Source organism: Colossoma macropomum, unplaced genomic scaffold (assembly GCF_904425465.1).
Source record: "Colossoma macropomum unplaced genomic scaffold, Colossoma_macropomum, whole genome shotgun sequence".
Classification (NCBI taxonomy): domain Eukaryota; kingdom Metazoa; phylum Chordata; class Actinopteri; order Characiformes; family Serrasalmidae; genus Colossoma; species Colossoma macropomum.
The window spans coordinates 23618270-23690358 of NW_023494804.1; the positions used below are offsets into that span (position 1 = coordinate 23618270).

General features: G+C 38.3%; 2 protein-coding genes across 2 annotated transcripts; one reads left to right on the forward strand and one right to left on the reverse strand.

Moving 5' to 3' along the window:
• Positions 1-2790: 2790 nt before the first annotated feature.
• musk (muscle, skeletal, receptor tyrosine kinase) lies at positions 2791-36803 on the forward strand. Its single transcript, XM_036595655.1, has 17 exons — positions 2791-3084; positions 9970-10096; positions 10202-10353; positions 11978-12105; positions 12274-12415; positions 13730-13854; positions 17316-17475; positions 21857-21863; positions 23807-24070; positions 26028-26200; positions 27210-27233; positions 27383-27471; positions 30217-30376; positions 30527-30713; positions 31329-31523; positions 34748-34896; positions 36121-36803. The coding sequence occupies exons 1-17, from the start codon at positions 3006-3008 to the stop codon at positions 36801-36803; spliced, it is 2844 nt and encodes a 947-aa protein (XP_036451548.1). The 5' UTR covers positions 2791-3005.
• Positions 36804-46043: 9240 nt separating this feature from the next.
• lpar1 (lysophosphatidic acid receptor 1) lies at positions 46044-69898 on the reverse strand. Its single transcript, XM_036594991.1, has 3 exons — positions 69639-69898; positions 56604-57349; positions 46044-49132 (listed from the first exon to the last, which is right to left on the reverse strand). The coding sequence occupies exons 2-3, from the start codon at positions 57337-57339 to the stop codon at positions 48831-48833; spliced, it is 1038 nt and encodes a 345-aa protein (XP_036450884.1). The 5' UTR covers positions 57340-57349; positions 69639-69898; the 3' UTR covers positions 46044-48830.
• Positions 69899-72089: the final 2191 nt, after the last annotated feature.

Consider the following 72089-nt stretch of genomic DNA (forward strand, 5'->3'; position numbering starts at 1 on the left):
ACCTTTAAAGGATTCAAGAGACTTTTAAAAGATCCATGCTTTTCATGCTGACATCAAGATTCCCTTTTGCTCCAACCTTCTAGCTCTGTTTCCTCCTTTGCAGTCATCTTCAGCCATGAAAGCACTTTGGAGGCGAGGCGTTATCTTTGTTGCGGCTTCTTGAAATCAGCATGTCCCCCATGAAGATAGGTTTGTTTTCATTTTCGCATCTGTGCGTGTGTTGGAGCTTTTATCTCGTGTCTTTGGCCCTCGCGGAGCCATCAGCATGCTGAGTGTCACAACAGCAAGTCAGAGTTGATATTTTTACTAGCACATGATCTGCTGACACATACAAACCCAGTGTCCTTGAAGACGCAGCCTCCTAAAAACTCAACTAAAAGAAACTCCACACAGCGAAGCGTTTCCTGAGTACTCAATGTTTCCAGGTTTTTCATTTCATACGCTGAACTGCTCAGAATAGCCTCAGCCCCTTATTTATTTTTTCACACCACTACGGCCCTAAAAGGCAAAAGAGCAGAGGATGGGGCCATAAACAAACACTTTGGGAAATGTCAGTCCCCTGCTTAAAATAAATCAGAGCACACAGGCCAGCAGGCAACAGGTGGGTCCCTCCACACAAAGGCTGCCTGAATGCAGGAGCTGCGCCAGTCAGGCTACAGCTATGAGCGTTATGACTGAGAGCTGGCCTGCTCTGTACTAACTGCATACAGGACAAACTACAGCTTTCAGCCTCACACAGGAGAGCAGACACTAGTCTAATGTCTGACGACACACCTTTACACAAACTGCTCCAATATCTTTTGACAGAAAAAAACCTTTCGTTTATTTAAGTGAAAAATCCCAAAACAAATTGATAATTTTAGCATAAACCATATTTACAATGATCAGTGTTACATATTGTTGCTACTGAGACAAAATCACATATCTCCACTGTTGTTTCCTATTTTTTAACAGAACTTTGAAAATGCCAGGTGCGCTTGCATTGTTATAAAATATCATTGTAAATGAAACAAAAATGCTCCAATATTGCTTGAAAAACTTCCCTCCCTTAACTTCCATTCAAAGTTAAGGTTTTTCCTTCTCACATAAAGTTACTTTTTGGAAATAGGAGGTTTTGTGAAGACAGTGATGATATTTAGTTTAATATGATAAAGAAAATTGCCATAGAATTTGCTCTGGTCCTGTATATGGAAATTCTAAATGATCTTTTTTAAGCTAAAAGAGTCTGATATAGTAGTAAACACATCTTAAAACATACTCCTTACATATATGGAAAGTAAGCTGCAAAAACAATTCATTGTTTTTGTGATGTCACAAAAACAAATACATTTACATATAGTCATCTATTTCTGTGAAGTTACAAGGAGTGTTTCAGCCTGGACTGTGTTTGGAACGAGGCCCAATACAGGACAACTTATCAGAACAGAACTCATTTACATTTGTAGATCATAGACACAGTATTAAACAGTCTGTTTAATTCTGTAAAGAGCGGCTGTAAAGTGGTATGTAAAATGAATCTGGAGTGTTTGTGTTGCTCAAACCCAGACAAATGTCAATCAAAACTGGATTATGTGCTGTTTTGTTCAAAAAGGAGATTTAAGTTGATACATTAAGTAATAAAAACTTTAGTCACATGGTTTGATTGAAACTTTTCTTTAAGTTTGTGCTTAGGCAAGAAAAAGAAAAAAAGCAAAAAAATGACTATAAATTAGATTAAATGAATGAGTTATCATATGTTTATTAATAATAATAATAATGATAATACAAATTATTATTATTATTATTATTATTATTATTATTATTATTATTATTGTTGTTGTTGTTATTACTAACTTACTTAATTACTTATTTACTTACTTAAATATTTCTATTCACAAATAAACTTACTTTTGAAAGGGGAATTCCATTAGATTTATAAAATTTCTGCATGATTAAATAGTTCATAAATAGTCATTCAGAGTGTTTTGATGTGAAATGCTCCATTCTAGAAAAACTTCAGATTTGTTCACAGTGGTGGTGATTGGAACCAGATGTCTGAAGAGTTTAATGCCTCTAAAAGCTCCCTCACAGAAATATATTTTTAATGTAAGTTAATACAGATACATTGCTTGTCTAAGACACTGTTTTACAAAAGTTCTGAGAGAAAGTTTTGATATTTTTTTTCCTCCCAAAATCCATTCATGATGAAGAGATCTATGCAAAGCATTATAAGTCAAAATAGTACTCGAACATATCTTATATCTCTGTATTTGCCACTCTTTTACTTTTTTTAGATTCACTGGTGGTTTTGGATAGTAAATTAAATGGCTATATTTGGACTGTACATATGGAGACCCCTGGTTCCTGTCACCACTGTGAAGACATTCAGGTCTGTATGTTTCTCTACAACAAACTGTTTCACAACAAACCACTCTGAGTGACTTTGTTTACATCTCAGTGACTAAATTTTGCAGAATTTGTTTTTAAAATGTTCCACTTTAATGTTACAACTCTAACTGCTGACTTAGATCTATTAATATAAAAACAATAATAATAACAAAATATATTATTCCTATTGTTATTATCCTTATTAAAAGTAAAATTAATAGTAGAAATAGTTCTTCTCTTTCTTCTTCTTCTTCTTCTTATTATTATTATTATTAACTGTGTAAAGGTCCTGGAGAAGCAATGTGTGGTTTGTGTGAGGTGAGTGTTAGCTGAGCATTGTTTGCTGTTCTGAAGCTGCTCTGTACAGTTCCTGTGGACTCTGATGCCTCATATCCCTGCATGGATATCGAGCAGCTGCTGCTGTCCATCTCCTTCAGCACACCGCACATGTACAGCAGCAGTGACAGATTGAAAGGCTGGGCCTGCTACACGCGCATACCCGCAAACGCACACTTAAACACACACCACCCTGTCTGTGGGAACCCTCTCTTCTGAAAAGAAACAAATTAGCTCGGATTTTAAGATGAAGCTGACGGATGGATTTTTGAAGCTGGTTTGAAACGCAGCCTTTCTCAAGCATGAAGCTCCTCGGAAACATTCCACTGCTACAGATCCTCTTTCTGCCATGTTTCAGCCTGATCGGGGGCTTACAGAGAGGTGGGTCCATATGTCTTGCTATGGTGGAATTGCTCAGTGACTGGAATAATTTTATTAATACTGAGTGGCGTAAAAAGTATATAGATCATCATATAGATCAGGTTTCCTGTTGCAAACAACAACATGCGTCATAAAAAGCTCTTTTAACTTTGAATTCACTGTGCTTTGGTTATACAGTGGACACTGGAAGAAAGATCCAGCATTAGGTGTTGAAGTTATGACACTGCCAATGGCATTTGCACCTTAAAATAAGCTGCTACTGTGCACATAACGATTTCTATGAGTGTAAACAATAACATACTGTTGCATGCATTAATATAATCTGCTACTGTATGCATAATGATTTTTATGAACACAAATCATGTCACACATACAACATTATGAAGCTTTCATTTGATCTCTTTTACATATTTAACATGAGGCATTTACATATTTTACATATTCATCACCATATGGTAAATGTGAAAAGACCTATACTTTCTCTCACCACCATATGGTAAATGTAATCGTGGCTTAAATTATTACATGGAACTTGACTCCCGTGTGTGTAGCGCAGAGGCACTGACAGAGGGATTCAAACCCATGCTTTTCTGATTTGAAGCATGAAGTCATATGTTACCTTGGGCCATAATGTAAAAGAGCCCACAGCTGAGGATTTGTATTTGATGGTTTCGGGAGACGAAAATCCAGATGGAGAGTCATCCATGTAGGCCTAGTCATGGTCATGTGATACGCACATAAAACTTCTCATTCAAAAGACAATTCATGAGTTCATGCACAGAGCACAGTGAAGCTTTAGGCAAGCTTTAAAGGAGTTTGATGTAATACGTAAAAACATTTCATAACGTACAGTTCACTGCCCAGTCCATACAGCCCTTATATGGAAAATGAGTTGTTTCTGTGATGTCACAAGAACCAGCTCATTTATATCTATCTACCTATTCAGCCTGTAGCAGTTTAGCTCCACCCATTCAATCTGGAGTTATAAAGAGTGTTTCAGCTCTGAGTGCTTTTTGAGCAAGGGCAACCAATCAGACCAGGGCTCATTTGTCTGATATCATTCTTAAAGGCATAGTAACAAAAACAGCCTGTTTAATTCCAAGGAATAAAGAGAGGCTGGAAAACGGTCATGTAAAAAATAATTTCAACAATTTGTGGTACAGAAAACCAAACAAATGTTATAAGTGGACCATAAGGAAAGACAAAATAAAATATGAGAAAAATCTATAATATGAGCCCTTTAAAGAATCCATATTCTATATTTTCCTTTCTTTTTCTTTTTATGAACCAAAACCAGCCCAATTCATTTTTATATGATCATTTTCCATCCTCTCCTTGTCGCTCAGTATGTGAAACTAATGTAAAAAAATGTAAGCATCTTAAAAATGTAGGTAACTGATTTGACTGTTTTTTTTTCTGTGTTAGCTTACTTTAACTTAGTTTAAAACATTGCCTTAGTTCATGTTTTAAAACTGTGTCTCAGTTAGGTCAACTATCATTTTCACCACATATTCCACTACAATAACTATAGATGCTCAGCAGTAACAACACTCCACATGACTTCAGTGTGAATGCGTGGGGCTAGACAGCTGTAGGCTCAGTGAGCGGTCATATGTAAATATGTTCATGGTTGTGACATCATAACCAACAATTAAAACAGGTTGTTTTCGCAGTTAAATTTCTATGTATGAACTGGGCCTAGCTCAGCCGAACTCCTTTCAGAATCATCTTTGTGCTAAGATTTTGCAAGAGTTTGCCAATCCAGTTCTGAATGGTATGTTTAAAATGTCAATAATGGGCTTATTCACCAACTGTTCTTAAGAGGAAATTTCTTCTTAAAACCCACTTTTGCAGTTTGGACGAAGATTCTGATATTCACTAGTGTTTTCTGATTTGGGATTTGTTCTTAGGTAAGAACAGAATCTACGCACACTCAAGAGCACAAAGGTGTGAACAGTTCTGTGGTTTAAGAACACATCATGAATTTGACGTAGACTTTTCTTTGGACATTTCTCAAGAACAAATTTGAATGATTTTCAAAGATCTACCTCAACAGGTTTCACTGATGTGGATGGAGAGTTAGACTATTTTCGTTTGGCTCATTTAGCACTGAACATCTGAGGAGTCTGACCTCTTAGAATGATTTTATTACAGTTCATCAATTAAAAGCTGATCTGCTGTAATATGGGATGCGACAGGCGAAATTCAGATGGATTGCCAGCCATAAATTTGACATTGACGTAAGACTCACCTCAATTGAATTACTTGCAGAGAAACCATCCCACCACAATCTGCGCTGTAAGAGGAAAATTAATTGATATTGCTCCTCACCTTTAGGGTACGGTACATCCAGCTTGGCACAGCATCCAGAGTAGGCCACAGTAGAAGGTGAATCATGACATTACAGAATGAAACAGCAGAGCAGTGATGATGTGACGGTTGGCTTAGACCACCGAGGAGGGCCTTGATCTGGGATCAGAGCTGCTTTGAAAGGAATCGTTTGGTAAAAAAGAAAATTTGTTTAAATTTTTTCATTCTCCTTAATTGTTACCAGTCAGCCCAGACATTTTAGTATATGACAGTATGTCATACAGTGTCAGAAGGTGCGTAAGTTGCTGTAGTTTGGGATAATTTAGTCATGCAGTTTGAACGATTCTGTTTTGCGGCAAGAAATTTCCAATACTTATTAGATACATTAGCCCCATAGCTCCAGTGCAAAACTAAGACGCAAACTCTTGATGATAGTATGTGTATAGAAATGGTAAGATGTGGTGCATGAATTGCCGTCTTGCTGTGAATTGATGCTAGCGCTGTGTAGCGCTGAGGAAGTCCTTGGCGGACGCACTTGCAAGCTTCAGTGCGAGGAACAGGTGACATATCCGCTGCTTCACACATCAGGAACTGGCAGGTTGTGTTCCGGGAGGTGCAGTGGGCCAGTGCTAATGCATCTCCGTGAGAAAATGTGGTAGGGAGCATGCAAGGTTTGCAGAGTCATGGTGTAAATTAGTGAGCCGCTGACTTTGGGGCAGTGATCGAGATTGACCCACAGACTGTGTGGGGACTGGAACAGGTCAGGATACGTTGTCCTGAGATAACTTATGTTTATGTACTTAAAGATTCCTGACAGGAATAGATATTTTATCAAAAAAAACACTGTGCAAGTCTTTGATTTTGTATTTGATTTTTTATTTTTTTAGTTGAATTCAGTTGTTTCTAAGTTGATTTTTATCATTGTTTTATTGTTATTTCTGTCTTTTTACTTTTTTATTTATTACTTGTTTTATTCTTTTTTTACTGTCTTCATTTTTTTATCTTCTTCAGTTGTTTATTAGGTTTTCTATTATTCTACTTCATAATTTTGTCTATATGACTGTTTTTTGCATTAAAGCATCTAAAGTTTATTTTGTCTTATCTTTATGCTTTATTTATTTTCTTTCATTAATACAGAATTATATTTACTCTTTTCAGTCTCTTGTTTGTTTATAATGGTTGTCTACATTACAGATGCAAGTCATCCTCAATGTGTCGAGTTTAAATACTAATTGATTGAATGATTGATTGATTGATTGGTTGTGTTGCACCAAAATCTCAGTAAAAAGAGTGTAAAAGAAAAACAAGGGTTTCACTTTATTTGGATAGTCCACTATAGATTATCTACAGATATTTAAATTGTTAACAAACTACCTGTTGAAACTGATTATAAACAGTGGTGGGCTTAGGGTTAGGATTTAGCCCAGGGTTAGGGCTAGGACCAGTGTGAGGGTTGGGTTTAGGTTTTGGGTTGAGGTTAGCATTAGGGTTAGAATTAGAGCCAGGTTTATTAAAAGTAAAGGAAATTATGGTCAGTTTAGTAGATATTTAGTTGAATTTTAACTTGAAAGTAAATTATGTTTCTACAAAGCATTTAAAGTAGACTATCCAAATAAAGTATCCAAGACAAGAAAATACTGTAAACTCATGTTGACCATCTCTGGCAGTGTTAGCTACATCAGAAATATGCTTACAGGTTTAGGGAAGCACTGGCCCCTACTATAGAACAGCTTTTGGTCCAGTAAGTCTGACCCGAGTGCTGGTTGAATTGCTGTTGATGTCTGTTGGAGTTTGCTAATGTTGTTTACACAGGTCCACAGGCTGAGGTTGCCTAAAACAGACATGAGTGGATATGACCAGGACTAATTTACTGAGAACAACAATAGCAGCATCCCTGAACTGGCCTGATCCATTCTTACTTAAAGAGGATCATCCTGAAAAGCATAGGTTGATGCTTTAAATAGCTTGCTCAACACATGCTGTTGTTCCATACGTTAATTACATTAGTGCTTTCAATTGTAGATGACTCTAATTTAGCCGAGACTAAACATAGCATGCAGCGATCACACAGCGAGGACCCACATGCAGGATTTTAAAGAAATCCGAAAACAACATTGACAGTATTGCTTTCTGTGGCACCCAGTTTTATATGTGATGTTTAATGCTTATCTATCCTAAAAAGAAATGAAAGAAAAGAAAGAAAGCAGCAAGAAATTCAGGATGGTCTTAGTACTTGAGCAGTTTCCTCCAGCGGATGAATCTTTTAACTAGACTAAACAACTGTTAATGACAATCACAACACAGCAGCCATTTAAGTGAAGTTAGCATCAGACACTATCACTCCCTGCTGTGTTCACAGCTTATTGCTGCTGGGGTGCAGCGACTTAATAACAGTTGTTTTCTTACAATAGAATCTTTTGAAACATGTACTGTACCTTCATTTCAGTGTACGGATCTCAGTGCAGTCAATGCTTGATTTGAAGAGGGATACAAGGAGATGCCTCCTCTGTCGGAAGAAAGACACAAGCCAACCCCCTTGTAAAATGTCCATCCCCTCTTTTCGTACCCTGGTGGTATCAATCAACAACTCTATTACTAATATTTTCATTCCATCCATATGTGAGATTACCGTACTACATGAGTTCTTCAAATCAAACAAACGAGTCCTGATCAGGCAGAGCATGCACACCTAGTGAAGAGGTGGTTATTCAGAATCACGCACTCACACTTTTCATTATGCTGTGGAGTGTTTGGTACAGCGTCAGGGTTGCCAGGGTCGCTGATAGCAAACGACTCTCCTCTTTAAGGCACAAACACCTGGCCCAAATCGAGGTAGAAGGCAATGACGTGGCAGAAATTTTGAGCCACCCCTTTTAAACCATGCATACATAACTGATAGTCTAAATGTTGATGGTAAAGGGTTTTGTCAGAGGGAATAAAATGCCCACCGAAGATCTAACAGGTCAAGAGGCAACTTATCTTATTATCTAGCATTCCATAAAATTAGCAGTACTGAGTAGCTTGTCTTATCTTATTCTTGAAGAGAAAAGGTAGCTTGTGAAGTATAGCTGCGCTGGGTTAAAACCACCAATTCCCACTTGAACTCCACCACTGGGTAGCCTATAGCCAGCTAGCAAGAGGTTCTTAGGTGTAGCTGGGTTCTGTAGGCAAATTAGCTGGCTACACTTAAGAGCTGTTGCTTTCTAACAACAGACTCATTCGAAACACTTACTGTATCTTCATGAATTTACATGTTTAAGTGTATTTTAGTTTAAAGCATTTTGGAATTATAAAGCTTAAATGAACCTTGATAATGTAACCTCTACCCAAACCCAAAGGAAAAGATTTCTGAGATGTAGAAAAGAGCTATAAAGAAAAAGATGATATCACATCTTTTCATTAATGATATTCAACTTAAACTGGGGTGAGTCAGACACAAAAGAGTTACAGGGTGATTTTATTTAATTAATTTTTATTTCTACATAATTAAATGATTAGAATTCATTTAAAAGTCATTCAAAGTGGTTTGTTGTGAAACGTGCCATCCTGGAAAAACTTACTTCAGTCAGAGGTTCACAGCAGTGGGGATAAGAACCAGACGTCCAAAGAGTTTAATGCCTTTAAAAGCTACCCGACAGAAAGATATTGCATGTGAATATGTTGCCTAATACATTGTTTTATGATAGTTCTGAAATAAAGTTTTGCCCTAAAACACGAGTCTATAAGTTTCCCAACAATTAACCATTTTACACCAAGACACCCTGAACGACTTTGTTTACATCTCAACAATTTTATTGTGCAAGGGTTTTGAAAAATCTCTGGAATTCCACTTTAAATCAACTGTGGGACATTGTTTCATTCAGTGTGAGAAGATCTGAGTGTTATTCCTCAGAAGTCCAGTTTCAGAAACAGGAGAAAATTCCTGAAGACGCACTGATTTCAAATATGACTTTCTTTTAGAATATTTCATTCCTTTATACTTCTTTCACAATGACCAGAAACTGTATATATGCTATCAGCTAGCTGAACAAGCCTTAGAGTATTATTCGAGCGAGCTTTGAGATAACACTGGCGCAACATCCGCAGTATTAGCAGTGCTACGTCCACATTATTATTGGCATTAGAAGCATGCCTCCTCTCCCTCCGTGACCCTCGTTGAGGTCAGTTGAGCATGGTATTGCGAAGAAGACCGTTCAGAATGTAAACTATGCTGTTGTGAAAGCTTCATTTCACAACAGCCACAATAAATGCTTAGTTTGCTATTTGAGGTCAAACGCTGTGTGCCATTTTTCTTGTAAATTTGTCCTCCTTCTTAACTTGATAAATGACAATGAAAGCTAACTTTGACCACAAGAAATGCTAAGTTTTGACCACTGCGTGTGACTCATTGGAACCTTGTTGCCTTGAAGGCCTAGGTCTAGTACAGGCTAAATAGCTTGAGAATGCTATTTGTGCTATGTGTGTGCTGTAGTTCGCAGAAGTTTGATGCTAATGAAGCACTTTCTCTGCCTCCCTCACCCCTGCGTCCCCTCCTCTTCTCCTCCATCCCTCTTTCTTTCTTTATCTCTTTTTCAGCTCCTCGAATCACAACCTTACTTGAAACTGTGGATGCCTTGTTGGATCACAATGCAACTTTTATATGTGAGGTAGACTCTTATCCTTTAGCAGACATTTCTTGGACGCGCAACAATTACCCCATACGGTCAGTCATTTTTCCATAAATATGCTGTAAATCAACATCTTCTGATATAAAACACAGGAAACAGCGCCCTCCATGTCAATAGTTGTGCTTTTTTGTTTACCACAGGCATTATGATCCACGATACATTATCCGAGAAAATGGCCAAATGTTGATCATTCCCAATGTGAAGGACTCAGACAATGGAGAATACTGTTGCAATGCCAACAATGGAATTGGAGAGCCAGCAAAAAGCTGTGGAGCTTTGCAGCTGAAGATGAGTATGTTGTACATAATAAATATGATCTCTAAATATGATATACATCATGTGAGTATATGACGTGACTTCACACATGACTTGTAAAGTCATATATATATAAAACCAGAAATCCAATACGCATTACGTACCATGACCTTCATCCAAATGATATCACTACCATGCACTGCATTTGTAACGGTTTATGCTCTGTTGGTAAAAATGATTTGTTATTTTCTAAAATTGCATCCCATGGTAAACAAAAATGTTCCAAAGCCAATACATTTTGTCCTTTGTAGACATTTCCCACAAACGTCACAGGATTCTTGGAATGAGAAGTTTGTTAAGTACTCAAAACATGAATATTGCTACATTCAAACTACAAGCAAGCTAACAATAGTAATTCTAATACTGCTCTTCAACTCCTTTATATCACCAGCTGCTCAAACTGTAGGCTACTGCAACCAAAGCAACTTAACTACCATAACTGACCATGCTTGGTGGTTTGTGTGGGGTATTTTAGTGAGTCTTATGATGTCAACTCAATGCTCATATGCGATGTTTGTGTTTTAAATTAGTTAATAGGTTAATAACCTCTTAATTCATAGGATCCAGTGATATTCAAACAATTTTTGAGAACACCTCTTCAAAAGTTCCTGGAATCATGTTGGTAAAGCCTGATACATTTTGTCCTACGTACATCTTTCCTCTGAATGTCACTAAACCTCTAAATTATGAAGTCACTGAAAAGTTGAAATATGACTATGTGAGCTAACAACACTGCCCACTGAACTGGCACCCTTACCAAAATATATCAAAAAAATATTTTATATAAGTGCTGTAGTTAAGCAGTAGTAAGTATATTTGGAGTAGCTGGTGCTGTTATATGTTAGTGTTGAAGCTTAATAGTAAACACTTTCATGTATTCTTACTTTTATGCAATATCATTGTGCAGGAGTGGTAGTTTGCTATTAGCATGGACATAACCATATTCATATTTCAACTCCTTAATGACATTCTAATTCAGATGATCTTGGGACCTTTATTGGAAAAATGGTTAACAGGAACCTTTTTGAGTTTTGAAAATCCCATTTCTTTTTGCCAAAGGGAAGAACTACAGAATGATGCCATCATTTCAATAAGTACACCTCTGTATATCTACACTCTTTTCATCAGCTCCACTTACCATATAGCAGCACTTCGTAGTTCTACAATTACAGACTGTAGTCCATCTGTTTCTCTGCATACTTTGTTAGCCCCCTTTCAATGGTCAGGACCTCCTAGGACCACCATAGAGCAGGTATTATTTGGGTGGTGGATCATTCTCAGCACTGCAGTAACACTGATGTGGTGGTGGAGTGTTAGCGTGTGTTGTGCTGGTCTGAGTGGATCAGACACAGCAGTGCTGCTGGAGTTTTTAAACACCTCAGTGTCACTGCTGGACTGAGAATAGTCCACCAACCAAAAATATCCAGCCAACTGCATCCTATGCACAGCATTCTCTGACCACTGATGAAGGACTAGAGGATGACCAACACAAACTGTGCAGCAGCAGATGAACTACTGCTTATTGTGTTGTCCATTTTAAGAACTTCACAGTCTTTGAGATAAATTTCTATGTGTATCCTAAATTCCTGCTACTCTTTCAGAGCCTCAAATTAAGAGACATCCAACAAACATCACATTGCTACTGGAGTCCAAGGCAGTGTTGCCATGCGTAACGTTAGGATATCCCAAACCAGATATTTCCTGGATTAAAGATGAGGATTTAATTAAGGTAAATCTAGGGGTTCTCTAAAAGTTTCCAGTTGTTAATCTAACACTTTTGTATTAGAGAAAAAGTGGATATTTATCAAAGTCAGATTTTGACTCTTTTTGTTTTTAGTGGTAAAGAAAACAATAGAAAATATTAATTCCTTGTCTTTGTGCTGCGTCACTGTTGCAGGTTGATAGCCGAATTTCGATTTTGGAATTTGGTGCCTTAAAAATTCACAGTATTAAGAAGGAGGACGCTGGCCAGTACCGATGTGTAGCTAAAAACAGCTTTGGGATTGCCGTCTCAAAACCGGTCACCATCGAAGTACAAGGTAAAGCTACTAAAAGGAATAGATTGGCAAAAATCTGACTTACACAATTTTATTTACATTTCAACCACTGAATTGGTTCAGTGGTTGCAATGTAAATAATGTCATTCAAAGTGATTTGATGCGAAATGGCTCATTTGTAGAAAAACTTACTGACTCAGATTTCTTTACAGTGGTAGTGATAAGAACCAGGAGTCCTGATGTCTACCATACAAATATAGTCAGTTTATTTTGGGGACTTTTCTTGGAGTTTTCTTTGGGGACTCTTTTGCTTTAGAACACCCTTCATGTATCCCTCCACCATGAACCCATTAAAATAAATACATTTTAGGCCAAAACCTTCTCTCAAACCTATTGCAAAACAATGTCTCAGACATCAGGCTGAGTATTTATTGCCACGTCATGTAATAACTTTCTGTGATGGAGCTTTTAGAGGCATTAAACTCTTCAGACATCTGGTTCATATCACTACCACTGTGAACAATTCCGAATTTCTAAGTTTCTCTAGAATTTTCTTTGCCTCAAACTACTCTGAATGACTTTGTTTACATCTTAACCATTTAATTATGCAGATTTTTTTAAGAATCAGTGGGGTTCTCCTTTAATTATTCACAAATATGTGGCTTCTAAAGCCGTACGAACACTGTTATCTATAAAAATGGTCAACATTTAGGCTTCAACATGGCTGCTACCCCTGTTTTTAACTATATTGTTAAACTTGTGTCCATTTTTATAGATAACAGTTTGTCATACAGTGTCAGAAACCATATAAGTCCGATTACTTAACAACTTTGTGTGGTTGGAAGCAAACCTGTGATGATTCCTCTGCTGAAAAAAAAAACAGCACAAACATGAAATCCATGTCTTATCAGAACCTAGACTGTTTCTACCCATAGCTGACTTACACATACAAAATACGTGGCCTTGTTTTATGACATTACAAATGACTCATATGGTGGCTGAAACGTTGTGAAATGTTGGCATGTATTTCATGTTAATAATGTAATGTAATAAAGTAGGACTTTTTAGGTATAACAGAAGCAGATTTAATAAACTGACAAAATGAAAACTTAATAAGTAGAGATCAAAGATCAAAGAACTTCTAGAATTTTACTGCAGACCCCCTGTGGCCCCTTGAATTGCTATTTTAGAGGCACTGAATGCTTCAAATGACTGGTTCCCTTCACCACCACTGTGAGCAACTCATCCTGTAAGTTTCTATAGAATGGCACATTCCACATAGGCCACTCTGAATGACTGCTTGCATCTTTGTGATTTAATTTGCAGATTTTTTTTTAAAATGTTTCATTTTTTCAGCTCCTGCTAAAATACTTAAAGTTCCAAAAGAGAGGAAGGTGCAGATTGGAACAGAAGTGGCTTTGGAGTGCAATGCCACTGGCAACCCCATCCCCTCCATAACTTGGCTGGAAAACGGCAACACGGTAGGTCTATGCTTCATTATTTAACCAGGTACCTTATTTTCCTGCACTCGTTTTCCACTGTCCTTTCCCCTTCTTCTCCGTCTGCCTGCTTCTCCACATTTCCTTCTTTGTCATATTCATCTGAGCTCCAAAGAGCAAACTAATGGTAATTTAATCGCAGTCATTTGACTGGAGCTTTGAGCAAAGCACAGCCAGCTCAAGCCAAATGTCAGACTTTGCATTTCTAACATGTATTGTCCACTCAGGCCAGTGGGAGGCCTTGGGGGGAGCTGTGCATTCTCCGCTCGATACCACTATTAACACCATTCCAGCTATGTTAATGACCTCAGAACACTGATGTGAGATCACTGATAAAAACAGCATGGGGGGCTCTTTTAGCCAGACATTTGAAATCAAGTTTATCAGTTAGAACAGAACCACAATCACAGCTGCTGATATCAGTATCCAAGCACTGGCTGCTTATTAATAACAAAAGACGGGGCTTTCAGAAACACTGCTGTTGGGAAATGTGTGTGTTGCGTAAGCAAATCACTCTGCAAGAAGCCATTCAGGATGTTTAACAGAAGTTTCACTAGACAATATCTAAAGCTCAGTTCACATCCATACAACAAGACGAGAACATTGTAAAAAGCAGAGTGATCAGTATGAACTCTCTAGGTTTGGTGCCTTGGATGCCAAATGTTGGTGTTTTAAAGGGGCCTGTATCATGGAAAACTGATTTCATATATATGAAAACTAAGCTGCAAAAACAACACTTTGAATTAATTTTCTTTGTGATGTCACAAAAAGCAATGCAGTAAAACATACCTACCTATTCAGCCTACAGCAGTTTAGCTCTGCCCATTAACACCCAAGTTATAAGGCCTGTTTCAGCCTAGGCTGCTTTTGAAGACACAATAGGACAGCCAATCAGAACACAGGTCATTTAAATATATGAGTCTTAAAAACACAATAACAAAAACTACTTGGTTAGTCCTAAGGGTTAAAGAACAAGAGGAAACTTTGTTTTTACAGGAGTTGGGCCCTTTAAGAGAGTGGACAGTAAGGTAAACTAGGCCTCTCTGGCCTCTGTTTGAGGGGAGGCTGGCTGCTCAAACATCCAGGCCAAATCCTAAATGTCCCCCCTCATAGAGTTCACCACACAGAACATGAGCTAATGGCATTGACACACTTTATTTAGAAAGGCACAGGATATCCAATAAGCATTTCTTTGGAATTCAGTCTTTGTTTTCCTGTCCTATTCAGTTTTACTCTGTAACCTAAGGACAAAGCCTCTTTTCTGTGAAATACGTGCTTTTTTCCTGTTTCAAGGCTTGCCTGAAAAGCCATCGACTTTTAGAAGAGAAATGAGAAAGTGCTGACACTGATTTACAACAGCAGTATCTGACAGTTATGTTGTAAATGCCTTTTTAGTTCTTGATAAGGAGCTGTGCAGACGGGTTGCTGAAGACAGGCTATAGTGGGAGGTCATTTTAACCTCACTGTGCTCTGTTGGCTGCTCTGCTGGCTGGAGTCTACAGTTACCAAACATGACCTCCTCGCTCCCTTATTTACGACTGGCCCTCTCTCCATCTTCAGCTGCCTTGCTGTCCCAAAGTCAAACTGTACTGAGTTCCAAATCCACCAGGGAGGCTGTGCATAAGAGCAATTATTGGAGCCTTTTACTGTTTATTAATATTGTTAAAAGCCAGATCAGCGATTAGTTACAGGCAAACAAAGACTTTTGGATTATAACAACACAGCCACAAAATGTACAACATATACATTTCACATGGTGTCTTCTTGAGCTGCTTCAGTGTTGTTTTTGACTGTTTCTTGGTAGAACGTACTCTACCATGCAGAGGTTTGGAAACATCATTCAAAAGTTTGAAAATCCATCTTTTTAGTAATGTAAAACTAATTTAGGTGCAGGTAAATGCATAAAATGATTATAATATAATCATAATACTACTACTGTGCAACTTCATAGGCTTTGTAATTCTAATAACCAATAATATCGGCCGATTTCATGTTACATTAATAAACATACTGTAGTAGTGGGGTGGAGCTTCTTTGTGGTTTCTTTAAGTTACCTCTTGTCAAGTTATTAGCATCTCCCTCCATATTGTATTTTTATTTTTGTACATCATTTAAACACACTAGCTGTCATTTATTATGTGTGAAAATTTCACGATGAATGGACTAAAAGAAATGCTCTAAAACTGCTTGTAATGAAGTGTTTTTACATTATCTTTCATTAAATGTTAAGAATGTTTTTGCTAGCAAATTTCGGGATTACTATCGGCTCCATATAGCAATCAGATGAACTGAAGTTGAAGACTCCTCTTCTAGTTTGAAAGCTTTTCTTGTGTACGGAATGAACTTTGCTCTCTGAAGTGTCTCTGAAATACGCGCAGCATTATCAGACGAATGATTAAAATTACCCAGCGTGAGGGCGGCCCTGGCAGATCTTTCAGCTCATTAATTTCCTTTAGCCGGATGAAGTGCTTCTAAAAGCAGCTCTGTGAGGAGCCCATTTCAAATATAGATCCATGATTAAAGCTTGAGATTCTCATAACAAGCTCATAATGTTCTCCTGAAGTCAGCAGATTGTATTGAATAACTGGGTTCTTATGAAGACGGTGTAGTGGAAGGTTGGAGGTGCGATCATGAGTGAAATTTGATAGAATTGTTCTGTCGATATTTTCTCTGCATTTCAATTTCTAATAGAAATGAACACTGTTGCAGTGTACCATGTTTACAAGTGTATATCGCTAATATGTCAATGTATCAATATCAGTGTGGGCAGTGCAGTTAGTTTCAACCAAACAATCACACTCAATCACATTTTCAGCATACCTGTATCTACCACTGGTCGCTAAGTAACAGCGATGGTTGCCTTATAGGCATATAACAAAACAATGTATGTACTGCAGTGATTCATACTGCATCATGATGATTGTATTAGCTTGACACTAACATATTACTAACTTTTGTCTCAAATATTGTTCCTTTATCATGTTGAATGTCGTTATTAACTGAAAATGTAAACATTAACATTAATGTGAGGCAGATTTTCAACTACGTCTCCTTTTTGCTATGTAGAAAAGTGTATCAAATCAAGACTCCATGGTATCATATCAAATCCAAAACTGAGTTTTGTGAATTTTATTACACTCCTATTGCTGGTGCTACCTTTTTTTGCTGTAAGAAAATTGCCAGTATTAAAATTGCACATTTGAAGCAGTGATCGGGGTTTCTTTGCTTTACTTTTTTGTTTTTGTTTTTTACCTTGCAATAGTTGTATTAAAGCAGTACAAACACTGTTTGGAATTCATTCTTCATACTCATCCTTCGGTGAACTCTAAAAATAATTTATAGTATTTATTAAGCACTAAGTCTTGAGTTTTATTAAGTTCTAAAATTAATACTAAACAATAATTCTGCAGTTTAATGAGTCCAAAACTGCTTCTCTTCTGCAGATCATGGGGGCATCAGTAGAGGAGACTCTGGTTGGGGAGGTAATCCTATCAGTGCTGCGGGTGGTGGTCAATAAACCGGCCCTCTACACCTGCCAGGCCACCAACCACCACAGTGGAGGAGCCAACACTGTCAAAGCTACAGCCAAGATCACCATCTCAGGTGGGCCGACATAGACGGGACAGCTGTCGTAAGAAAACCTCGTATTTCCAAATTGGTAACTTTACAGGAGAAGGAAAACATACATTAAGTTTCTGTATGTTTATGTGCTAAGTTTTTATCCAGAGTCATTTAAGATCATTTCTATTGGCTTGTTCATCATGAAATGTTGACACAATGTAAAAGACAGCCAGTACTTTCAAATTACATAGAAAAATAAATAAATAAAAAAAATGTCAATAAAAAAAAATTCAAAATGGAGTTATGAGGTTTTCATATGACAATGACAAAATACATTAGCTTTCAAAAGAAATCACAGTTCTTGAAGTAGAAATCAATGTTTTCGATAATGCAAAACTAATTTTGTTGCAAGTTGCATGTGTAAAATGACTAATATGATGCTTGGCCTCCACACACGGCCATGTTCCAAATAATTTGCAGGAAGCTGAAAAAGCATTGAGACACGTAACATACACACTTAAAAAATATGGTTCTTCAAGAGTTCTTTAGTAAAGAAAATGGTTACCGTTTGTATGATTAAAGGGTTATTTTCAACATTAAAGCATTCTTCAAATATATGGAGAATGTGCTGTATATGGTTCTATACAGAACCTTTTTGAAAAGGGTTCAATATAGCACCAAAAAGGGTTTGTTTATTGACATAATTTAAAGCTCGTAATAATAGAAGAACCCTTTTCAAAAAGGTTCTATATAGAACCATCTACAGCACATTCTCCATCAATCTGAAGAATCATTTAATGATGCAAAGAACACTTTAATCAAGTAAAAGGTCCTTTGAGTGTTCATGGTTCTATACAGAACCATTTTATTTACTGAAGAACCCTTGGAGAACCATCTTTTTTAAGTGTGTAAGATCAAATGAATTTATAGTAATATACACAAAGAGAATATAAGCTCAAGGCTAATACCTTCTCCAACCAATATTATAAATACATTACAGTATATAACAGAATATTTACAGTACACATATTTTTGCAAAATATTACAAAAAATCCTGGAAACGTTCATTATTCAATTTTTTTTTAATATTTTTTGAGTCAAGTTACTAACAGTTTGTTACTGCATATCACAACAAATCACATGCATAATTAACATGACAAGTGACTTTAAATGTACATTTTCATGCATTTTTCTGTATTCGGTGCTTCACATTCTAAAACAATCACATTTTCAAAGCAACATGCTGCATCTAGGCTTGCCGAGACCTGTTCTATTTGAAGGCTGTATAAAGTTTATAATGTGGCCTTCGTGTTTATAATTTAGCCTTGTAATATTTGTGGTCTGTATTTTCTCACCCTCTGAATAAGCCTGGGCAGTTGAGGGCTTTACTCCACACTGCTACACTGTTTATAAGCACATGCTTGTCTCGCTGCTTCAGTTAATGGAATTGCTTTGAGGGTTTTTTTAAGGCTCATCAGCTGTTTGTTTATTTGCTGAGGGCTGTTATTTCAGTCATTCAGGCCTCCTTTGTTAGGAAAGCTGTTCTTTACCAACTAACCAAACACTCTGCAGAGCACACGCACAGTGTTATATAAAAGCACAGTGTTAAATCCAAAGTCTCTGAATGTCTCTGAATTCTGGTGATACTTTCAGAGACTTTGGATTTGATTGATTATTATTATTGTTATTTTGGCCCATTGAAATCTTCTCCCAGTGTTATTACGGTGTGTGCATGGCCATATTGGATCATGTGGAATTGGAGCCTATCACTGTATATAAGAAGCTCCATGCTGCCCTTATTTTTGGATGCACTGCGATAGTTTTACATTTTGTTACTGATTCCTGGCCCTAAAGCAGGTGGAAGTCTCGTGAAGATTATTGCATGTTATAGTGACCTCAATATCATCCAAACAACCAAACAAATGTGAGTAAAATGTTGATATTGCTTATGTTTTATACAGCTAAAACAACCTGTGGTCAAACTGACCCCAAAGATCACAGATATATACAAAATGTGTACAGGACATTGAAGACATATCACATTAATATTATGTTTACCTAATTGTCCCCATTAAATTAGGAAACGTCACTAAATATGAAGCAAAAACATGAAGTCAAATATTTATTTAGAGACATTGAATGGGGTCAAATTGACCCCATAGATAACAGGAGGGCTATACATTTTCAGGTTTCTTCGATCATATTTTTTACAGGTCAAAATAAATTCAGCAACAGCACCGTGGAATCATGTTATTTGACTAAGCCGTAGATTGAAATGTTGAAGTAGGTACATAACCTTTTCCTCTACATTAAAGGGTCACTTCAGAACTGAACGGTTAATCAGATCAATCCTATAGAGCTGAATGATTTGGGAAAAATATCAGTAACACTTGAACGCTGCTTCATAACACTGATATAATCATGCCATAAACATCTCATAGCAGATGTCATATGCTGTCAGCAGTTGTCATAATAGACTATGTTCAGGAATAGAACGATCTCGTGTTACAGTTACTGGTAATTGTCATGACAGACGTCGTAATGTTTGACGTGAAACAGAAAGAGGCATCTCTACTGTTTCTCCACTGTTTCTGTAATTCACACAGGGTGTTGGGAGAAGGCCAGAATCTGCAGATCTAAAATCACATGTTGGAACATAAACAGACAGACATTCTGTGAGGTATGCAGGTGCATAAATCGAATTAAGAGCTGTAAGAACCAATAAAAAGACTTTGAAATCTATCCTAAAAGATACAGCCAGGCAGTGCATATATTTTAAAAAAGGGATGATGTGAGCTTTCGTTTTGTTTGGGTTATCATTCGTGCTGGTGCTTTCTGTACAAGTTGTCGAAGATGCCTTGTTTTCTCAGAAAGTTCAGTAAAAAGTGCTTTGCAATAGTCAAACCTGCTTCTAACAAATGCATGTACTTTAGCAATACTTGGGTTATAGAATGACACAGAACAACACAAATGGAAAGAGATTTTCCATTGGTGGAGAGAGATCCAAAAAAAGACTTTTTTTGGACAGCAAATATCTGGTTTCCCAGATATTTTCTGGTTTGAGATGTTAATGATGTGACCCAGAACTTGGGTGTTTCTCATTGGTCTAACTCTGGGCTGCCCAATCCTGCTCCTGGAGATACTACCACCCTGGAGGGTTCATATCCAACACGCCTGGGGCAGGATTCCTGAAAGCTTTCTTAAGAAAATACTTAAGACAAACAAAGATTCTTAAGACAAACACTAAGGAGTTCATAAGAATGTTCTTAAATGCAATTCTCAAAAAAAATTAAGGAGTTCAAATATTCTCTTAAAATAATCTTTATTATTTTCTTTAAACAAATCTTCATTGTTTTCTTATGTAGGCTACATTGCATTTTACAACATACCATAAACAATGCGAGATACATTCTGAATTTGTATTAACTGTTTGCCCAGAGGAGCAAAACTAAGGAAAAACATCAAACCAAACATTTAAAGAATGTAGAAACAAGAACTAGAAGAGGTGGTGAAAGAAACAGCAAACAGGAAAAAAATACCTCACTGGAAAATATGATAATTGGGGGTTGACGGATGAAGATGGGCAGGAGGAATAGAGATAGAGTCCGAGATAAATTTAGACGCTGACCCTGTCAGCTCTTACTGTGTTAACATTGAGGAAACATTTAAGAACATGATATTTTCAAGAATCCCACTGTTAAGTCTTCTTGAAGAATAACGATTTCTTGTAACTTTTTTCTTAGGAATGAAGTCAAGAAAAGCACACATTTTCACACACATTCTTTCTTAAGACACTTTTGTGAATCCAGCCCCTGGTTCTTGTATTCAGGTGCATCTGAAGGCCTTCATCACCTGGATCAGGTGTTTTCGGTTAGGATTAGAGCTAAATTCTGCAAGGCGGAATGCTCTCGGATGCTCTTGGTCTAACTCGTTCCCCACTTAAAACTTAAGACAGCATTATTGATAATATAGGCTGTAATGCAAATTCCATCTCTTGTGATTTAAACATTGCGCTCTTATAATATACCCTCTTCATATAAACATGATTCATTCAGCCCCACAGCCACAGTAGTGCTTTGCTAATCCAAAACCTCTTAATGATATATGCGCCAGGAAAGCAGATAAAATAATGTTTTTGAGCAGAATATGTTGCCCTACCACTGTTTACATAAAATATAGTGGGTCCTACCAACACCCCCTTTAACTGTGCCCATTCAGACGCGCTAAAGTTCACACCTGCTCTTTCCTCCAGGCCACACACAAACACACACATTGTAGGCCAAGCACAACATCAGAAGCATGGCCTGCTTTGCAGAGTGGATGCATTATTCTTTGTCATGGCTGAGGAAAAACTGCTTAACTTTTTCTTTCTTCTTGGGCCATTTCCTGCCGCTGGCTTCTGGATCCTGCTTTTTTCCCATAGAATGGAGGTAAGAACATCATACAATACCAACACTATTAACAGCAGTGTTAAACTCATTGATGTGCTTTATTTGAGCTACTCCTCAACTTGATAAATTTAACTTTGTGTTCATTCATCACTGGAGATTTTGCTATGTAATTTCCTTCCATATATTTTTTCTGTACTAAATCCCAGCAATAAATATGAATTCATATCTATTGCTTCCTGTGTTTCTGTTGAATCCTTTGGTAATCCCATCCAAAGGCGTTAAGCACAGTACTCAGTCTTGGATTCGGCCTAAATTATGATGCAGAATCTTGATAAAAAAGAACAGATAAATTCCATAAATTGGAGAAAAAATGCTTCATTGTCATGAAGTCTGGCAGCTGGAGAATGACAGCTAACTTGCCACTGGAAAAAGGAACAATGTGGAGTGGATAAGAGTTGATGAATGTAAACATATACATAAGCGTCCTGTGATGCACTGCTGCTGCACATTAAGCCAGCCATGCCATCTGGTCTGAGTTACATATGAACTCAAGTAAACTCTCCTTAAGATTTGCTTCAGATTTGACATCTGCTCATGATTAGAGGGAAGTTAAATAGAATAAAAGAGTCATGTGCTTTGTGCTTTGTTCTTGTCCAGTGTGTATACATACCTTACATTGGACCTGAGGAGGACTGAAATAGTGAATAGAATGCATTACCCCAGTATAAACCCTTACTCAACATTCTTTTTAGCAATAACATATGGTTCAGTATTTGTTTTCAGTTTGTTTGGTAATGCATTGTAAGCGAATCATGTGGACAGCCCATCAAAAGTTTGGGTACACCCAGCTTTTTAGAATGGTTTTAATAGAAATGAAAGCATGCTGTCGTGGCTGTTTTGCAGTAATTTAGACCTAGAAATAGATGTGACGATATCTGTGATGGAGAGTGGGAACACCAAAAGCTGCACATTATATCCAATTGTAGTGATCTCAGCGCTCATCGTCACTTTCACGTGTTTAAAGCACCTTTAAACCAAAAGAGTTTCAATCTTTGCTTTTAAGAGTAGTTTGGGGAAAAAAGGTCAAATCATAACTTTAGCAAAAGCTGCTCTTCAAACTGAGGAGAACACTTTTATCAACATGAGTGGTGAACCTAAATATACCCACAATATTAAGTGTTTTCAGCAACTTTTTTGTTAACAAAACCTTTGCAGCATTGTTTTTCTTGCTTATTTGAAAAGCAACAGTGAGAAAAATCACATTTTAAAAGTGCTACATACATACTTTACATACTTTTACATAATGTAACAATTAAAGGGTTCTTCCTGCAGTATTTACATTATATAGAGGTTCTCTGAGGATCTTCACACTCACAGATCCTGTTTACAAAATGGTTCACCAAGGAACAATCCTTTGAAGGGTTCTTTAAGGAACCAAAAAAAATTTGGCTATTTTATGGCATTGTACAAAAAATCCTTTTTGGCATTTATTTTTAAGAGTATATGTCAAAACTTTAGTCTAATATCTCAGAAATAAATACATTTTCCATTTTTCAATGTATTGCAAATATCAAGAAAGCCAATATTCAAGAAAGTCAATATTTCAAGACACTAAGTCAGTATTTAGAGAAAAGTAGTCATGATTTTGAGGTATTGAGACAATATTTTGAGGAAATAAATAATTTTTGAAGGTGAACAGAAACAGAGAAGGCCAAAAAAAAGGCCACAGGCAGTTTTTTAATCCTCTATGTGAAATGGGCTTCCATAAACAGCCACTCTATTACATGTGTATAAACATTTCATGATGTGTGGATCAACAGAAATGAGATTTATAGTGACCTTTGTAAAAGAAATAAAGTACAGCCCATTCAGATGTGTTAAAAATCACACCTGCTCTCATATATTAAATACTGCAGGTCTGCCAAGTACAAGCTGTTTTTCCCACTGTGCTGTACTTTGACATGTCCTGTTGATTTGTGCAGGCTGTATAAAGGCAGTGCTGGATACTGCAGTACGTACCGGGGTGAAGTGTGTCGTGGCGTGTTGAGACGCGATGCACTCATCTTCTTTAACTATTCCCTGCCGGAGCCTGAGGAGGGGCAGGAGCTGCTGGCCCAGGGCAGCTGGGCGGAGTTGGATGGGGCCAGTGCTCTGTGCAGGCCGGCTGCGCGCTCTCTGCTCTGCCACAACACCTTCCAGGACTGCAGCCCTTCCGGCCTGGGACCCTCACCCAAACCCATCTGCAGGTAAAGCCAACCAATAGCCAGTCCTCAGGGACTCCTGGCCAGTCCACAGAACTTTTCTGTTACAGTTCTCATTAAAAAAATGTTTTATTTTAACAAGAAACTAACATTGAAACATAACAGTGAAATCAAACTGTCAAATTGTCCCAAAATTTTGATGGGCAGCGTAGACCATGTTTACTCCCACAGACATAGATTACCTGGCTCAGATTTTTTGGAGCTAGAACAAAATGAACAATGTCCTTCTCATTAGGGATAATGCTACTCTCTGCTTCCGTCATGAACCAACAAGCTAGTTAGCTAGCTTTGTGTCCCAGAGGGAGTTACTTGTCATAAAGTTAGATATAACAGAGCCCACCTGTTTGGAGGAAAAATATGATTGTTCAATTTTACTGTCATTTGAAATTTGTCTCTCATAGAATTACTATTGCCTGGCCCTCTGTAAACTTATAGCTGGACCACCGATCACCAACATTCTTTCCAGCAACAGCAGAGGCAGAGAAATTCTGATAGGTAGACAACGGGGCTCGTTTAATTTAACCCTTCACATTCTAATACAAATTGAATAGGCAAGTTTGAAGGATTTGTTTGCTTAGATTTGCATTTGTTTCAATGGTCAATTGTCAAAATATGATCATGTATACATATATATATATATATATATATATATTATATTTATAATATATATTAGTACAGTTTATTTTTAAAATATGATTTTTTTAATATCTTAGGCCCTCTCTGAGGGCGTAGAGGGCCATGATGGTTCCCCTCTGCAATCAACATATCAGAATAGTATTCTACTTTACATTCTGGTGCACTTAGTGGTTATGTACTAGCACTTCATGACTTTATACTCACCGGGAAGAATAAAAAATAGCTATATAAGGCTGTTCGTACAGTAGTAAAGAAAAAAAACCCTTCTGACGTTGTTTGAACTCAAATAGAAGTAGTCGCCTTCTATGAGACCCATGATTGATTTCACTGAATGTGATGATTAATTATTTGTTAGTATTATATTGGTAGCATTGGTAGAGGCGACATTGTATAACAGTGCATACTGCCACCTAATGTCAATCTTTGGCAATGCTTCTGCATGCATGTTACAACGATGTGTGTCAGGGACACTTCAGATCAGTCAATCACTCAGTCAGTCAGTGACTCAGTAAGAGACAGCGACTCCCATAGCTCACTGAGTGGCCCAGCAAACACAGATCTTGAATTCGAGTTTTAAGGGGCCCATATCACAGAAAACTGCTTTCTTTTTTTATAATGAAAAACTTTGAAATAGTATGTAAACATGGTTAAAGTTTCAAAACCCACCATTCACAACCCAGTCTATGGGTGGACACAAAGCTTCAAAAACAGCCCATTTTGAATTCACTGTTTTAGTGAGGTCACAAAAACCAACACATTTACTTATACCAGCTTATTCAGCTTACAGCAGTTTAGCCCCTCTCTTTTATGTTGAAGTTATGAGGAATGATTCAGTGCCGGACTGCTTTTTTAATGACGGACAATTCAGAGAAGTCAATTGGAACAGAGCCCATGTACATATATCAGCACAATAACAAAAACAGGCTGTTTAATTGGGATAAATATAGGCTGGAAATTTGCCATGTAAAAATATATTATGGCTGTTTTGGGTGCATAAAGCCACACACACAAAAACGGACTTCAAGGAAAAACAATACAATAGGAAAAAATGTAGGATATGGGCCATGTAAATGCATTTAAAGACATAGTATAAATCTGACTTATAAGTAGGATCATTTTCAGTTGTCATATAATATATGACTTAGTTATTTCAGTCTCAAAGGGAGACAAGCTAACAAATCATTAACCAAAATACTCTCATACTGCTTCATGTCCACGTTTGGGACTTAATAGTTGTGGAACTGTAAACTTTTCCCCTCATACTGTGCCTGTACGGTACTGAATGTTGGTTCTGACCTCCTCACAGGGAGCACTGTGTGGCGGTGAAGGAGCTGTACTGTTATAAGGAGTGGCGCTCTATGGAGGAGAGGAGTCACAGGGGAGTCGTTTCTCCAGGCCTGAGCATCATTCTGCCGGACTGTGGAACACTGCCCAGCCTGCAGGCTGATCCAGCCTCATGTACCTCTGTGGCTTTTGTGGGTAAGAACTGCTGCAGAAAACTTTGATTTGAACTGCACTAATTCTTATTGTAGATGGATTATTCTATATGGATTATTTTTCACAGTGTATTGTTTATAGGTCAAAAAAGTAGTGTTACCAAATAATCTGGTCTGGCTCTTGAATGTCCATTTCCACAGCACTTATCTAGGGATCAAAAGGCTTTCTTTTCTATGTGCATATATATATTTATAAATATATAAATATATAATCGCTGCTGTCGGAACAAAACCTTATGTCTTATGTTGTTTTTCAGTTTTTGACATAATTTCAAAATGCCTGTTGTCCTTTACATTGTGTGTTAATTTCATGATGAATGGACCAAAAGAAATGGCCCAAAATGACTTGGAAAAAACTCTGGTTCCATTGACTTACATTAAAAGTAAGGTATGTTTTTTTCATCTCCTGTAATGTTAACATTTTGGAGATACAAGATTTTGTTCCAACAACAGCAATATATATATTTGCTTTGTTTACATCTCTATATTTACTTTCTTTTTTATATCTTTATAATTGACTGATTATATTTTATTAATGTGATTAAAGGGGACATTTCTCTGTTATCAATTATATGATAATAAATAATAAGCTCAGGGTTAGGTCGCATGACTGATGAGATGTTGGTATTAAAGCAGTCCTCCAGCAGTTTTTAATTTAATCTCTGTGTGTAGAATTGGTAGGATGTGTTTGATTACCATGGGCAATAATTCTAACATGTTTTCTCAGTGTCCTCAGTAAAAGAACAGAACATTCACTGACATCAAACATATGAATAATAGATGCCATTGGGCAGTTGCTGAAGCACAGTACAGGAAAATGTGTTGAAATTGTTGTCTCTGGTAATTTACTGCACAATACAAATGTGGCAGATACAGATTAGGTTGTAAAATGCTGGAGTAAAATAGAAAATAACTAGAAAATAACAATAATAAAAATAATACATTTTAAATTTACATATGTTTTTAAAATGAATTTTCTCTTTGCTGTACAGAACTCAAGAAAGACCAAATCACAAGTAAGTGACATTATACGCTTGCCATCATTTTCTCTTACATTATTAGTTAATAGATTTGCCTGAATACAAATAAAAATGAGCTAAAAGAGGCAGGGAAATGCAGATTTAATTTTCCACCATAACTTACAGATCAGTGTTTACTCCTACAGCAACATGCTACAATGACAGAGGAAGGTTTTACCAAGGAACACACAATGTCACCGCGTCTGGTATTCCCTGTCAGCGCTGGGACCAGCAGGTAAATATTTATCTGTTTTTACTTTAATTAGTCCCAGTGGGGAGCTGGGATAAAAATACAGCCGTCATCAGAAGCGTCCTGGCTTATTCACAGTCATTAGTGATGGTCTTTGAATAAAGAGATCCAAGGGATCTTATGATGTGGGCTTGCGGGAAAAGGAGAGGTAGAGGAGCAAAGACTTACCTGTGTGAACATACGCACAAAACCCCAATACCCAAATGCACATGCTCATACAACCATACACAAGCAAGCTTTTTCGTCTTTGTAAATAACTCTTCTGGCTAGTTTTGCAGTTTCTGTCATTTGCTTCAAACAACGCGTGAACTCAAACAAGCTGCCATATGGTGCATGATATCCAGATGATATGAATAATGTAAAGGGACCAAACACTTTCACAACAAAGAGAAGAGATGTCAGAAGCCAGACACACAAAACTAGTTTGTAACATACAGTCGTAACTCGCCGTAGTTTAATTATTTTGAAAACATCGATAAAAATAAATCCCCAGGGCTGAATTAATCTGTCTGAGTGCCCACATATCTATTTCTCATTACTAATACCAATATTATTTAAAAAAAAAAAATGTTGTCCTTTTAAACTCAAGGAATGTGAACCAAAACAATAAAATGTTATGTGGCACAAGAAAAAGAAAAACCTCAATGGCTGTCAGTGTGTTGCAGTAATGAGATAAAATTGAAAAATACCATATTTTGTAAAATATATATGTTTTAATAATTAGCTTTATAATACTTAGTTCAACAATAGTTAACAAAAAATGGAAAGATAAGAAAAAACATCCCACACATCTGTATATACAGATCATCCTTCATTCTTACTGTGTTATGGCAATTTGGTCAATTAAATTGAGAAATGTTGCTAAATATCAATTAAACATTAATTAAATAATTAGGATTTTTGTTTACTTTTACAAGCATAGTTTATATATCCAAAAAGAAGAAAACAGTAAGTCCTAGTCATTTAATTTAATCAAATCAAATCCGCACGGCACTCTGCTGAGTGGAGGCTTTTGGATATATAATGTACACTATATGGACAAAAGTATTGGGACAACTACACATTACACCTACAGGAGCTTTTATGGCATCCCATTCTATAGGCATTAATATGGAGTGGGTCCCCCTTTGCACCTATAACAGTTTCCACTCTTCTGGGAAGCTTTCTACAAGATTTTAGAGTCTGTGTGTGGAAATGTTTGCCCATTCATCCAGAAGAGAATTTGTGAGTTTAAGACACTGATGTTGGACGAGAGGGCCTGGCTCACAATCTTTGTTCTAGTTCATCTCAAAGGTGTTTGATGGGGTTGAGGTCAGGGCTCTGTGTGGGCCAGTCAAGTTCTTCCACACCAAACTCACCCAGCCCTGCCTTTATGGACCTTGCTTTGTACACTGGGATTCAGTCATGCTGGAACAGAAAAGGGTCTTCCCCAAACTGTTCCCACAAAGTTAGAAGTGTATAATTGTCCAAAATGTCTTGTTATGCTGATGCATTAAGATTTCCCTTCACTGGAACTAAGGGGTCGAGGCCGACCCCTGAAAAACAGCCCCATAGCATTATCCCTCCTCCACCAAACTTTACAGCTGGCACAGTGCAGTCAGGCAGGTAACATTCATTAAGACTCATCTAGCAGACTGCCAGATAAAGAAGTGGGATTCATCACTTCACAGTATATGTTTCCATTGCTCCAGAGTCCAGTAGCGGTGTGCTTTACACCACTCTATCTAACGATTGGCATTGTGCTTGGTGATGTAAGGCTTGTATGCAGCTGCTCAGCCATGGAAACCCATGCCATGAAGCTCCCGGAGCACAGTTTTTGTTCTGATGTTAAAGCCAGAGGAGGTTTGGACCTCTGCAGTTATTGAGTCAGCAAAGCGTGAGACTTTTATGCACTATGAGCCTCAGCACTCGACAAAACGCTCTGTAACTTTATGTCTGACACTTTGTTGTTTTGAGTTGCTGTGGTTCCTAAACAGTTCCACTTTTCAGTAATACCACTCGCAGTTGATCGTGGAACATCTAGAAGGGAAGAAATTTCATGAACTGACTTGCTGCAATGGTGGCCTTATTATGGTACCAATTCGAATTCAGTCAACTCAGCAGCATTGCCAGCATTGCAAAGATGGCGGCCGATTGAACAGATTTTCCCATGTGGACTTTGTCGGAGCTAAACTGCTGCAGGCTCAACTGGCGTTGACATATAAATGTGTTCATGGTTGTGATGTTTTAACAATGCCAAATTCAAAATGAGCTGGTTTTACATATCGCTGCTGTCGGAACAAAACAAGCAATTTTGAGCCATTTCTTTTGGCCCATTCACCATGAAATTTATACACAATGTAAATGCCAAAAGGCATTTTCAAATTATGCCAAAAACTGAACAACGAAACAAAAACAAAAAAAACAACAAAAATATGAGATACAAGGTTTTGTTCCGACAGCAGCAATATGCAGATATGGGGAGAGGACAGTATGTTTTGAAAGTGTTTTGTTTAAAAAAAGGGTTGATGAAGGGTTTCTGAGCTTATGCACAGCTACCCTCATATTTAGGCACTGCCTTTAGCTACATTAGCATGTCCCAGTTTTCTGAAGCATTGTAGTCTTTACGTCACAAGCACTAAATAACACTGATTTTATCTTTCGAGGATCTTGTCTTTGGCACATGATAGACATGAATCCGAGCCCTTTTTGGCACAACTTCATCGTAGCGATTCTCACTCTTCCTCTCAGGATCCTCATCCTCACAGGCTGCCTGTGGACATCATCCCTGAGCTGAGCAATGCTGAGAATTACTGCCGCAATCCCGGGGGAGAGAGTGACAGGCCATGGTGCTACTCCAGCAGCCCCAGAGTACGCTGGGAATACTGCCTGGTGCCCAAATGTGGAGAAGGTACCGTTACCTTTCAGCACGGCAGTAGGTGCTGGCTTGACTAGTTACAGTGTACCCACTACTTCTGAATGGACTACTGATATAATCCTAGTACTATAATTTGTAATAAACCAATATCAGTTATTTTCAAAACCATTTTTCCTTTCTCAGCAGTGACAAGCGTGAGAGCAGCGTCTGCTCCTAAATCGGCCCCTCCAAACCCGGTTTCTCCCGTCTCCACTGCCTACTACATGAGCGTCATCATATTCATCATCGCAGGCTTTGCAGGTGTAGCCTTCCTCACCATACTCATCCTCATGTGTCACAAGAGGAAGAAAATGTGGAAGCGTCGGAAAAGGTGGGTAAATGTTTTTTTTTTGTTGGGGGGGGGGCAGACAAAAGTCATGCTTTGTGTAGAATATTATGACTATATGACTATTACTGATGATTTATTGATGAGGAAATATTCATCTGTATGGAATAAGGTAAAAATCAAGAATATGCAATATACCAATGTCAGACAGGCCTTAGCTTGCATATACTCCGTAAAACTAATATGTTATGGTCTTAACCCTTGTGTGGTGTTCATGTTTTTGTTACTCAGTGGTCTGGTGGGCCCACCGCTTCATTGTTTTTTCATCAATACAGCCACAACAATTAATGTAAAAGTACCAAATGTTTAAAATATCACAAGTGGCCAGCGTAGGGTTCTCCATTAGCAGCTGTAGCCAGTCAGCAGCCTGTCCATGTTGTACACCCTCACAAACACACACACACACACATACAATTTATTTCAAAATCAGTGCCGTTTGGATAGATGCATTACAATTCATCAATGCATTTTTACAACCCTAATGAATAATAATAATAATAATAATAATAATAATAATTGCAGCTCATAAGTATCACTTCTCAAGTCAGTATGCAGGGTTTCTTTTCCTCTTTAAGCTTGTAATGTGTGCTTTGGCCTCAGCAGGGCCATGGAGACCCCTACCCTCACTGCCCTACCTTCTGAACTACTACTGGACAGACTGCACCCCAACCCCATGTACCAGCGCCTGCCCCTCCTGCTCAACTCTAAGCTGCTGACGCTGGAGTACCCACGCAACAACATCGAATACGTGAGGGATATCGGAGAGGGGGCCTTCGGCAGGGTGTTTCAGGCAAGGTGAGACGGAGTGCCATGTCATGTCTACACAGCACTTCTGTCCCTAAAAAGTGACCAGTCATGCTCTGGCCAGATTAACAGAAGGTTAATGTGAGAGCTAATCTCATGTTTCTGCTTTGTGAATACCTGCAATAGAAGGGGCTGGGGGCTGGGTCTCCATTTCTAACTTTTATCTGTTTGTCTTGAAACCAAAAAAATGGCGAAAACACAGCAAAAATGTAAAGGATAGATTCTCATCAAATTCTAATCATAACAAAATTTTAAATTCATATAAAATATAACACTCTAATCAAGGGCAGTGTTTATAAGGTTATACGACGACAACATCAGCCATTAATGATAACTGATATCAACCTATATAGACATTTTTACGGGCTTTTCCCAACAAGCATCAGTTGTCTTAACATGTGCTTAGATTAAATGACATCAACATGGACAAAAGCAGCTTTTACCGAAATCTGGCATTGTTACCATTAGCTGTTATAAATAATTAAGTATGTTTCATGTGTCAGTTGTTATGAAAGGCTTAAGTAGGAATTGTGTACCCTTATAAATGCTGCCCTTCAGATATACTTAAATGTAGGAATAGGTTTAGGAGTCTTGATAAATCACAATACTTGGGCAAATGAGCAAAAAAAGCAAAGCAGATGGCCCAAATATGCTATTTGGTTTAACTCCAAAAACAGCATAGTGAAGATTTAATTTTATTCTTTGATGCTAAACTTTTTATTTTTGCGCATTTTCATCAATAAGCTGGGGCTTTGGCTAAGCCTGCATGAAAAATACGCTCTTGTAGCAACTGTGAGTCGTCCTGTGTGGAAATGACACATATACACATGCATGCAGCGCATCAACTGCTGTTCGCATAATCCATGGCCATGTAATCTGACTGCAATAGGAAAGCATCCAGGCGGTACATGGAGACTCCTGGGAACAGCAGCAGTGTGGGGTGTCTAACTCACACGGACTGAGCCTGAAATAGGAGAGAGATGAGGCTATAGCGGGCATCATACGGGTTTCAATGTGAAACTTCCCCAGCAGACGCTACTGTGTCAGCAGGCGCAGCTCTGGGCACTATTTATAGAGGCCTCGCCAGTGTTTACCTTCTCCAGGAACATTCAGGAGTCTCCAGCACAGGAAGTGCACTTTTAATGCCATGCTAAGTCCGCTCCTGAACGCCTGCCATAATGGTGTTTGTAGGAATTGACCTTTCGTCCTCATCTGAGACCAATGTTTTGATCTCCTTTTATGATGGGATCGGGCCCCTACCAGCAGAAAATGCTGGATTGGAGATTGAAGGGCAAAAAAAGAACAAATCCAGCCCGATTCTATAACAAATCTAGCCTGAAAAATTACAGAACTGCTCATAGCACAACATTACGTAAAGTGAATTGAGAACAAGTCACATGAAAACAACAGCAGCCATATGTAACCTAAAGATAACACAAGAACACCTTTAGCATTGTACTAGAATTAGAAGGCCTTTACTTTAAATAGTCTAAATTTGCAAACATTTTCACTGAAAGTTATATTTTTCTTAAAATTATGGGATAAAAAGTCATAATGTAATTATTCATTCTTAACTTTTTTAAAGATTAGTAGTTTTTTAAAGAAAAATATTGAAGCAATATCGCTATCAATCAATACAGCAATATCTCTACCCCTGGGCTATGCTATCCCTACCCCTGGGTAAGTTTGAGGAGTGCTGCCTGTCGAATCATGGGACAAAAGAGTAACACAGCATGTCTGTTTACCATTACAGCCCAGAATGTGTATGCTAGCAGCCCACCAGCGCAGGTCTGCGTGCACTCTAAGATAAACCCTCTAGCCACAGGATCGTAAAGCACTGTTGTGGCCAAGAACGCTGGCCTGCATTGTTTCAGCACATCAATTCAACCACTTCGTGATAAGGAGGCTGAACCAAACAGCTCCTCGCATGACTACTCTACTCACATTTGTGGTACTACAAAGTTCTAGGAGAGCTAAAAACCTAGGAAAGTTGTGATTGCTACACTGCTGATACAAGCCAAAAAAATTTTAGCAAACCACCAAAAGCAGACCAAAAAACAACGGCTGCTATTTGAGCCTTTAAATGCTACTTGGAAGTAGTTTGGTGAAAAGCTAAAAAGGGAAAAGTCGCATAAATTAGCAACAAGCATGCTACAGATGCTAATCTATACAAGATTACTTAATAGCTCAATGCTGTTTGAGGGAAAGTGTGTGATGATTTAGGTATGCTGTGAATGATACTAATGGGTAGGTTACAGCCTTTGCTTGGAGCGTACCTAAATTCTCAAGGCCCTATGTTCCAAGGGCTCTGTTTTGCCATAGCGTGTTTATATGCCACCTCATGCTTCAATATGATACATTAAGGAAACCTATAAAAGGCTTTCTAAGGTCCTGGTTAAGGTCTTGGGGATACAGAATATATCAAGGATGTAAAATACATTAACTTTTCAAATAAATCCTTTGTCTAGTTTAGCCAAGGTGCATTACCCTTCTTTTTGTTGTAGTTGTGTAGCACTTACCTTGCTTACTAGCAAGTTAGCAGAGCAAAGTAATAAAAGTGATGGACGATAGATGGAGCAGATTACTACATTAAGCCCAGTTTGAAATTAGCAAATCAAGTGTCTTCAGTGTTGCATCAGATCACAGTGACATCTGGGCAAGTTCTGCTCCTGAAGAACTTGAGGAAACATGATGGAGGCAACTTTGGGTTGAAACACAGGGTCATGGAAACATAAAAGTTGTTTCCTAGAACAACTGATTGAGGGAACATAGGGCCCTGGGAATAGAGGGATATTTCCAAAATTACAAAGAGGGAACACAGGACCTGGGGAACATTGGGTCTGGAAACATAGGCCTGTTTTCTAGAGCAGTGTTTCCCAACTCAATCCTTAGGACCCCCAGACGGTCCACATTTTTGCTCCAACCTAATTTACAACACAATGGGATGAAGGAAAAATATGGACTATCTGGAGGGCCCCGAGGACCAGGTTAGGAAACATTGTCCTAGACATTGCATTAAGAATATAAAGGGCGCTGGGAACGTAAGGATGATCGCCTGTTTCCTGTTAGCTATATTAGCCTTGTAGCTGGAGTGCAAAACTAAAGGAGTAAATTTCATGTTCACCAAACATGTCTTGGTTGATTAACTACATTTAGGATAAGAGGGAAAATTCTGTAAAGTCTCTCCTTATCTGAAATGTGGTGATTGTGTGCAGAGCTCCTGGCTTACTACCACATGAGCCCTTCACTATGGTAGCAGTGAAGATGCTGAAGGAGGAGGCCTCAGCTGATATGCAGAATGACTTCCAGAGAGAAGCTGCTCTCATGGCAGAGTTTGATCACCCCAACATTGTCCGGCTCCTGGGTATGTGCCACTGCGGTGTAACACATTTGATAAAGTCGCAAGAATGGAAATAGATTCTCTGTATACTTGTTAACTTGTCATAATGAAATACTTAAAATTAACTTTTATGCATCATCTCAGACGTGATTTTCAGCTTTTTTAAGCGCATGGCGGCCTTAGAGGCATTTCTCAAAATGGTCTCCTGTGTCCTTCTCTCAAGGGTGTGACAACAGAAAAAACTAAAATAGATCTACATGTTCATTTCAGGGTTGACCCCAACGCCTGCTGAGGACAGCAGCAAGATCTATAGCATGCTGGAATAATGCTTCATGCCTCATAGCATTAGCATTAGCCTAAGAGTCACAGAGGGTATTTTTGGTGAGGGGATTAATTCTGGAAATGTAGCTGAGCTGCTTCTGATTGTATGTTTTCTAGGGGTACATCATGAAGCACTGATCTCACAGTGCTTATTCAACTGCACTGATTTGGAAAGTTAGAACTGATTGTAGCTGATTAGACCTGTGATAATATTAAATAAAATATGGAGTAATTTTTAGCCAAATAATAAAATCCTTGGGTTATTTACACAAAAATGTTAAAAAATGCTATATTTCATGGTACATTTCTTTATGCAGAGCTTGCCTTTTAAGTATATGTAAAAGCAACAGGTATTGGTCAAAGACTACAGTATCTAAACACATAATTTTTTAAATGTAAGCACAGTGATATTACAGTACAGATCTGAGCTACTATGCAACAATAATGTACTAGTCTTTACTTTTTAATATTTATTTAGAGTAATAAACAAACATGTTAGCTAGGAACTTTCCACCAGACTGCAATCATAGCATTTTTTCCCTAGGTTAACAAGCTATGCTAATGCCAGGATTTAAAAAAAAATAAAGAAATATAAAAAATCCAAAACAATTTAAACAGTTTAATTTCTTGAGTCTGGTTCTGGTTAGCACTTGAAAATGCACCGCAACAGACCTTAAGCATAGTGATGAAATGAGCGATGGTCCCTTTTTTCAAAGAGCAAATTGATGGAAAATGTCCAGAAATAGTTAATAAGACATTTAATTAACATAAAAATATTTGCTACTACATTATAAATAATATTAACATATTCTCGAAGCTTGTCTGTAGAGTTGCTTATGGGTTCGCAGCACCAGTTGTTTCATTTATGATCAAGCTGAATAATTGAGAGATCATACATTAACAACACCTGTGTTGGTTTTCCTACAGGGGTCTGTGCTGTGGGGAAGCCCATGTGCCTGATGTTTGAGTACATGGCCCATGGGGATTTGAACGAGTATCTGCGGAGGTGTTCCCCAGCCCAGCAGCGCAGCCTGAGCCAAGGAACCCTGACAGGCCAAAGTGTAGTCTCCGAATCAGAACTATCACCCCTCAGCTGCCTGGAGCAGCTCTCCATCTCCAAGCAGGTGGCCGCAGGCATGGCCTACCTGTCCGAGCGGAAATTTGTGCACCGCGACTTGGCCACGCGGAACTGTCTGGTGGGCGAGGACTTAGTGGTGAAGATCGCCGATTTCGGCCTGTCACGAAACATCTACGCTGCCGATTACTACAAGGCCAGCGAAAATGATGCCATCCCAATTCGATGGATGCCCCCGGAGTCCATCTTCTACAACCGCTACACCAGCGAGTCGGACGTGTGGGCCTACGGAGTAGTTCTGTGGGAGATTTTCTCACACGGCATGCAACCTTATTACGGCATGGCCCACGAGGAGGTCATCTACTACGTTAGGGATGGCCATGTGCTGGCCTGCCCCGAGAACTGTCCGCTGGAACTCTACAACCTGATGCGCCTGTGCTGGAGCCGCCACCCCAGTGACCGGCCCAGCTTCGCCAGCATCCACCGCATCCTGGAGAGGATGCACTGCCAGATGCTCCACTCCAGCATGGCCTGAGCCACTCCAAGTCTGAAGAACTGTGAGTAGCAGTGGAGAACCTTGTGAAAATCCAGAACAATCATGGAGGAGCTCTGAAGAATCTTTAGACTTTGACCCTTTTGAGGTCAACAGCCTGGGGCACTGCTGATGGAGGTCAAAGAATACATAGGCAAACTACCTAAAGTAGAAAAAACTAGAAAAAAGTCAGTGCTAGCTTCAGCTTTTTAATGCTAGCCGTTCATCTTAAAGGAATAGTTTAGCAAGAGGTACATTGCATAAAAACAATAGTAACAGTCTGAGTTTTGTCCATACTTTTGCTCACTTTTGTAGATTACAGTGTGTCATACAGTGTTAGAAACCACATATGCAAGTCTACTAATTACTAAGGTATACGCTTTCTTGTTAGCTACATTAGCCTTGCAGCTTCACCACAAAAGTAAAGAAACCAAACATAAGCTGACACAGTCAGTTGATTGACTTCAAAAGGATAAGAAAACGGTGTACATTTAGATTTTTTGCTCAACCTCTCCATTAATTCAAGTTAGGTGGTTCTCCACATGGACCCTGAAGAACCACGAGAAGCAGCGATGAACCTTAAATCATGGAGGAGCTCTAAGGAATCTTCAGACTTTGACCCATCTGAAGGTAACTGCTTTGCGTACTGAAGTCCTGGTCAAGTCAGAATGTGGGGATCCAGTTATATGAGACTGAAGCAGACCATCGATGGGAGACAACCAAAGTGCAGCTGTACTAGACGTAGGTCAAAAGTACGCCATTGACATTTCCAAAGAAAATGATGGATGCAAGCACAGCATCAGGAGCATCAGACATTCTCTTCAACTCATCATGGTTAAAGGACATGCTCATGGTGGCTCATAAGTAAGCGAACGCAGCCCAGATTGATGAACATTTTTACATTTTTCTAAGAACTGTTGTTTTTGGAGTGCATATTTGACATCATTATTGAGGTCCTGCATATTTATCGATTAACAGGAAAGGTCAAGTGGAGCACACAGAATGCTTGATGCTGCATCTCGCTGTCACTGCAGTATTGTTTGAATAGAGTAGCATATTCCAAGTTGGCACAGCATCACTTTACTAATGTTTGTGTTTGATCTTTTTTCCTGACTAATAGACAACTTATGTCTACTTGTTATTATTATTTTTTACTTAAAATAATAGCTAACAACATATATATATATATATATATATATATATATATATATATATATATATATATATACATTCAACTGAATAAAAAATGCAATCTTATTGTGCATAGTACAGTAATTTAGATATAAGTATAATTTTCCAAAGTACATACATATATTTTTCATTGATTCATTCATTGATTTCATCCATTTATCACATGTAAAATTCTTGTGCATCTCTATAATAAACATGTTTGTATTGCATAAACACATAGCAGGGGTGAAAAAGCACAGAGGAACTGGTCGTACTGGTCATTACAAATTACCATAGGTGTGAGTGGCACAAACTGTGAATTCGGTTGGATGTTTTAATTTAAAAAATATATAAAATTTGTGGAAACTCACAGAAAAATCCCCTGGCTCGGCATGTGCAATACAAAAACGTACTAACCTTTCATCACAGTTTACAGTATTAACACATTAACATATTGTTTTATACATGTTTAAAGCCAACCAAACTATATTCTCAATGTTATTTTAAAATTACTGCACTGTGTAGGTGGTTGTACTTCTACAATATGTACACTAAAGTAATTGAAAAATAAAAACTCCACATTATGATGATTGCTGTATGTATCATTTTCATATAGGCCTATTTGCAGTTGGGACTCGAGTCATGAACCCCTGCTATACATTTCTGAGAGCTGTGATAATCACCATGTCACCTTAGGGGCTCATTACGAAGGTCTAATCGTTTAAGTAAAAAAATGTAAAGCCATTATAAGAGATTTCAGGACAAAATGGCCACATTGTGAGCACTATGTACGATTTCCTACTTCAGTTTCTATGTAGTGCTTTAAATGAGCAGCTGATCCAAAGATTCAGTGATTAAACATAAATGGGTTCTTAATATCTGTGTTGGTTAAGCAAAAGATTTAATACATCTGCTTTAAGTAGAATCAGTAAGGTTTAAACAAGAATAGCATCACAAATTCCACACCTGTGTATACTACCATGAATATTTATGTGAAATAAAGCCACTGTACACATGCATTCCATTTCTTATTTCATGGGATCCATGCTCTCAGGGTACAAACTGTCACTCTATGGCTTGTCTTCATCTTCAATATTTTTAGTTAGGGAACATAATTGCACCATAATTTTTAGTTATATATATATATATATATATTAGGGGTGGGAATCTCTAGGCACCTCGTGATTCGATTCGATTACGATTCAGAGGGCTGCGATGCGATTATAAAACGATTATTGATGCATCTCGATGCATCTTTTTTTTCTATATAGCATTTATATTTTCTCACTGTGTGAGCTCAAGTTTCAAGTTCAAGTTTCAAGTTTATTTGTCATTTGCACAACATATCAGGACATTTATGCATTGAAATGCTTGTGGTGAGGCTCAGCTAATCACTCTACAGAAGGTAAATAAGTAAAAATAAAAATACAAGAAAAACCAACTGAAATATATTAAATATACACAAAATATACACAAAATATACACAGAATATACAGACAATATACATTTTAAAGTGACTAAGTGACTCGGTGTTATTGTTATTTAAAGTGACTTGTTACTTTTAAAGCAAAGTATTTGTAATGATCCATAATGAATTTACTTCCAATATCTCTTATTAATAAATCAAATGGAAGTGATGCGGCAAGTAAACTAGACGGCTCTCATTCACTGCTCTTGTTTGGAGCACGAGAAGCTGCTGCTACTCATCTGCAATAAAATGCGCAGTTACGGTGAAATAAGATCCAGTGGTGATGCATGTCCACGCAGCACGTTACAGCTATTCTACCCGTTTTCTTTAGTGATTTTAGAACTTCGGTTTTGGTCTCGTTGTAGAGACGGGGGGATCGCTGTGTCAGTAAAGTATCTTTGAGAAGGGACGTGTGAAACATAGCACGAAAGCCCTGTTTCGCAATGACTGAGAATTTCCGTGCAGACTGCAGGTCACATAGCAGCGATGCGTTATTCACATTTATAAGCAGCGCAGTTGGTTTCCTGGTACGTTAGATCTGCAACGAGAGACTGTCACACACTAAAAAGTGGCGAAGCTGAAGTCAGCTTCTCTTTCGAATTCTCCCGTTCCACCTTAAATGGTGCCGCGTTTTCATTCGGCGCCTCAGTTAGAATTTAAGGTGGAACGGGTAAATTCGAACAAGAAGCTGGAGAATAAGAAGCGACTTCAGCCTCGTAAAACAGTCAAACTTTGAGAGACACTTAACTGATCAACTTCTGAGGAAAAGTTTTCTGGCGGAGATGGGAGGAAAGCGGCTATAGGCGAAACTTAAAGCAGAGCGAAGTAAATCTACGTTTTCGTTTATATTGTATAGCCTAAACTAGGACATCATCACATACTGAGACATACTGGACAGTAAAGGTTGCGGCTCCCAAGGTGGTCTGACTTTTGCTGAAAGGACAAAATGTTAACATTTGTGTTGTGACTCCTGACCTGACTTGGCTTTAATGCAGAGGGAGCCGGTCGGATTTCTCACTCATCCAGTTGTGTTTTTGTTATGTGCCATCACAGACTGTCCGGGCGCTGCACTTCCGCACTTCCAAGTTCCGCCTTTTGCGTTCCGTCAACATTACGTTATAAATTAAATATTTGGAAAACCGATTTTTGACATTTGTGAATCGATTCAGAATCGTTCACGTCCGCATCGCGATGCATCTAAGAATCGTTTTTTTCCCGCACCCCTAATATATATATATATCACTAAAAATTGCTGAAAAAATGCCATATTTAGGTGTGTTATCTCTAAAAATCAAATAAAACGTAATTTGATTGGGGTTATTCATATTTTTGCCTACAGCTGTTTGGGAAATTGAATATAGTGAACTTTTCAATCTCACTTAATGCACACAAGTGGACCCTCATACAGAAATATACTGATACATGACCATATATGCCCATATTTCATGAAGGGCCAAGCATGTATTTCAAAATATATGTATATCTATGTTGTGTACTTATACATTTAAAAGGAGGAATCAGTGAGGTTGACTTACAAACTGAAAATATATTGACATTAAGTAATTGGTTCCCATAACATGGACAAAAATGAATGAAAGTACTTTTCAGTGAATGAAATTTGTTTACGTTGATCCAAAGAGAATTTCATTCTATTGAAAACCAAATAAATTGCACTGAAATCTTCCAATATGTTGGACATATATGCAAAATATATGGATCTATGTCTGATGGGTGAGTGAACACATTGCAGTACAGTTATTACTGTTTATAAGTTATCTGTTTGATTTTAAATATTACATAATTTAAATACGTCAGGGAACATTACTTCATGTTTTAATGATTTTATTAGAGAAGATGCATAACAACCTACATAACATGAAAAATATAAATATAACATGAAGCTAGTAAGTATGAGTAAAATCATCCATATATGAATAATGTTTTCTATCATATATCATATATTGTTAAATATGTATTACACATATATGTGTGTATGTGGTGATGTATGGCTAAAATATGTGTCCCATGTGGCACATATATGTCCATATGTGTCAAAAATAAAATGCATAAAAGGGAAATCCATATATGATAATATGTCATATATTTGAAATCCATATAATGCCATATATCAGATTTCTGTATGGACCCATGTTGGACTTTTGACAGTTCACTTACATTGCTTGGGGGACTAAACTGTCCCTGGACAGCACCCTGTTTTCTGTCTTCATCTTTTCTTGCACATTCAGTGTGAGCTGCTCAGAATAACAGGTAGGGGGCAGCACTCTGTCAAAAGATTCAGACTGCTCCATCAAGCATTGGGTTACCTCTTTTTAACTATGGACACTGAGTGAGCTAGGACAACATTGACTCCCTCAGCCGACAGTAAAATGGGGTGTTTAAACACTGTTTAAAAAGAGAGAGGGCTATTGACTTTCTCAGCCATGTTCCAACCTGCTCCTCTGATGATGTTAAAAAGGGCTCATCTGTGCCACCAGTTAAAGAAACCCTGAGCAGCAAAGCAGTGCAGACCGCAGGCGTCCCCACAACAGGCCAGAAAAAACACACTCAGCACACTCGAGGCGTGCAGGAGGTAAAACTGGGGCTTAGAGCACTCAGGCGAAACGTTCAACTCTCCCTGACCCACGTTACGCCGTGGTTTTAACCAAAAAAATCAGCTTGTTCCAAAGAAAAAGGGGAGTCATCTTTTCCCCATTGACGCTCTACCACAACAGAGAAGGGAGGAACCATCAACTAGAGGCTTCCTATAGTAAATCGCCCTGTCATAATACTGCCTACTCCAGTCTAGATATGAAGGACTATTTTGGCTTTGGTGCGCTGGAGCTGTTGAAAAGTGCACGGCTGACTCCTCCTGCTTTTCTAAACTGTTTGTGGCCATCGAGGACTTGAGGTCCAGCAGCATCTGCCTCCTCCGCTCATATAAACTCTGTAGCCCTGAGTCACACGTAAACATGCTGACTAAACCTGCCCAAAGTAAACACTGACTGAGCCATCTTAGTAATACTTTGCTCAGTGATTAAGACTGTAACTCAACCTTAATCTCTATTTGGCAAGATAAACCACAATATTGTCTCTCTAGGCCTCTTAATGTTTGACCTCCTCATGGTCCGTGTTCTTAGGCTCCTTTGCATTTGTATTAGAAGCAGTTTTTGAGTAGTATTTATTGGAAAGACTTTAAATATTATCCCTTCCATAATAGACACAGGAACGCACAGCTGGCCATCCTTACAGCTCTGAACAGCTGGGAACCTCTGGGTCACTATAATCTGTGCAAGAGCTCGATGATACTTTTCATTATCGTGATAAATGTCATGATACTTCACAATATGTTTTTCTGAGCATATCACAGATTTCATCAGTACTTAACAATGTTTCATTACAAACAGAGCATATTTCACAGTTTAACTGGATGTTGTGCAGTTCAGTATATACAATATGCAAAAAAAACCTTTTTTTTATATTTTTTAAAGGGACCATGACATGAAAAACCCATTTTCCTCAACTTTTTAAATGAGTTTAATGTAGTCTGTATATGTTGAACCAAAACACTTCCATTCAGTTCAAATACGGAAGATAAGCTCCAAAAACAGTTCATTTTAAACTCATTGGTCTTGTGATGTCAGATGTCTGCACATTCAGCCTACAGCAGTTCAGCTCGAGTCTTGTTAAAGTTATAAGGAGTGTTTCAGCCTGGAATGCTTTTTGAATGAGGCACAATACAGGGCAGCCAATCAGAACAGAGGGTATTTACATATATCAGTCTTAAAGATGCAAAGACAGGGATAAAGAGAGGTTAGAAAATGGTAAAGTAAAAATTAATTGATTAATTCTACTGTAATAAGCCCATAAAATATTACATGGCACTCAGAAAAAGAATACAAAATATGTTGGATTTTGGCGTATTATTTTGGTTTTGTGCTGTTCTGCAACTTATCAAATGTTAGAAAGTTAAAGTCGTGATTTTTCTTTTTCATTTTCGTTTTTTAGCATATTGCTCACCCTGGGCGTGAGGTAGATCCTAATTATGGAGGTAAAGATGTTAAAGGAATACTCCAGATGCTTTCAACCTGATTTAGATCTGCCATATTTGTATCACAGTAACTAACCATTGGTTTCTATTGTAAGTGTTTTTGAGTCAATAGTTTTTCTATTTCTTTTTTTTGTCTTTCAAGAAACACGTCAAAACTTTTGACCATGGTACCGAACTCTACGAAACAGAAATGCCAGACAGAGATTAGGTTGAAAGACGCTGGAGTACTCCCTTAAAGTAGCTTCAGGATCAGCCTACTGACTTCTATTATAAGTGTGATTTGGATCATTAAAGTACTCATTATAAAGAACTCAACTGTCTGACAAGCCAAAAGACTTTCTTGGCCTTTGAATGCAGAGTGCAGCCCTCTAATAAAGCCTGGAAACGACAGGAAACATGGATATCCCCCATAAGTTGTCAAAGAATTCCATGTTCAATATCAGACATTACTCAAGAGCAACGCAAACGCAGTGGAATGCTGGCTCCAGCTGCTCCGGTTTAGGAACTTGGCTATCTGCACCGGACAGACTGAGCTCCGATTGTCTTCGCAATCTCACACGCTCTACATTTCACATACCACACATTTTCATGACTGTTCCCAAAATGTTCAGCATGTTTCCTATAGAAAATGACACAGAGGGATACTTCTTTTAAGCGTATGTGTGAATCCCTCTTGGAAAAGCAGTGGTTTTACTGATAGCGTGATATCCCTCTCACTCAGCAGTCCGCGTCTGCTCTGGACACAGGAACTTCCTGTCAGTCTGGAGGAAAAACTGGAAAACTGTTTTCATTGTCATGGCCCATCTCTTGAGGGATGAACTGGACGTGTGGCCTAAATATGTCATCTATGGGCTGTGAAATGAAGTGGCAGTTAAACACTGCCTTTCTGTAGGTCTGAAAAAAGACATGATTATATGCATTTATAATTATAAACTGAATATCACTCAATATTGTCGCTGTCATACCAACACTTAGTAACTCAAAAGGCCAGCTTCCCTTTACAGTGTGTAAATATGTCATGATAAATGGATGCTCATAATTTTTAAATGCAGTTTCATAGTCTGACTTTTTTGAACCATCAGTAAAGAGATACACATTTATTATTTTTTTTTAAGAGGAATGTGCTGGGACAGCGTTGTAAGACTGTAAGAGAACTATGCAAGAGACCTAAGGATAAACCCATGAGCAGTAAACTAAAACAACTAAATCAAAAGCAACAGCAAAGTGGAAAGCTCCAGCTCCCCTAAGAGCCTCTACTACAACAAGAACATACGAGTTGTATGAATGAGAACGAGAGCATGAAGTCACTAAGTTGCCTGAAAATAAGTTAACACATCCACATAACAGCATTTTTCTAAAGATAAAAAGTGCCATAACTTTTGCACAGGGCACATTTTATGTTCATTTTTTTCCAATATGTTTAAATGTGCAAATAAACAATAATTGTAAAATCATTACATTTTGTACAAGTGTGTTCTCTGCGGTGGAAGTGTTAACTTACTTTTACTTAGAAAATCAACATAACATATAATTTGACCGAGGTGCCCAAACCTTGCATACAACTCTGTATATGATATTTGCACTCATTGGCTAGAACATGCAGCCACTGTTGCTCTACATCACTTAAACTGGAAACTGCATTTACTCTGCAGAAATCATGTGATTTTCATGTTCAGGTTCAAGTAAACAGTCATAATAATGTCACTGAATCATTGAAAGTAATACATACATTCTGATGAGGCTTATTTTGTCCATGTATAACAAAATGCACTGTTTTTAAAATAAAAAAAACGGTAACGCTTTCTATGAATGCCACGTTTGTAAGCATCTATAAACACATTCATAACATGTTATAATGCATTCATATGGCATTATAAACATGATTATAAACATTTATAAAAATGAATTACACTTTATAGCCATGTTTATTATACATTATGAATTGTTAATATAATGCATTATAAGTAGTGTCGATAACATGTTATACTGTCAGTGCCAATGAAGTCAGTCCCAGCTTGTAGAGCGTAAAGACAAATACCAAGCTAACGGTGGTGTACACTGACTTTCCCATGTTGGGTAAAACACTGATGGCAGCTCTAGTGTAAAATCTGACATTTGAAGCTTGTAATGTGCTTTATTGTGTATGTTTTAGTGTTTCAGTAATTCCTTCAGTAAATACTTCAACTTGTAGTCTCACTCTTAACGCTGGAGGAGGCTTTAGTACAGTACGCTTCACTTTACTTAAAGCAGACAAATACGACTTATGAGCTATTATAATTTGTTATGATCAATACTTATAATGTATTATGTTAACAATTCATAATGCATAATAAGCATGGCTATAACATGTAATGCATTTTTATAAATGTTTATAGCCACGTTTATAATGCCTTATGAATGCATTATAACATGTTATGAATGTGTTTATAGATGCTTACGAAGGTGACATTCATAGAAAGTGTTACCAAAAAATCTTTCTTTATGGTTAAATTTCAGCAATGTGAAACGCTGATTAATAGTTAATGTATTTCCATAAGCATTTCATACAATAACAAAGTGAGTGTTTGATACCATACAAGTTTATTTTAAGAAGATTCGCTGATTGAATTATATTGTTAAATGAATGTTACCATACAGAATTTAATGGGCTTCAGCAAGGGAACAAAAACAAAATGAATGCTTTTTGAAGGAGATCAGAATTTCTTTTAAATAAACATTATGAACAATGTAGTCAAACTATAAATGTTGAAGGGAGTTAACTATGTGGTCCATGACAGTTCATACACAGCTGTGGTTCTAGATTGTCTCTTCCAAGGTCTTTCCATGCTTATAGGAGGCAATCTATTCAGCAGGGTAACAGTGGACCAATAAGTTATTAGAAAACTCAGTTTAGGTTATCTAGGCTGTTTTTCAGGCAAACAAGATAGCAACAGAATTGTGAGTATTATAGTGCTACATTCTCGAAAGGACAATGCAGTGTAATATTGCACTGAATCCAATGATAGTACACACTGTGTTTGAAACCATTCACAACACACCTCTGAAGTAGTATATCATTCTGTACTTGCCATCAAGACCATATTAAGAACTACAGATCTAAGCAGATTTTCTCTACAAGTAAAACTGCAAACCTGTTAACTACAAACACCAGCTACTCCAACTCTAGCCTTCTACAGTCAACACAACTTTACCACCATCTTTTTACAAAGCTGGCTGGTTTGTGTGAGGTATTTTTATGAGGTTGTGAGTAGAGGTCTGTGCGAGACCTCCCACCGCCACTCACACATTTCATCCCACTCATGCTGAAAATCTGCATCATTTGTCCCGCTCCCACCCGCAACCTAAGTGTTTTGTCCCACTCCCACCCGCAGATCCAAATAGCTGGTTTTCATATGCATTAGCCATGAATTAAAATGACTGCCAAATGTCAGACTTGTCTTTATCCAGCTTTCTTGTTGTGTATTTGTCTTTATTACAAGCACTTTTCACAGTTGTGGCTGTTTGACTGTCTAAAGGCTCCTCCATTTCTGTAGCCTATAAGAATACAACTTGTTTTTAGATATTATTTATATATAATGATTATTATTTTATTATTTATTATTCTCTAATTTGCCGGATTTCTTTACACATACATGTTGTCCCGCTCCCACCTGTACAGGACCAGTTAACTGCCCACTGAAAAAGCTTTGTTACATTTTTGCTTACCACAGGGTGTGACAGCAGCAATTTTCGGATTTAAAAAAAATCTTTTTTTTTGGCTTTCATTTTCTCATAGAGAAAACTAGCATGGAGTTCCTAATATGGGCATGATGCCGAACACAGAATGACAACACGACTTCAGAGGTTTATAAGGACATTCCCATCCAGCACAGAGCAGGGTTGTGTCTACAATTTTAGGTCAATCAAAAGGAAATAACATGTTTGGCCCTAAAGTTAAACACTTCAAATTAATTTAAGTAAAACTTTAAGCAAAATACAACTGAAAGAAAGAAAAATAAAAACGGTCCAATTTTTATCCTTAAAAATAAACATTCCCTTTTTAACTAACATTGAATATATACATATACTATATACATACATACATACATACATACACTTCCTACACTGATAATTTAATTTCTGTTGTCTAGTCATGAAAAGAATTCATTGTTTTTTCCAACATGATTACACTGCATGGTGCTTGTTGCCATGACTCGAGAAGAAAAAGCATTTTCGGTCGGCCCTGAATGCTAAACATACACAATAACCCACACGTGACCTACTCTGTAACCTCCTCTGTTTCAATCAACACTCCAAAACATTATTACAAGATTTTTGAGTATATATGTTCTGTGTTACGTCTGTTAGCAAAAGTGTCATTCATTCATCAATGAAACGTGGATGTTCCTCAAAAGAATCACACAAAATCCAAAATATTCAAAAAATATAATAAAGGTCTTCTACAGGGCACTTGTGGATTTCTAATGTGGTGAAAGTTCTTGGACTCCCTGAAAAAATGGCTCATATATGTAAGTGGTCCATGTCCATACAGGGACGACACTGTAAATACTGTCGAAAACCTATTTAGATATGAGGTGGAAGATGTCCCAACATGAAAAATGATCAGTTTGTTATTTTGAACACCATTATCAGGATCACAGCAGAGACTAAACGGTGACTTGTGGATTCTGTCGTGGTCTGTTTGGACGAAAGACCTAAGATCCATGAAGCCACTTAAGCTGTAAGTGATTCAAGTTATTGAGACAGGGACCTGCTGTAACTTTTCTTGGTCCCAATATCGAAATGTTTAATACACTGTTGGCTTTGTCCTAAATGTGCTTAGCGCTTATGCTTCGGCTCTGTGTGTAACAGCACAGGAAGAAACCGCAGTGCAAAGTAGAGGATGCCACAAATCCAATAAGATATACACCCATCTCCTTCGTAGAATATCTGGTGGCCATTCATCAGTGGTCCCAAGAGTGCACTGCTTATGTCTATAGTGCAAAAGCATAAGCAAAAAGGTAAATATAATTAATATTCTGACAGGTTTCTACGACTATATCTAAATTCATGACAAAAAAAAAGATCAGGTTTGTAAATACTCATTAGACCTTCTCTCCTGCTCCTGGCATTGTGAAAGGAATGAGGGAAATGTGTTCTATACTGGCTGGACCTTTGTAACATAGATTAGTCCTTAAATACTGTGTCAACAATGAACATGTACAAAAATAAAATGAACAAGCAAATCCCTCCATAACCCCCAACAATTAAGTCATTGCTGATGCAAATGCCTCCAGGAGCGAAGGGCTTCTTTCCAGTCCTGGGTTTGATCCTGATAGTTCCAGCTTTGCTCCTACATTCCGTTTCAGACCACTGAGTGGTCATTATTGTGGGGTGAGCTGAGGACCGTATGGTTAAAGGATGAAGCTGAGCGGTCAGAACCTTCTGCTGTACCGTTTACGTTCTCCTGCCGCTGGCAGCACAGGATCTGCTTGAACGTCACGCTCATCTCTTTGTCCCGGTACGAGTATATGATGGGGTTCATGGCTGAGTTAAACTCAGCTAGGAGGAGGAAGAACTTCTCGTACGCCAAAACGTTACATTCATTGCAGAAAACGTCCAGTAACAGGAGGACTAAACCAGGTGTCCAGCACACGATGAAAGCGCCTGTGGAATGACAGAAAATGGAGGCAAACATTTAGTGCAGGCTTTTAGCTTTTGGTGTTAAAATAATTAAACATGTGGGTTAGGCAACAAGATGATATGGTATATTTATTGTGATAAGTTATGTGACAAATGCACTTTTTCTGGATATATCATGGATATCGTAAATACTAGAATACTGAACAACTGGAGGTATCATAAAAAAAAAAAACAACAGTCAGTCCTTTATGGCATTATTTTAATAATGCATCTTCATAATGTTATTTTTTTAATCATTATACTCAGAGTTTTCTTTATTTTGTTTGTTTGTTTGTTTGTTTTTGTGGAACTACTGTTTTACTGGTGAATTTTGTCCATTCCAGCCTGGTCGTGATATTGTGATTTGTATTGTGCATCATGAAAATATCAGCATGCATCATGATGCCCACCTTTAATGACAATTTCTTGTGAAATCGCTAATTTCTATTTTTGGGGACAAAATTATACACACCTTATAATCAGTCCACTTTTATTTAAAATCAGGCATTTTTTCCATTCTTTTGTTTACTTTGAAACTTAATTAGACACTTACAAGCATTGTTCCTTTTAAGCATAAACCTTTACTAGAACCAACAGTAGGAATCTAAAAAAAACACACTGTACACACTGATATCTCTTTATATCGACCTCTACTTCAAGCTTCTATTATTAATTGGAGATGGACATCCACTACCATTCTTTCTGACACAGTAACATATTAAATAAGTCATATTCTTGGATTTTTGCATGGAGTATTTAGGACAACTTCCCTTTTAAACAACATGAGGCATCTGGGATTGTGTTATGTGGCCTTTTAATGAAAAACTGATGGGAATGCAGGTGTGTCAGTGAAGTTTCCCAAGGCCAATTATTCCAGGAAACATTTCAGCACATGCAGTACAGCCACTCACAGCATTCACCTCACATCTTTATCAATGTAACCTCAGAAAAAGCTTCTCAAACTAATGACACGTGCGTTTTTTTGACTGCCGTTTCTCAGTGTGTTAAAAAAAAAAAAGGACAAATATTTTGGCTACAAATGGTATTTTGCAAGAGAGAATGATACTTGCAAGGGCCTGCTTTTCTTTTAGGGAACACAGCTGGTCTTGCATGCTTTACATCACTTGAAAGTCATGTAGGGACTCTCAGGAGTTAGATAAACTCCAACGACCCGTTTCCAGCACGACTCGGCCACATGTTTTGCTCTTTTCCGAACAAGCTTAACAGGGAAGGGAGTTGTGTTCCGATCACTGGTACTTCTGGGTTCCATCAATTAACCATATTACATCACTATCATGGGCAAAAAACAGATATTGAATATGAACTAGAAACTTCTAAAAGACTACATTAGGGCTACATCAGATTAAATGCCAAAAATGTGTCCAAAAACAAGACAACTGTCCTATTATTAAAGAAAAAGAAACAGCATGGGCTTTCGTGAAGGAAATAATCATGAATAACCAATTGCTTTACTTCAAATCATCGCATACGTAGCAGTGTAAAAAGACAAGAAAAGCACATGTGAAAGGTTGAATATCAATCATCATTCACAGAATATAATTAGGAATCTTAATGTGCCCCATTAGCAGTTAATTAGGATGCACTGCTCATATGGTGAGTATCTATTAATATCTGACAGCATAGAGTTGATGTGTTTCAGCAGTAGGTTCCCCAAATCTGAGTGTGTATTTGCCAGCTTTCCACAAAAAAGCTAGCAGCGAAGCTGAGTGTGAACATTAAAATTAACTTGTGAACCACAAGCTAATTTTAATAAACATGCTTGGCCTCACTGCTAGCTTTTTGTAGCAATGATAGCCTTTAACTCTTAACATGAAACACTACTGACTGATGTAGTGATAAGTGCTTTTGAGTGAATGCTTGGATTTCTCGTTGTTTATTAAGCTGAACACTTTAAGAATGCAATTAAGATGCAGGTGGAGCTTGGTTAATATAGTATTGATTGTGCTTTAAAGTAAAAACGATGTAATTCTGAATTAAAACTACATACTATAAAACCTTTCCAGTCAACTGCATATGAATGTGTGCAACTGATTTCTGAAAATAACAAAGCTGTTAGACCAACATCTTAAAAAAACAAAAAGGCTGATCAGTGCTAATGACGTGATGTTGTAACGTGCAGGCTAACACACTGCTGAGAACTGAAAAAGGCTGTTTAGTTTCATTTAAGCACCCCTCCCCTTCCCAGATGGTCTCTTTTACTTTCAAGCTGAGAAAGTATTTCAAGTGGGCGGTTGCTCAAAGCTTTCCCTTACTCCAAGCAAGATTTCAATTTATTACTTCCGCTAAGGTATATTAGCACAATTTGGCACAGTGACTCGGCTGTTCACGCTAATACTGAAAAAGGCCACCAACTTCAAGGCGTGATATACTGCTGTGGTGTTGGTGAACGCTGGTTCTTTCATGGTTCAAGTAAAAATGTGCCATGTACCTTGACACCACCTTACTGACTTAACAAAGACTTAGTATGTTCTGGAATATAAAGTTTCCAGACTCTGAGATTTATAAACGTAAAACAGGAAGTAAAAGATGTTCAAGTTTTTCTGCAGACCCCTCACACATCTGATGGTGACACAGAATAACCTTTCACAGGAATCTATATGGCTTTTGCAAAATAGAACTGAGTGGAAAAGAGAACTAAGAGTTGAACTAAGAGCTGCACGTTACTGTAGTTCTTTCGACTGGACAGTGTTTTGTCATGAAGGACAAAATATTGTTAAATTTTGATAAGGCTTCTAGTGACACTCAATAGCCTTGTAAACCACTGACTTCCCACAAAGCACACATCACCAAAAACAATCTTGAGCAATCAATGTTAAAAAAAGCATTCAGCACATGACTCAAGCTAATCTAGCACTATCAAGACCCTTTTAATGTTGATTACGAACAGAATGGAAAAAAAATAGTATTTCATATGAGTCAGGTTTGTGATGCTCTAACAACAGACATGGCCAAACGTCTGTTGTCTCAGGAGTACGCAGACGCGGATTGGGGAGAGATGGATGGGTGGGGTGGGGGAGGTGTGCAGTGGAGCCTCACTGAGATGCCAATACCTGTGGAAGTGCTTAGCACATGCCTTGCGAGCTTTCACGCAGACTTGAGACTCAACTCTCTGGCAAATGGACAGTCGTTCTGGATTACCCATTCAGACACTGTTTCTCAAGCCGCCTTTCTCAGGATTTAGCTGCTACAGTCAAAGCAAGATTTCATTCACTCCGGATATCAACACATACAGGGTCAAGCTGTGAGATCATCGCAAATGACCTCTGCCTCTATTTTCCGCTCCATCGCCAAGCAGCCGTGGTGTGAAGACAATGGCGTGAGGCAATTGTTCACCAGTTCACCTTTTTTTCTCAAAATCCAAAGATTTTAGCATGGTGTCGTGTATTGAATATGGGACAGCTCTTCATTCACTAGCTAAATTTAAAGAGTGAGCAAGTATGCAAGAACAGAGACGGCATTATTACATTGTCAAGACACAGCTCCACTGGTTCATCATGAAAAGGATCTACGGTTGCCTGGTTAGAACTGAGTTAGCGCATACTCAGCATAATCCCAACTTTACCAAGAAAACATCACGTCTCTTAATCTAGAATAAACCCAATCAAACAGTGCGTCTATTAGAATTTCTTCCTATTCAACTGCATCAATAATCTAATATAAGTACACCACTGAATCAAACAGTAAATTAACACATCAAGACAATGGCAGTATTTGAGTCCGGAAACATGAGTGAAACCTACATAGAGTGAATCTGGTGTGGCACCTTCCGGACAACTAATATCTTCTTTAATAAGCTTTGTATCTCAACAGAGGGAGTTCTCTTAGATATATCAGCAAGATGATACATTTTGAGCAGACATTTTTGCAAAAATGACTTCTTTGAGAGCGCTGCCAAAAACATAAACACATCCACCAGTCCACCCAACAAGAACGCAGTAAGAATGGGACGATCACCTGCTTTAGGTATACACTGTGGTAGAAAAGCCAAATTGTAATAAAACCAATATCCGTGTGCGATTAATGGCTTTTTTAAAAAGTCACAGTGGATGTAAATTACTGCTCCTGGCTCCCTGCCATGCATGCCTCAAGACAACACACAGTAATAAACTGAACAGAACAGCCATGCTTATTAATTAATTTTTAGTGGTAATTTTTATTTACATTGTAGTTGATTTTTTGGTTATAAAGAAATATGAGAGGTCCCACAAAAAGTTTATCAGTATAATATTTGTGGTGGAACAATTTCAAACTGTTTTAAAGCTTTTCAAACATTTTCAGTATATATTATCAATATTGTGATAATACGAAAATCCATCCGCAGTTGCTCAAATTATCATATGAAATTTCCATACCACCTCATTCCTAGAATGCACTGATGTCTTCCAATGATTTATATTTGCCTATAAAAAGAAGAGTAATAGTTGTCCAATTTAGTTCTGTTAAACTGGACTGTTCTACATAATTTTTTTTTTTTACCTAAACCAAACTTGCAACCGCTGAATAGTCACTGGGCCCTAGTGACAGTTATACAGCCAAAGTTTTGCAGTGCAAAATCTTCAGAGTGGGAGTAAGTTATGACACTACACTAATCTGAAAACTCTAGACTGTAAACTGGTGCCCACACCCTGGGAATGTGCTATTTATGAATCTTGATGCAGACGGTCCAAGATCCATGTTATTTTCCATCTCTGATAGAGCTTCCCTGGAGAAATCAGGAACAACCGTGCTTTAGCCTCCCAAGAGTTGGGGACCTGCCTGCTCATCTGTGTAGCAGATGTGGGACTTGGAAAGACATCACCCTGAAATGATCAGTTTTGCTACAAAGCTGTGGAGTGCATCACTTCTAAGATGGCTTTAGCATGATACCATTTACCCTACCAAACTCTAAGATAGTATGTACACATCAGCAAAATGAACTAATCTAGAGACGCACGCTCAAAAGTATGAACTGAATATTAACTAATGAACATCACAGAGATTTTATTTACTTAAGCAAGCTTTAGTATTTATCATATGTTGATAAATAATAAGTACTCATAAGTACCTTTACAAAAAGAATACCCAGAGGACAAAAAGCCAAGGAACGCATTACTATATTGGAATCATATCAGTATTGGCAGAAATCTCAGCATCAGACAGATGTTTAAATTTGATGAATATTTCAAACCCATATTTGATGATGTATTGTTATCTGGAAGAGCAGATTGTTTAGGTTCCTGCAATCAAATAACTTTACTGAATTTGCAACAGAAATAAATGTTATATTCCTCTTTAGGCATAATACAGATCGATCTAATGCCAATATCTACATTGTTTACATGTTTCAGTATCTGGATCGACATCAGCAGATACATACATGAAAAATATCAGTTATGGAGGTGACCTAAAATGGACAAAAGTACATACAAAATTCAAGCTTCAAGATAGGTGCAACCAACTGTTTTTAGCTATGAAATATACTCTAGTCAATTTCACAGATAAGAACAGAGAAGCAGAAACCACAGATGCAAGTCTATTTAAGTGATGTGGTTTGAGGTAAGGGTGTGATGATGTAGGCATGAAATTTGAACGATGTCAACACGAGACTGCATGCTTCGGTTATAGGTACATTCACTGTAATATCCTCCTAGTTCCAGTGCAAAATTAAAGAAATGGAAGTAAACAGGCATTCGTGTCTTGGCCGACTAGATTTGGGGTAAGGGGAAAATTGTGCACATTTGCTCCTGAAATGTACTGATATCTGAGGAAACTGAATGAAGAATGTCTGATCAGCTCTGATGTGGACAACATGTTCTCACAGCCATGAGACAAACATGCTCTCACACAGCTGCACTATAATGGTGTTAAAGCTGTTTTATCTGCGGAGTGACAGCACTACCTAAGAACCGTGTGTGTTCCTCTCCTGCCCTGATCCACTGCTCTCCACTTTCCCCCGAGCCTCATGTTGAGCCCTACACAGCTCCGAAACAACAACAGCACTGTTTCCTCCTGGCTCTAGCGGCTCTGGGGTCCTTTCTCCATGACTGGGGTCCTTTCTCTGCGCCCGGCTTTCTCCGGGGAGCCGGTGGGGCGTGACGCTGACGCAGTGCAAGGCAAACACTGGAACTGGCGACAAGATCGCGACGACAGACCCTGAGCTGTAGAGCACTCAACAGCCGTATTGTTTGAACACTCCAGTTGGCACAACAGCGTAACAGGATAACATACTGTTTCATGGTGTGAGATATCAAGGTAGCTGCTTACATATGGATGAATGGCTCAGTGAAGTGAACAGAAATGGCATTAGGTGAGAACGTAATGTGAGGATACAGAGTTGGGAACTATCTACTGTAGACACAGCCAAGGCCAACGCACAACTCAGGAAGGGAATTCATGGAAATCTGAGCACAATGTACTGTGAGAACCACCATCAGAGATGATAAATAGACCCCAAGGACAAATCCCTATGACAATGTGACATCATTGCAATAAAGAGACTAAAAAAAACAATACTCTGTATTGATTCCATAAAGCTGACGTTATTGGCAGAATTATAAAAAGTGGTCTTTGTTGAAGGTGCCACACCAGAGGAAATAGTGTACATTTTTTGTGCCCCAGTGACCAGTGGGATCATATTTTTTAATCAAGAGTACTGAACTTTCTGAACATTCCCAGATATTTTTTGATTCATTGAAAACACATGCTAGCATGAAATTATTCCCATAAAAAATGTATCATAGCCACACTTTTATTTACAGGGCCATGGATCCATGCTTTCACCACTGTTTTCATTGAACGAAAAGGTGGATTTATAAATATGGTGAATGTGTATGTGTACCATGTATGTAAGTGGATCACTTTAACATGTTTTAGTGGATCACTTTAACAGAAAGCAAATGGTAACACTCCTGGAAAATGATTTCTAATCCCTAATTTCATACCCAGGGAAAGCCCAGTGAGTATTTCCAAAATTGGTCATATTGAAGAGATATTAGACATAAGATCAACAATTTTACGGACAAGTGCTGGACAAGAGTTTAACACTAATACAGTATCCCTGCATCTTGTAGTATTTGAAAATGAAAATAGCATTTCAAATTTGCAACAGAATCAAATGTTTGTTCCACATTTATCTAAAAACTGTAAAATAAACACATTCTCAGTATGATTTCAATTCATATAAACAAGTGAAAAATAAATGTAATTTCCAATTTAGCACTCAAAAAATGTTAAACCATCACTCAGTTGCTAAATGTTTAACAGTGCTAACTGGATTGCTGGATGTGATGCTAGTACTATTTTAGCTAGCAGGTTACCAGCTCCCCATACCACAGGACAGGTTCAATTTCACCCAAGTCTATCATGAACTCCATGTTAAATGTATTTTTGGCATAAGTGCATTAAAACTGTTCAACAGCAGATAAAAAACAGAATGAAAAAAAAAAACAATGCTCACCTAGCACAATCACCACAGTCTTCAGCAAGCTCATCATGGTGTCCCTGTTCCGCCGCTGGCCCGAGCTGTGCCGTGACATCCTCATGGTGCGCTGGCGGACGTACATGAATATGTGAGCATACAGGACCACCATAACCACAAAGGTCACCAGGTTGAAGATGGCCCAGAAGACGAGGTATGAGTTGCTGTAGAGTGGCGCCATGCTGGAGCAAGTTTCAATGGCACAAATGCAGTTCCAGCCCACGCTGGGGATTGCTCCCATGATGATAGACATGGTCCAGATGATCATGATGACCACTACAACACGCCGATTGCTCATGCGGGTGTGAAGCTGCATACGGAAGACTGTGATGTGCCGCTCAATGGCGATGGCTAGCAGATTAGCAACGGAGGCTGTTAGGCTAGTGTCAATGAGGCCCTGACGTAGCAACCACGTGCTGACAGTCAGTCGTCGTGTGTTGGGCCCCGTGTTAAACATCAAATAGAAGTAAGCCAGTCCAGCAAAAAAGTCCGCTGCTGCTAGGTTAGCCATTAGATAATAGATGGGGAAATGGAAACGGCGGTTGATGTAGATGGCCACCATCACTAGCAGGTTAGCTAGCATGATAAAGATACATACTGTAATTCCAAGTCCCATCACAAGTTTGCTGACTGTATTCCATTCAGTGGCCAGGTACTTCCCACTTTTATTGTAAAAGAAGGCAATGGTTTCATTGAAGTAGCACTGTTCTTCCATGTTGAAGGTTCTGAAAATAAGATGCAGAAGATATCAGAGAAATTCTGCACATTGGTTTTAACATTCAATGAGGAGTCAAGTGCAACCTTAAGACTTTTATTTTGCAATTATATTATGTAAATTGAGTTTTTTTTGGTTAAGGAGATCAGCTCATCCACTGTTTCTGAAGCTTGAACATTAAAAAATAGTTATGGATGTGTTGTCACATACACAGCACATGGGTGTTTGGCTGCATCTTACTGGTCTAACCCATCTCCAAGCAGTTCACAAGCTCCATGTCATTAAAAAATAAAGACAATGTTGTTTATAATATAGGACAAAATTAACATTACAGCCCTTCAAATTGTGATTTGGATGTAAAAACAATCCTTCAGCCTCTGTCACGCGCAGGATGATTTTAATTATGTGGCCACGTATTACTCCACAGGTAAGCCACTGGATTTTCCAGTTAACCCACTCTGACGTAAAACATATACAAAGCTAAAATCCTTAGAGAGGGACACAGCACTGCTGTTAGACACACCAACAAAGCTCACATTATTCAGCATTCCCTGCAACAACAAACAGCAGCGTTGAACCTTGAGGCTTGAAATTTACATGCACAAAACTTTGACATTTTTGTTTTATTAGTGGTCCCTCCCACAATGGTGAAAGCTAAAGCCATCCAGACCAGCAGCCCAGCTAGTGGCTAACAAAAACACACAAAAACCAACACACTGGTACTTTGTAAAGCAGCCTGCAGACTCTCTACGCCAGCTATTAGTCACATCAGTGCCAGGTCTCATTTGAATGGGCTGATTCTGTCCTCTGAAACACCCGGCACAGGAAATGGGCCTCTGGATCTTGCATGAGCTGAATGTGTTTCAGTAATTTAAACCTTATCATGCGCACAAAAAAGAGGGGACTTTACTACAGTTTACTTATTTTGCAAGAAGGACACACAGCATGAGAACATTTGTCCACAGTTTGTCTGAAATAGCAAAAATCCCCCTAGCATTTTTTAACCGTGGGTGGACAGGAATTGAATTCAGCCAGGTGGTTCCTTCAGCAACAATCTGTCAACAACATATAGGGATATCAGCTGTTGCCTTTGTGATTATCCATGAATTTCAAACATATCCTTTTATATCATACATATACTTAGTAATGGACATAGTAAATCAAGCATCAATAACCAAACATGTGAGTAACAGCCATGTTTGCAGCCATTATTTCCAACTTAGTAATATCAATTGTAGTAATTTTTACCACAGAATGCTCAGAATACTTTGTTGCTTGCACAAAATGCACACAGTTCACATTCTTCCGGTTGTCTCTTATCAGTTGTTTATAACTCAAACGTCAAAGCGAAAGTAAGTGACCTTTCTACGCCTTTTGTGCGAAGTCTCAAACCTATCGTCTGCAGTGGCAGTGAGACAGATCCTGGCATTGTAGGCATGTGTTTTATCATATAGCCTCAGGCCTCTGATCTCATTGGGCTGAAGGCACTGAACAAAAAGTGGTCTGTGCGCAAACGTCTGTGAACTTCCTTCTCTCATTGAAAAGTGTGCTAGGAGAAAGAGCATGTGTTTCCCCCCATCAATCTGACAAGACCACCCGGCAGACTTTTGCGCTCTGGAAAACCACAGCCTTAGCATTATCGCAGCGCCCATCCACAATGCATAAAGAGACGCTCAAGGAAATTCCAACTGAGCCTGCAGCGTCAGCTCGATAACACTGTAGCCTTGTGGTCTTATCGGAAGCACTGCAACTTCTGCTATGAAACATCCATGACCATAAATATAGGTTTGAGGTCTAAAAAGAGGGTTAAGGTTATCTGTGCTTTACAGGATGGTATATATACGCTAATTAAAACTTCATGAGCTGCTTCACAGCTGCCCGTTTTTGGCTTAGTACGCTTAGCAAAACAGTTCAGATCAACAGCGGGTCTCTGTAGCTACCATTCAGATTAAACACACTTGATAAGGCAGTGAGTAGATCTGGAGCTAAAATATCAAAACTGTGATTTCAATTCATTACTCAATGCGATTCAACTCAAGTACACTGCAGCACTGCCGCGGTAGCATGCTGAGTCCGCATCTGAGATCAGAAGAGATAACTATGACGTTTCAGCACTGCATCGCTGCTGCTTGTAAAGCACCCTGTGTTTTCAGTGTGGTCATAGAAAGGACATGTGTTCACCAAACTTAAAGCTTTAGGTCTTTTTGTTGTTTGCTGTGTGCTGGATGCCACTAGAAACATGTACAGAATACATCTAAGCCCTAGATACTGGATGGAACGGAGGGAATACTTCCATTTGTCACCCGTGTCTTGCTTGCTTCCTTTGAAAAGAAAAAATAAGCTTGACTAATTTGTGTTTGTGAGTTCAGACCATGCCTTTCAACTCAGTGGTACAGTAGTATGAGGGAGGACTGATTGAGGGAGGGTAGAACTCTGAGAACTTGGACTGGAGTTCTGGGCAGCTTCTGCCTGGAGCTTGAAGGCCAGATCCCCCCTCATAGCTGTAGTAGGACTGATGTAGAACTGAGGAAAAGGGCAGAGACGGGGTGGCGGGAGGGACTGCAAACCCTTCGTCACGGGAATGGAAGGTGAGGATGTGAATTTATGGGGCGTTAGATTGGAAGAAAGAGGGGTTTCAGGCATGTTCCTGCCCCCAAACTTTAGTTAAAACATAACTACATCTGTTGATGTGTTATGTTCATTGACACAGAGCATGGAGCGGACTAAATAAAGTTTAAATAAAGGGCTGGCGTGGCTGCAGGTTTTCATTTTAGTATTTGTATACAATTTATTTAGGCTACAAATTTGTAATATCTTTATGAATAGTTGCTTATATTAATCTCTGAGCTGTTACTGTACATGTTGCAAGTTTTTCTATATACGTATTTGGTAAATATACATACTGTGCCTTACAAAATTGGTATGTTAAAGAATTGTAGAGTTGTGAAAATCATGATCTCAATTCTATGTGATTCAAAACTCAAAATTCAAATTGATTCCAGCTCACATATTAAAGACAGGAGTCTCTGTCTACAAAAATAACATACAGGAACGTACAGGCAGGTGACAAATTAAAGGAAAACCCTGAAGTAATTAGTAGAGATACATAATAAGTGCAGATGCTTCTACGTGGGTGTAGTTCATCATACAGTTAAGCAATTAACATCTTACCATGCTAAGAAGCATGTATAAAAATGCTTGACAAGCACAGTTGACACTGATTTTGGATAAAGATGGCAAAAGACTGTCTTTAAAAGAGGGCTCATTATTAGGGCAAGGATGACAGAAGCACCAGTCACAAAAACTGCTAAACTGGCAGCTGTTTAAATAGAAGCAGAAACTAAAGAGTAAACTACTTATAACTATGAGAAGGACCTCTGCAAATAAAGTTGGAAATCATCTCAACCCAACTGAACACCAATGTGAGATTTTGGACTGATGCATTAGATGGTAATCTCCCACTACCATCATCCAAACTTCTTTTGGAAGAACAATGTTCCATCCCTTCAGCACAGTTCCAGAGACGTGTAGAATCTATTCCATATCAAGCTCTGTTTCTTATTGAAGGAGAGCCCAGCAGGCATATGTAAAATATCATCATACAAACTATTAACTAATTGCTGCATATTTGAAGAAGTACATTTTATTCTGGCAGCTCATAGTGGCTCAACACTTTACTTAGAACTTTGTGTTGTTTTTTCCTTTCTGTTCTTATGCTGTTCTATTAACAGTTAAAAAACATTTCAATTTTTCAAACATATTGCTAAAACTGTCTGGCTTAATCTTTTTAATCTAATGGACCATTTTGGGAAATATTTTTTTTTTGTATTTTCCAACTGAGACACAAGCTGAAAACCAACACGAATAAGAGGCCGTCTGAATCTACAGTCATATTTGCCAGGCAACATCAAACACGGGCATCTACTACAGCAGCACACTCTTTGTCAGGTTGCGAGTAAGCAAAAGGCAAAGCACCAGCCTAGATCCATTTCAGCACTGATCCCCTGCCTGTCTGAGGACACAATGAGGGCATTGTTCAGTACCCATCCAGTAAAAAAGTAACAGAACAAGACATTACAATGAATAAATTGTTCACATTTGTGTACAGTCCTGGTGAGGCAGTGCACGCTAGTGAGTTTCACATCAAATGTGCATCTAATTTATTACCTTAATTAAGTATGACATCTGAAAGCAGTTAGCAATCTACAGGGAATTCGGCATTTCAAAGAGTCCTGGAGAGCACTGACCAATGGACTGTGCGTTCAGAATCACTTGATTACAAGAGTTTTGTCAATAAATAGCAAGTATTTATAGTAATCGTGTAAGTTTACTAAAATAGCTCATGGAAAACTCTCGCCTTGTGTTGGATGTATGTACTTGCGTGTTTGGCTCCCCGAAAAAGGCGAGCCTCTCATTTTCCACAAACCATCTAAGCCACCAAAACGTAAAAACCAAACATAGACACCCAGTATCTGTATCAGGCCACTAGCAGAAAATGCTGGATTAGACACCAGAGGGAAAAAGAATGAATCTGATTTGACTCTATAAGAACTCTAGCCTGACACTGTCTTGTAGCCATGGGGGCAGACAGTGGTCTATTACCAGGCGCCCCTGGACACAACATTTCACATTTTGACCGCTAAAATAGGAGAGCCTGTGGTCTGAATGGCCATTTTACATAGTGATTCTTTGGGTCCTTTTTCCTTCTAACAAACCTGTTTGGTCGGACCCAAAACTAATCGGACAAATCAGATTTTGTTGCAATATGTTAACTGTAACCACTGCAATAGCCAATGTGGCAGTGTGGTAACCATTTCCCCCTCTGAGCTGGTTTGTCTGGAGACATAGATGCTGTTCCATAAGCTGGCATTACACTGGGAAGCTATCCCTTCAGTGACTAAAGAGTCTAATGAAATAACCTAGGTTGGATGACATTCTTACTAGTGTAGCGGTTTTATCAAATATTTCTTTTTTCAAAGCAACACCTGACTGTGTTTTGGTACTTTAGTGTTGGAACAAAACCTCATGTTTCCAAAATGGTAACTTTTTAGGAGAAGCAAAAGCGATCAAAACCACGTTTTATTGTACAACAGACATTTTTGTTACTGTTTACCTTAAAATGAATCATATTTAATGAATTAATAATGTTAGGGATGTTTCTGTACTACTGTACTGTAGGTGCGGGTCAGTCTGGAGTTCCTGTCAGAGCTCAGAGTGGCAGAGGACTGAACTTTCTTCATTTGTAAAGGCTGCAGCATCAATATGAGGACATGTGTGTCAGAGAGTCGACCAAATCACCAAAGCAAGTAACAAAATGTTCACTAATCCGAGCCACAGATTGCTTGTATCACAGTAACACCATTCGGTCTGAATTTAACACATAAACGAGTAAACAAAATGCCAAAAAGTGCTGATCACAGCAGCTACAAACCAATAACTCACAAAAACTGTGATTTAAACAGTCTTTGTTAAAGTAACACTAACTTGAGCGCAAAACTAACAAGCATCATAGTGGCCTTAACAGCAGTTAGTCGACGATACTTCATTCATGCACACAACAGTGCACCGTTGGAAGCCGTTTGTGTTGCCGTTTGTGTTGGTGGTACCTGTGCAATTGTGGGGCCAGCTGATTAAATGAAATTAAATGAAGAATAATGTCAGAATTTTCTGACATACTTTGGCTACTTTGTCATGATGACTCTGGGCTCTTTTTAAGCAGTGAGCAGCCAAATTACTAAAATAGCATCATCGGTTAGAAATGTCATTGAAATTCCATTAATTCACCAAGGCACACTTCCAGATTCTGAATCATGACCACAAAATGAGGCACCAAAAACTGACTCATAAAAAAATGTCACACTAAAATGAGACCTTTGTGAGTAGACAGGGAATTAGTGTGCAAAGTCCACTTTAGGAGAAAAAAAAACCACATAAAAGGCTTCTCACTTTCAGGGCATTTAAAGGGCCCACATCATGGAAACCTAATTATTCTCATTATGTGGGGGGGAAACAGCTTGATGTAGTACATTTTAAACTGTACTGTTCACCCTCCAGTCTATACAGTCCATATATTCATCAGTTAATCTGCAAAAAAGTTTTTAATTCAATGCTTTTGTGATGTTTTGAAAACTGACTCAATAACATGTATGAACCTATTGAGTGTACAGCAGTTTAGCTCTGCCCATTCCTGCTAAGGTTATAAGTGTTGTGCTCCAGACCGCATTATGAATGAGGAACAATACACGGCAATCAGAGGTCATTTAGTTTTATCAGTACATTATCAGGTACAGTGAACAGTAAACAGTTTCCAACCAAACTGTTTAATTCTAATCTAGGGATAAAGAGAGGTTGGAAAATGGTTGTGTAAAAATTAATGATGATTTTTTTTTGGTACATAAAGCCAGACAAATATCCTAAATGGACCACAGGGGAGAAGTAAAATAAAATAAAATAAAGATCCTCCTTCGATTATAAGCAAGAAATACAGACATAAGGACTCTGCCAGCAGAACATGAGTCTGTTTACATGAATCAGAGCCATTTCCGTGAGGTAAGCTTGACGAAATGACTTCCACGATCAGGGTTCCAATTTAGCAAATCAAGATAAACCTGTGATCATTTGGCTGGGAAGCATGGCTCCACAACTATCTAAGCTACACACCTCACTATCTACTTCAGAGAAATTCAGGTGAGATATTGCACATTTTTTGTTGCGTGTTTGCTCTTGTTTGAGCGACCTCATTGATAAACATCCTTTTTTTATCTGCCTGCCAGGCAAGTTCTGCAAAAGCGAGCTGCTGAAAGATGGAACAGGGAAAAAACAAAACAACTTGCTTTTCAGTTTGACAGAACCAGCAAAACACACTGAAAAATGGCAAAACATTCGTTTATCCCCAAGTACTGACATATTGAGGTACTAATGTATGTCCAAATGCTCATTTCAAAAGCTTGTTCCTTCCTTAAATCTGGTTTGCTAAGAGACTGTACGATGTAATGCTTGCTCAGTGAGTGTGTCAGCTTTCCATTGCCCTGTTATGACCCCTTACTCAGCAATATGACAGCGGAAAATATTTTATTTTAGTGCTCCACTGTTTCCAACCAGACAGTTTAACACTAAGTTGACAACAGGCCTGGCAGAATAGCATTGTTTCTTTTCCAGTCCTGATACTGATTTCATAAAGCTATTAACCTTTAAAATGAGCTATTTTTAATCGCAGCACTTCAAATAGAATGTGCTTCTATCATGTGAAGGCTATCACACTTATACGGATCTGATTCCATCTTTTTTCCCACCAATATCTGATCCAGCATTTTCTGTCATCATGACAAGACATTCTCATTTGATCGAAGATCGATCAGCTATGTATCCGTATCGGTGGATACATATGCATATACACGATTGGCTGCTGTTTCTCTAATCTAGCTGTTCAAACAAGAAGCGAAAAAGAAACTGACCTCAGCTTCATTGAGAGTTGAAAGGCATGAAAATGAGCAAGTTACTCTGTTTCTGCTTGACAGGTGGGTAACATTTACTTATTTTTGCTGTTTCACTGAACTAATAGGTCAGTACAGTTATGATATCCCAACTGGTTAGCTTCAGCTTAGAGATTGTAGCGACAATTTGCAAATCCACAACCTAGCCAGCGTTACATTACTTGCTGTGTCACTGTTCGCTCTAACTTATAGCTGCTTTGTAACAACACCTGTTGTAAAAAACACTATATAAATAAACTTTGACTTGACTTACTGTGCCATCAAAAATTTGGCATCCAGCCCCGCCCTCAATTAGTATCGGCTACTGGCCGATCATGTTGAAAGCTGAACAGTCCATCTCTAATTTTCATGATACACAATATGCATCACAATATTTAGTTGTTCTGAGGTCTGATAACTTGTAATGGAGATAAAAGAATTGTATTTTAAAATAATATCAAATTCAAAAGCTATGAGTATTAATTATTTTTAGCATTTTTATTCAATACTTTGCATACTTAATCAGGACTTTTTATACTCTCCTTGTAATGAAACATGGTTGGTCAGTGTTCTTTACAAACTAGCAAAAGCCACATTATGCTAACTTACCACAACAAACTTAAGTTCATATAGGTTATATATTCACATAGGAATATTTTGTTCTCGTCAGCAATAACTGCAACTTCCAATAGTGAAGTAAAGCACTACCAGACATTAAAAACATTATGATTTGAGACGATTTTTTGTTTAACAGATCACAGAACATAATGCTTGCGCTGTGTGACATTGTGTGATTATGACAGCTATCTTCGCAAAATCAACAAGTACCCAATACTGCATTTTGGACAAGTCAGGACAATTATGTATGTAATCTTTTATGATACAATCAGTATGTGTGTATGTATATATATATATATATATATAAAATATATTTATTTCAAAGCTGTCAGGGACCTTTGGTAGTCGAGGGTTATTACTTTCATTTTTTTATGTAAATAACAAAATAGTTGCAGCTTTAATGACATAATGAGTTATGTAAGAAACTACTTTTACATCCAATTTACATTTTGTATTGACAGGTTCAACTTTAATGAAGTCTAATAAGTTTAATAAAGACAGTCTTCTGTCTGTTTCAGTGTCAAGAAATGACAAAAACATAAAATTCATATAATCACAATTGAAAGAATTTTTTTTCTACTTATTTCAATGAAAAGTGAGAAATAATATGGAATATCAAATTACACTATGCTCTTATCACCAGCAATAACAGCAGGGTTAAGTGAAGTACTATTAGGAACGAAAGACAGCTTCCCCAAAAGATTTATCATATCAGCCTGTAGATGCCTCTCTAATTAGAAAAAACTGTCATCAGTTAACTAATGTGATTTACATGTGCCTGTGTCCTTTGATGTCGGCCTTTTGAATAGATAACCACCTACTGACAACTGCAAGTAAAGGGTCATCTGTGTGCAGCAGACGTGTTGGCAGAGGTGTGAGCAAAGCCACTCACTGAGCTTCACAGAATGTGGCTTTTCCTGCTGTCATGCAGTCTGTAAAGAGGAGTACATGTCTGCACTTAACTGCTGATTTAAATCTTACATATAGTAGGTATAAGAAAGCTGTTCTGAGCAGGAAAAACAGAGGCATGCTTCAAGGTTCCATACTCCATAAAGGTGAAGTAAAAAAAGGATAATAAATAAATTAAAAAAAAAATTCTATCTCTCTCTCTCTCTCTCTCTCTCTCTCTATATATATATATATATAGAGAGAGAGAGAGAGAGAGAGAGGGGTTAACATAGGCATTGTATCTAAAGGCATCATTACTTAGGCACACAGCTAAATATAAACTTGAGGATGTGGTTTTTTGTTCTTCCATATGTCTTACCCTAGCTGTACATGACAGGAAGTGCTATTTAGAGCCATTCACCTTAAGTATTACCATGACGAGTTACTGTGCTTGGAATGATCAACGTCAGATAGGAGTGTGTCCATATACAAATTAGAGGTCTGCACGGGTATGAAACTGAAGCCCGACCCGATCTGACCCGACCTGATTGGTATAACTAAATTTGATACCCGAACCTGGCCCAGCATGGACTAACAGAGAGGGATTATCACTGACATGGTTTTACCATGTTTTGCTTCGTTATTATGCACCTGAGTTGATCAACAGAAAATGTGATGCAGGGATAAAGTGGTATTTTACATCTGTAATACATACATTTTTACTATCAGTATATTTTTGTGGAACTGGCTGAGAACAGCATCGACCCTTCTGTGACCAACTATTAACGTAAGTACCACTGCACTGAGACTCCTCACTATGCTGATAGTCTCCTTGTTTAAGAAACACTTAACACTTGAGCCCGATGTTGTACATTAAAACATCGGCCCAAACCCGGCCCCAAACATGATCTTATGACAGCCCATTCAGACCCATCAGGATAGCAGACCTCTAAAACAAATTTCACGATAGGATATAGAGTGTGGTTTTTGATCCATGATACAAAACATTTCTAATAGAGAAGCAAAAAAAGAAGCGGTACCATTCATTATGCTGTTTTCTGGAGTAAAGCAAGGTCTGACTGATACATTGGTTGTCTGATATTAACAGAATAGAACAGTGGAAGCCATTCCAAATTTATGTCAGTGTGTCTAATGTCACAAATATTTAGCATGTAATTTAACTCTATTCAGTTTACAGCATGTATTGTCTCGTGACCACTGCACTGAGTTAATATGTGTATTGTAACACCCCAGCTTTTAGCAACTTCCCACATATTTCATAGCCAGTGCTGAAAAAAGAATCTCAAATCTAGCCATAAACATCACAATAGACTGGTTTATTTATATCCGGCTGGCATAGCCACCACACTGTGTTTGGGTGGGACGCAGTGATACCACACAATGGAACAAGTCATTTAACTGTGGCAGGTCGAGCCTGCGCGGCCAGGCCCATCGGGACACATTTTTAGAGAAAAGCACCACTCCTTTAATTGAAGGGCACTGAACACATTTCAAAGTTTGATGTTTTCATTCAGCAGCCATAACACAGAGCAGGAAGGGCAGGACCCATACCTGACCCGGGAGCTGACAAAGAAATATCGATGCATGTGTGCGTGTGTGCTTCTTTTCCTGCCTAGCAAGCAGCAGACCACCTACTGGCCGAGTTGAGCCCTGTCCACTCAATCCTAAATATGACACATGCCTTGTTATCTAAGCACAGTACCTCTAAAATGACGGGCCTTTGATTATTACAGTGTCTGTATAAGACACTGTGCCTGCAGCAATTATTGGGAGACAATTAAGTTGATGTAATAACTGTGAAAATACTTTCTTCTAAGAAGAGCAAAGTTTGTGGGAATCTACACGTAATTCTAGTGAACAGCAAACCCACGCACATTTGTCTGGTGCACGAAAGCAAAACTGAAATCACCATGTTACTGTAAAGATGCACTCATCAACTCCAATTATCTTAATTAAAACTCAGTGTTTCTCTCCTGCCCACACCCACTTGTTAAAGCAGAGCAAAAGAACAGGGTCTCTAATGAAGCAAGCTTTTTCCACTTTTTTAATTAGAAATCACGGTAAATGAAAACAGTTGGTTACAGTCTTTGCTAGAGATGCCTATCGGTATCATCTGGTATCAGTATTGGGCAGATATTAGCAGAAAATGCAGGCTACCAGGACTGGATTCATCTTTTTTCCCCCTCAGATATCCAGTCCTGGTAGCCTACATTCCTTTTAGATTCTCATCTTAAGTGAAGTGCTTCAAAACAACTCATAAAGCGTAGTATTTTTTACAGACAAAAAATACGGGACCGGCATTGGCTGATACTAAAGTACTGATATCAGTATTGGAAAAAAAAAACTGGTATCATACCATCTGTAAACTTTGCATGTGAATAGAAACACGTGTATAGAACTCCATATCAAAAGATGTTTGGTCATAGAGCAGGATGTGCTGCTTATACAACCTAGAGCTGTGGTACAGCCTGACCTTTCTGCAAGTTCCTATGACCAGTATGCGACCACATCACAAAATCATGATGCAGGAAAATGCGAGCAAGTAAACCATCCCACATTTTTTGCTACGTAGACTTGACTCTGCACAGGGACTAAAAATGTGGCACTACTGTACATGTCCTCAGCTGAAAGAGTGTCAAAATAAGCTGATATTTTGAAATTCAGCCCTCCGCCCAGGCCAGTGAGTGAGTAGAGTTCACTCTGCTGTGATACAGCTGAGGCGGGTACACTGTGCTGATGCCAAAAGCAGCACAAACACCAGCAAAGTAAGCGCAACAGACCAACGGAGAGCGATTTAAACTGCAGCAATACACATACGCAACGTTTTCTGGCCTCGAGGGGGATTTTAGTGGGAAATGACTGAGCTGAAGGTAAACAGGGTTTGTTTCACCTATACGCGGCAACAGGACATGTCTTCACACGTTTTCTCTGGAGTTATTGCGTTAGCTGTTTTATTAAGTATGTATTCAGCATATACATGGTCTTAAAGTGGGTAACCTACTGCTATTCAACAAGTTAAATACTTTTCTGGTGGATTTCTTTCGGCCACGCATTATTAGCCACTTCACTTCAGTGACTGCTCTGCCGTTGCTAGTCTGTGACTTCAGGTTAAACACGGTAGGTTAGCTAGCTTTAAAAATATGACAGACCAAAACGAACGTGTATGTCAGTAACATCTAAACCTGGCCACACAGCACACTTTTGTTTAAAAAAAAGAAAACAAAACTAACTGTAAAAGAGACTTTTTGTTCACTTCTCAAATCTAACAGGTTCCAAAAGCTAAAAGAGAGCGTTACTTACGTCGGGGGAGCTTCCACTAGACTTTCCCTTTGGCTAATAACTCCACAAGTTTTCCCCCCAAAACAGCGTTAAAACACAAAAACGAAGTCCAGATCTTTGAAGCAAAAAGGGTGAGAAAAAAGTGTCACGGATGGAAAGATAAACCTCGTTTTGTGATGTAAAGTCCAGAATTGTGTCGTATCTTCATCTTCCATCCATAGAGGTGAGAGCAGTAGATGCAGCTGGAGTCATTTTCCCGTTAGTCTCCTCAGAGAAAGTGAGCGAGAGAGAGTGGGAGAGCGGCAGCGACACAGAGCGAGAGAGAGAGAGAGGACCGCTGGATCTCGGCGTGACGTCACGCACACGCGGACTTTCTGCGTGGATAATTGAAAACACATTGTCAATTGTTTCTCAGTGCTGGAAAAAAGTAAATTAACAGTCTTTGTGTGCAGACAAAAGGCTGAAACTTACTGAAACAAGGTGTATATTTTCGACAAGATGACCCCAAAATAGTGCGGTATGCAATAATAGAACACTTATGTATTTATACCTAGGCTATATTTATACTCCAGTGAGCGTGGGCGCGCGCGCGTATGTAATTTAGGTCTTTCATATTTTGTGGTTGGATTGAAAATCAGGTTTTTTCACAAAAGCCTAAGCTTTAAAGGGCACATGTCCTGCACTGTATTCATTATTTTATATGCCTGAGATCCACTTATGACATCTGTGTGGAACATTTTCCCATCCTTACCACTTAGAATTAAACCAGCTTATTTTATTTTACTGTGCCTTTAAGTATGGAAATTGTCTATGTTCTAATTGGCTGCTCTGTCTTATGACTCATTCAAAAAGCAGGTCAAAACACTCAGAAGGTCGGTGTGAGTGGGCGGAGCTAAACTACTGTAGTTTGAAGGGATGGATGTATACACCAATGTAAAAGTGTTGGTTTTTGTGACATCACAAATATAGTGAACTTAAAATTGAATTGAATGTTTCCATGTTTGGATTGTATGGAAAACTGTGAAAGTATTTACATACTACAACGTTTATTTAAAAAACAAAGAAATCTGGATTTAAACCAAAGCGTTCCCATAAGTGTCCCATAAGACGAAAACCCCTCTTTCTTGTCACCCCTTCATAACATCCCAGAATTATTTACTAAACTGCTAAACTGACCCTCTTAAAAGTTAAACCTGCTTTTGGCCCATCTCTGGTTCGTTGCCTGAAACCATGATTTCATTAGAGTTCATCCTTTAGACTCTTAAAGGGCTCATATGCTACATTTTTCTTGCCTTAATCTTTTTCAGAGAAGTCCGCTTATGCGTGGGTTTATGTACCAGAATTAATTTCTACATGGCTATTTTCCAACATCTTTTTCTCCACTATAATTATATAGGCTGTTTTTCATTACTGTTCCTTTAGGAATAATATATGCAAATGACCTCTGTTCTGATTGGCTGCCCTATATTATGCTTCATTCAAAAGAAGCCCAGGTTGAAACACTCCTTATAACTTCAACTTGAATAGGCAGATATATGTAAATGCTTTGGTTGTGACATCACAGAAACAGTTGAGGGCCATTTTGCAGCTTAGTTTTCATATGTGGACTTTCCAATTCCAATATTCCAATATGAATGGGCAGAGCTAAACCGTGGTAGGCTGATCAGATGTATGTATGTAAATGAGTTGGTTCTGTTGATACAACAAGGAATTTAAAACAGGCTGTTTTTTGCAGCATAGCTTCCATAAATGGACTGTATGGACTGGGTAGAGAATGGTATGATTTCAACTTTACATTGAATCAAACCTCTGTATTTCAAAATGATTTTTTTCCCGTGATATGGACCCTTTAATATTATCAATACAGCATAAACACCTTTTCACTGAGGTGGTGGATGAGGAACCTCATGTGAATTATTGAGCAACAGGAGATATGAAAAGAATTCACATCAGTGGTCTCACCACATTTTAGTAAAGCAAACACCCAAATAGAGCCACAGTAAGGCGGTGGCTACCCGATAGGTGCTCTGCGTTTTTCAGAAACTACTGAAGGAGAACAGTGCACTGTTTATAATGAAAACTTCAAATAAATGAAAATCACAAGAGCAAATCTATACCTTCCAGCTGTGTTCTTAACCAGCTGTGAGTTTATAACTATGATTCTGTTTGAACTGTTATGTCTACACCCATTACTGACCCAGCTTTGGACAGGTCAGACTAAACTGAATATGCAGTCATGCATTAAAGTTACTTGATTCAAATGTCTACGTCATTTCCGTGTGAATGAATCAACATAATTTTGTCTTTCACTTGACTGACTTTTGGCAATAGTTGAGTTTATGTAATATATATTATGGGAAATGATGTCCAGATTCGCAGCAAATAAATTCAGTGTGTTACTTTCTCAGTGTTCCTGCAGAATCTCACGTTGCCCTCTGTACAACATGAGCCCAAACTAATGCTGAGGAAAAT

What these genes read in the sequence shown, in the direction of transcription:
- musk (XM_036595655.1), top strand. Translation starts at nt 3,006, where the DNA reads ATGAAGCTCCTCGGAAACATTCCACTGCTACAGATCCTCTTTCTGCCA. An exon ending in AAGATGAGGATTTAATTAAG is followed by an intron (nt 12,106 to 12,273) that starts GTAAATCTAGGG and finishes TCACTGTTGCAG; the next exon opens with GTTGATAGCCGAATTTCGAT. An exon ending in GGTCACCATCGAAGTACAAG is followed by an intron (nt 12,416 to 13,729) that starts GTAAAGCTACTA and finishes TCATTTTTTCAG; the next exon opens with CTCCTGCTAAAATACTTAAA.
- lpar1 (XM_036594991.1), bottom strand. Translation starts at nt 57,339, where the DNA reads ATGGAAGAACAGTGCTACTTCAATGAAACCATTGCCTTCTTTTACAAT. An exon ending in GACTGTGGTGATTGTGCTAG is followed by an intron (nt 49,133 to 56,603) that starts GTGAGCATTGTT and finishes GTCATTCCACAG; the next exon opens with GCGCTTTCATCGTGTGCTGG.